Source organism: Megalobrama amblycephala, linkage group LG14 (genome assembly GCF_018812025.1).
Source record: "Megalobrama amblycephala isolate DHTTF-2021 linkage group LG14, ASM1881202v1, whole genome shotgun sequence".
Lineage (NCBI taxonomy): Eukaryota > Metazoa > Chordata > Actinopteri > Cypriniformes > Xenocyprididae > Megalobrama > Megalobrama amblycephala.
In genome coordinates this window covers 27,268,249-27,340,337 of record NC_063057.1, presented here as the reverse complement: position 1 = coordinate 27,340,337, position 72,089 = coordinate 27,268,249, and the positions used below count along the sequence as shown (strand labels likewise).

The window sequence follows — 72,089 nt, the reverse complement described above, 5'->3', positions numbered from 1 at the left end:
GCGCGATTTAAAACTCTTTTGCTGAAGATTAAGAGATTTAAGAAAATGAAGAATTTAAATGCAATTACACTAAAGAAAGTACTTGTCCATGAAAGAGGACAAATAAAAGAAATGATCTTGCTCTATCAGTGCAAGTGAAACTTGTGAAGTTAGTTTAGTTACTTGATAATATATAGCAATAGAGACTCATACATGTATGATCACATGTAGTCATTTTAAAAGAGTTATCTATTGATTCTACAGCTTATTTATATTACATATGATCTGTATATGTTAATATTCATTTAAACTAAATGCTTAATAATAACTGTTAAACTAAAATTGTGTGTGTGTAATGGATTAATCATAATATAGATAATATAGACTTTACTGCGTTGGATGTGTCGCTATCACTTTGCTCACATCCGATTTGTCCAATTTCGGTTTGAGATCTCTTATCCAAAACATAACCTGCCCTGGAGCAGGTTAGCGGTGGAGCGTAAGTTACTATGGTGATGAACACCGCTAAAAGCCAAGTCACTGTCATGGTACCTAAAACCCAGGATTGGCGCAAACTAGTCTGAAACTTACCTAGCTAGCCAGCTAGGTAATCCGGCTTCATGGTACAGGCCTCCGCTTTGTACAACAGGCCAATAAGGAAGTAACAATGAAACACCTGAAGCAGCTTCCTGCTGCTTTTTTTTTTTTTTTTTTTTTTTTTTTTTTTTTTTTTTTTTGCATATCTAGTCTTTTATATCAATATATCTGATATATTGATTTGATAGGGAAAAAAAAAAAAAAAAAACATTTCAACATCAAAAGTTAAATCATAAAGCAGAATTTAATATTTAATCTGTACAAAAACGTTACATATTCTGCCAAAAATCTCATAATTAATGTAGGTTTTATGTGAAATTTATAAAAGATAAAAACAGGCATGAAGCAGATATAATGTCACAGACTTGATTAGAGTTTCTTTTTCAATAATTGCATGACCATTTACCCATTAAATATTTCAGTATGAAAATGATTTGAGTTGAAATTATTTTAATAAGAGACAGTGGGCTGTTTCTGCTTCAGTGCAAAAAAAAAAAAAAAAAAAAAAAAAAAAACATAATTGTGAAATAAAGTAAACAAAAAAAGAAAAAAAGAAACGTTGCATTTGTGTAATCTGCAGTTATGATATATAAAATTACAACTATGAGAAATAGTCAAATTTATTTGTGAAATATAAAGTCACAATGGTAATATTTAAAATCATAATGAGTGGATATAAAGAGATAAATGATTTTTTTTTTTTCATTCATAAATCAGTTGACTGCAATCAAGTATCAATTTAGATGGTGGGTCATTATACTCACTTGGTAGATAATTATATATATATATGATATAATGGTGATAGATCATTATTATACCCAAATATTTGACAGAATCAAGCCAGTATGCAATGGATAATTATGCTGTTTGTGTATTAGTAGAAATACATACATATACAGATTGCAACAACATATATGTTTCTATACACATATATAGTTATTCTGTAATATATACACAACCCGAATTCTGGAAAAGTTGGGACATTTTTTAAATGTGAATAAAATGAAAACTAAAAGACTTTCAAATAACATGAGCCAATATTTTATTGACAATAGAACACAGATAACATAACAGATGTTTAAACTGAGAAATTTTACAATTTTATGTATAAAATGAGCTCATTTAAAATTTGATGCCTGCTACAGGTCTCAAAATAATTGGGATGGGGGCATGTTTACCATGGGATAGCATCTCCCCTTCTTTTCAAACAATTTGGGCAGATGTCTGAGCATCGAGGTTATGAGTTTCTGGAGTTTTGGTGTTGGAATTTGGTCCCATTCTTGCCTGATATGGGTTTCCAGCTGCTAAAGAGTCCATGGTCATCTTTCGTTTAATGATGTGCCAAATGTTTTCTATAGGTGAAAGATCTGGACTGCAGGCAGGCCAATTCAGCACCCGGACTCTTCTACGACAAAGCCATGCAGTATGCATGTATGTGGTTTTGCATTGTCCTGCTGAAATACACAAGGCCTTCCCTGAAATAGACGTTGTCTGGAGAGGAGCATATATTACTCTAAAACCTTTATATACCTTTCAGCATTCATAGTGCCCTCCAAAACCTGCAAGCTGCCCATACCATATGCACTTATGCACCCCCATACCATCAGAGATGCTGGCTTTTGAACTGAATGCTGATATCACGCTGGAAGGTCTCCCTTGCTTTTTAGCCTGGAGGACATGGCGTCTGTGATTTCCAACAAGAATGTCAAATTTGGACTCATCTGACCATAGAACACTTTTCCACTTTGAAACATTCCATTTTAAATGAGCCTTGGCCCACAGAACACAACGGCACTTCTGAACCATGTTCACATATGGCTTCCTTTTTGCAAGATAGCGCTTAAGTTGGCATCTGCAGATGGCACGGACCTGATATCATTTAACTTAATTAGTTGATAGATGTTCTCCCAGCTGAATCTTTTCAAAATTTTCCTAAGAGAATCAACTTGTTACAGGGTTTCAAAGAAGCTAAACATGTTCAACATAAATGTCATTTCTATTTTCAAAGCAGAGTTTATTTCATGGTGAAACTGTGATATGAATGAAATATTATATTTTTGAGTTCACTACAGAAAGCCGGGAGGGAAATAGAGACATTTTGGCCCTCTAAGGGCCAAAGACAACTCTCAACTCAAGTCATTTTAGAATATAAACTGCTAGACTCATTCTGTTTTAATAAGACTTAAGAGGTTTGTATTCACATATAACTAAACCATCAAACATTCTGGTAGATTATTAGTCTCAATCACACCATAAGAAACTGAATCAGTGTTTTAAATGTACCACAAATGTTCATTAAATAATACTACCTGAAAGCTTAGAATATTTTTCTGGTATTGCTTCTTTAAAAGTCAATTCTAAGTAATCTGAAGTCCATACGCGTAAAGAAAAGCATGCAAAATCTGGTGTATGATGCTATAAAGTACTTGTGTTGGTCCTGTTTCTTGCTTTTTTATAAAAATGAAAATATCACAGTGCAACAATTACGAGTACATAACTAAAGACGCAACTCAAATAGACGCAACGCAAATTTATATCATTAATTTATATTGACGTAACGTGTGGACATAAAGATGATCTTATGCTGCTCACACAGAGAACGAAACATTTCCTAACATGGCTGAATGAAAACGGACTGTTGAATAAACCAGCACAAGAAAATGACACAGTAACTCCTGACTGAATGTATCTTCGGTAGACATAGGCTCCATTCACCGTTCCCTCCTGACACGCCACAGCGGTTAGAGCGTAGGTTAGTTAGCTTAGTTAATCGCTCTGTTTTCATACAGTACTTGATTTAACTGATCGAAGGTTTTGTGTTGTGTGACTGAAACTAATATATCGTCACCTGTAAAAGTTAGTTAACAACTTTGACTGACTCCAGAACTGGTTTAAGTTTCTACTTAAGGCCTGACAATCAAGTTTGTTTTTTAATATTATAGTTCTACCAGAAAGACTCGGGAAGCAAAGAAACGTTTGAATACAATTTATTCAACAGTATGAATGTAAATATCAAAGAAATGATAAAGTTCTTTGGCGTAGGCCCCGTCCATAGTACAATCCGGAGGGTAGCAGACGTTTGCAGATCCTGCCTGAAGATGAAGGCAGGGGCGGAGCCTACCCCCAAAAGAACTGGGAATGTGAATGAAATACGCACCAGTTGGAGGATTCTTTGAATACGTTCCTAAATAATACCAAAGAGAAAGAGATAATGAATGCACAGACATTAATGAATGTTTAATCATTAACAGAAAGAATCATTATGTCATAGCTTTAAGGATGTCAAGAATGCCGCATAGGCCATAACATTGCCACATTAGGTCGAGTATGAAAGCCAAGTAGGCTGACAGGCCAGCGTATAAACGTGCCATTTAGATCATGTATGATGCCACGACAGGCCATAGTGAGGGGAAGACAGAGTGGATGAATGAGATGCCCTGATATGCCGAATAAAGCAAGCCATATAAATGTAAATAGTAGGAATAGAAACTGACGCCGTAACAGGTAGTTTGTCTCAATAGGATACTTACCACAGAAGATTTAAATATAGGATTTTATGATAAGCTATAACCTTACCTAATGCTTGTTATAAACATAACCTTGGTAATCCTAGATTAACAAAAGAATACCAGTGATGTGAATAGTGATTTGATGCTATGGTCAGAAAGACAAGTTAGTCTGCGATACTAGAAGACTGCATATGAGGACCATGGTCCATAGAGGTAGCGTTCACTTGACCCTGAGTGAGTATAGGGAAATCATAACGAGTAATATTAAATCGTATGGAAACACCACCACCAGTAGTTTGCATTAGTAACGTACTAGTATTAAATTATGACGAATAAATGGCATACATAATGAATAATATTGACTGATAAAGATATGGAGTGAGGCTACGTTAATCTGATTTACGTGTAAAGACCGCAAAGATCCTGTACCTTGAAAAGTCAATATAGGCCAATTCGAGAAGACCTTGGAGTTACGTAAAACAGACTACCTGGTGGCCATGACAGGTTTTAATTATATGAAGCGCTAAGACAGGCCTTGGTGTAGAACCACGATATGCCATTTGATGCAAAAACGAAAACCATTTAATGTGAGATAATAAGCCATTTGATGTGATGGCAACGATATGCCCAATGGCAACTATATGCCCGATGGCCGATGGCAACGATATGCCCGATGCAAACAATTTGCCCGAAGGCAACGATATGCCCGATGGCAACGATATGCCCGATGGCAACGATATGCCCGATGGCCACGATTTGCCCAATGGCCACGATTTGCCTGATGGCCGATGGCAACGATATGCCTGATGACGACGACCTGTCATGATGGCCATTATATTAAACCTTTAATGTTATAGCAACAATATTCCATGTAGCTAAAAGTTATGATTGCCATCAAATGTGAATGCAATGAGAGGCCATACAATGTAAAGCAATGATAGGCGATTTTATGAGATGTCAACAGTAAGCCTGATGATAACAATATATCTATAATGCTAAGAGTCAAAGCAATAATAGGCAATTTAGTGTGATAGTGCGATATATTCTATGTAACGCAAAAGTCATGGGACCATTCCAAGCAAAGCAACAATGTGCTATGTTACACAAAACCATGATTAGGCTGCTATAAGTAAAGGCCACGAAAGGCCCATAATGAATACTGATTAAATGTCACGATAAACCAATGATATAAAAAAAACACATTTGTGAAGACCGAAGCTGAAGATAGAGTAGAAAACAATGACACCACCGCTAGTAACTAGCAGCCAATAATCGACGTAATTTGATTACTATGAGTGAATGAGCATTTGAGTAATTTTAAGTAAATAATGAACAGGTATATATATTCTATAGGAAAGACTCATTCAATATGCTTAGGCGTGACTCCCGCTCACGGCTAGATAGAACTAAGCAGAGAGAACTTTGTCTAACTGTCAGAACCTGCTAAGAGAACCCCCAAAGAAATTAACCAGTTTGGCATGACATAAGTACAAGAATACTTAATGCATGGGGCAGATAAAGATTGAGAAACCTTGTTGTACGATGCCCTTGCAAAAGGGAAGCACTTTACTTGACAATGCTGAACCTGGCTGAAGCTAGCAAACCTTTGCAAAAGTATAACACCATGAGCATCGTTGTTCAATACCTTAGTAAAGGGAAAAGAGGTATTCAGGAGTGCCCTGCACAGAAGGGGCACAATGAGCACAAGTGAAAACTTATGACCAGGCGGGTGCGGAGTAGCCTACGGAGCACAGTAACTCTGATGTTCAATGTGTAGTAGGCAGCACAATATAGGCTATCACTTTAGATATGTTGCGCATCCACAAGTCATGACGCAAGGATAGCATAGTTGCACATGTTTAGGTCCTGTCAGTTTACGCGCTATTCTGTGTGCGCACACGTTAAAGACGAATTGCTTTCACTATGCATCTGTTTTTGCCTGGATAGACACGTACATGCTGATTTATGTCAAATGTCCTTGTACACAAAGTGCATATGGCTTAGGTAACGTGAAGAAGAAAACTGATGTGTATCATAATAGGGGTTCCATGCATTCGATCTTAACTTACAGCAGGCTTGCTGCTGTCTGTATCATGCATGTTAACCAACAAAGTACAGAGAAATAACTTTGCAGCTTTAGAGATGATATGCAAGATAAAACCACTTGCTCTGATCTTTTTTTTTTTTTTTTTTCACTTTATGTAAATTGTGTGTGTACATATCCTAAATGTTACCAAGATTTGTAAATCCAGAGAAAGTCACAAATTTAAAATAATGCCCGTCAAAGGCGTAAGAACTGCAATTCTGCATTATCCCTGGATTCTTATTGTACTGTGAAGTAATAAGTCCCTTTAAGACAGTCATTTCACTCGGTGGCCATCTTTGAAACGCCTCTCGGGCCGTTTCTCAATTCCAAGAACGCAGAGTTGCGGACTTGCGTTCTTGTGGAGTTCGGTCTTGCCAGCGACCTTGAAAGAACGAACTCGGAAGGACACAAGGACACAGAACGCATCGTTTAAGAATTGAGATATGCTGCAAACTTGTAGCTCAACTGACCGCCCCAGCATATTATTGTGGCTAATGCACAATAAATCCAACATAACATCACAAAAAGATGACATAACCTATTAAAAGATTTCTTTCAAATTATTATAGACAATATTTCCATATTTTATATCTTTTTATTTCACCGCGTGTATTTATGAAAATTAGTAGCCTTAGTGTTACATGCTTTGTCAATGTTAAGATTATTTTTTATATTCCAATAGAAATACTGCAGGCTTTCTTCAGGTTATCACTTTATTAAAATTAAGCAAAACGAACGGTTTACTTTCACGAGCCGTCACGTATTTGCGAGCTTGTAGCGGGAATCTCAAAAGTGAGAACGAGACTTTAAAGCTTACAGCTTCCGTATGTCGACAGCCGCAGACCTAAATGCCCGTCTCGTGCCTCCTTTCTGAGGCGCGCGTTTGATCGTTTCTATAGAAACCGGTGCTTCTAAGAGGCGCTGCTGTGACGTGTGACTTTAGCAGTCAGCGATTGGACCATATTTAGAAGGCGGGACATATTCCGCCATATTGCGCAATACACTTTCTCCCATTCAAAACAAAACGAGTGACACGACTTGTGTTATTCTTTGATAGTAACCATGGAAACAGGTATTGACAGCTGCGTGATGTCTATTGGCACGCGGTTTCATCCAACGCTATGGAACATGGCAAGCAAACTTGGAATAAGAATAGGAGCGAGGATCAGCATCAGCATGGCGTTTACGAAATGCAGCAGCTTTGCGACTAACTCGACTCAACAGATGGCACTCTAATAGACAGGTGAGCAAAAGTACACGAGATGAATTAATGTTATGTAGCTCAACACGATGGAATGTTAGAATATCATAGCCTACTGTTGATCTTGCTTACGGTCAACAGACTAATAGAATAGCAGTCTACAACTTTAACACTCAAATGCAGTTTAATATGATAGTGTAATGTTAGACCAAGTTAAACAGCGATGCGTTACCTCAGTTTTAATTCATAAAATAAACTTACCTGTATGAGTAGAGTAGTATTTAAGCACTTGCAAGTAGGCCTACTTCAGTAGAATGAATTGACTCGTTCCTATTTCTGGAAATGCAGGCTGGGACTCGCGTGTGGCACTGAAATCAGTCTCTCGTTGCAATCGCGCCCGCGATTCCACGCCGAGATTGTGCCTTTAGCACAGGTAAGTTAAATTAAATTAATTTAATACATATGCAGTGTCATTTTGCATTAATCATTTCCTGGATCTGAATACTTACCTGAAATATGTCAAACACCCTTTATTTCATTTACATCACACTAAATGTTCTAGAATTAGGCTACTTTCCGAAAAGGGTTATTCAAATAATCTTAATTTGTCATATCACGATATATGACGTTAGTCGCAGAAAGATAACGCAATAACTATGGAATGAAATCGACTGTCCCTTTTTTGCACAAAGAAAATCTGGTGCACGTGCATGAAGCTGATCACACAGGACATACGGAGACTTTAACTGCAGAAAGTAACACGTAGGGGAGAGTGGGGTAATGTGAGACATCGGGTAATGTGAGACACCCCCTGTATCTCGGCAACGGAACACATTTGTGACGATTATGTTTTCAAGCCCCTCACATTTCCCCTTGGCCATGAAGGAGAGGAACTCATGGTGCTGTGCTAAGCATGTTTTTTTTCACAAAAATATTTTTTTTGCATGTAAAAGTAAATTTTCTTGCGGTCAACTTAATCAACTGTTGTGCCAAAGCAAAATGATTCAGGTAGAAAAACTTATATTATACATGTTAATGAACTATCAACATATAAAACCATGTGATGATGCTAGCTGAAGATTAGCCTGAATTGCTAAGAGAGATCGTTTTTTTTTTCTAAAATGTAGTGGTGGGGTAAAGTGAGACATGAGGCACAAGTTAAATTTAATCTTAAAAATATTTTTAATGTAATATTACATTACATATGTTTTATTTTTAATGTCATAAACATTGTAGAAAAGCCATCATGCCAAGGCAAAACACCAGGAAAGACAACCTGGGGCAAAAAACCCTCGAGGAGAATGATGTGACACATGTTGTGGTAAAGAAGCTGCCTCAACCTAAAAGGCCTGGAGAGATGGAGAGAGCAACTCCTCATCTTTCCCTGTAACCTTCAGGGCTGGAATGTAGAGTAGGCCTAGTTGTAGAGTATGACAGTAGGCTGATGTTCTAATACAGGTGGGTCTAGTCCTGTGTTCTGAGTCCCAGGCTGTTCTAGCTGGTTCTGATTGTGCTTTGCTCTGACCTCCAGACACTAGCTGGCTCTAAGGGTGCGTTCACACTTGTAGTTCGGTTTGTTTGGTTTATTTGGTCCGGACCAAAGAAGAAAAAAAAACATTTAGTCCTGGACCAATTAGCGTTCAGATTGGCAATTTTATCACTGAACCAAAAGATACCGAACCTTGAGGCATAGGGATACATTCACAACGTGATTGGTCAGATTTTATGACGTATTGTCTATTTTGAACCGGAACTTAAAAATCCCAAACAATGCTGTGTGCTGAGGTAAATGCCCTCGTTGTGTGTGCGTAGCGGTGCGTAGCCTGCGTGTGATGGTATTTTGGCCAGCTGGGAACTCGTGAAGAGCTTATAAAATGTGTAAAGTAGTCAAAACAGCGGCAGGAATCCACCCACACAAACGAGACGCGCGTCTGATGCCTGTGATGGGCAAACTCACAACTATGACAAAAAAAAACCGACATGCGTGAGGATTCTGTCCTTTTTAGGGTCTCTTTTTAGGGCAGCGTTCACATATGTTCAAATGAACCACACTAACCGAGCAATCGCACCAGGGTTCGTTTTAATTGAACCAAACATGACGAGTGTGAACGCACCCTAAGGGTCCTGTGTTCTGACCCCCAGACTGTGTTCTAATCTAACTGGTTCTATCTGTCATTTGAATGTTAATTAAAATATTTTGAATTATATTATGTTGTATTTGATTTTGTTCAGAGTTACTTTCAAGTGTTTAGAAAAAAAAATTGCTTAATTGACCAATCCCCATGATTCTGTTACTAGTCCGACATTAATTCTGGAATGTGTGGTTGTCAAGCTAGCTGTCAGGATTCGAACTGTTACAACATGTGTTGTTATGGTAGTTTCAGAGTGGAAAAAGTAAGTGGATCAGTTTACCCCCTTTATTTCTCTGGTCTGTCTCAGTTTACCCCTAAGCTGGGGTAAAGTGAGACACAAGATGACTTTTTTAAAAACAATCATATTTTCTCTGACCTTTGTCCTGAATACATTCTGATAATTTCTATGGCTAGGAAACATCCTGAATTAATGGGAAATGCGTAAATTTTACTGATATCATTTTAGCTCGCTTAGAGGGGAGCAAATGTAAAAAGTGTCTCACTTTACCCCACTCTCCCCTACAGGTAATTTTTTTTTTTTTTTTTAACAGTATGTAAATGACATAGCCTTATTACCACGCAGGACATAAATAATGATGTTTCTGCCTCTAATGTTACAACCCAGATAACACACATACGTCGGGCCGATGTTGTCTCGATGGACAAAGTTCCATCGCCGGGACGTAGCTCACGGAGCGTTTGCTCATCGGGAAAATGTCGCCGAGACGTCGGCCTCTGATCGCGAATGCTCTCTGGCCGATGTGTGGACGACGCAAAGCTGTAAATACTGGCCGCTGTGCAGGGGCTTTCTAGGACCTTTATTTATTTAGGCTGAACCTTTCATGCTACACCCAGATAGCACATAATTAACCTAGAATCGATGTTTCTCACGGCATCAAAGACCAACGTCAGACACGCCATTCAAAACGAACGGAAAATCGACGCGGATGGTTTGCTTACCTTATGCTGAAACGATGTTGACATCAGTTGAGCGAGACATGATGTTGATTTCAGTTGGGCTTAAGTTTTACACAGTTAACACGTTTTTTAAAATCTCAAATACTTAATACTAATAGATAAATGAGCATGTTTATGTAATAATCACACATCACATTCAGTTAACATTGTAATATGTACAAAATACAGTTACAGATAGCCTACATGTTTAGAGCATACATCCTCTACAAACCGTCAATATGACTAATAGAGAAGGCATTTACATTCAAATACACACAGATGTATACAAGTAAATTACAGGCTTAACAGTCTCAAGTTAAAAAATTAAAAGCAATATTTACTCATGAACAAAACTGGTCATGTTCTGTTGTACCAAACACGTTATTTTTATTGGAGCACAAAAGGAGATGTAAGGCAGAACATCAAGAGACTGACGGCCTCAGTCACAATTCACTATCACAGTTTTTTTTCTAATGGTGACTGAGACTGTGACTCTCTCCTTTTGTGTTCCACAAAAATAAGACATATGGGTGAGTAGATGGTTTATAAAAAAAAAAATCTTACCATTGAAAATGGAGGACAGAAGAATATAGCAGATGAATTGGTTTTCCTTTGTAATTAAAATGCAAGTTTCTCGCTCTTGTATTATCAGGAATGTAAACTCCTTGGGTGAAAAAAGTGACAAAGATGTAACCCACAATTTCAATATACATATACATGCATATACAAAACTATTTTTAATTACTTTAAAAAAAAAAAAAAAAAAAAAAAAAAACATATTATGGGCCAAAAAGAGCTTTAATCCACACTGAAGAGTCATGAAATGCCCATGAGAAGAATGCAACACTAGAGAAACTGGAAAATTAAAGTATGACCACTGGACGAGAAATACTGATTGGGTCAGCAGGGTCCAGCCAATCCCTCGTTAACAATTAAATATCACTTGTTTATATATTGATTATATACAAAATGAATAGTAGTTAATAAGATAGACGTGGTTTGTCATTGATAAAATGAGACTGGAAATTTAATCAGAATATTGTCTCAAATTATCCATGTGCTGTATAATATATAGTATTTTTGTAGCAAAACTGAGCTCCCGTGACAGTGGAATTTGTAGAGAATATTTCAGTAAAGTCACTGAGAAAATGTAGGATTTTTAAACTTGTAGTTTTCTTTTCTTTTCTCTCTCACAACCACAGCAGTTAAATTTGTACTAATCTTATTCTACAAATTCAAATTATGAAACTCAAAGGCTAAAAGTTTTGCTGATCATTCAAATAAATTACCTGTAATGAAAAATCCTATCATCCATAAAAATGACTCCTATCCCTCTCTAACATAGTCTTAAATATTAATTGTAAAATAGTAGCATTTATAATAAATAATTGGCTACTTTTCATTTCTTGCCAAAACCATAATTCTACAGTGCAAGGCAATTTCAGGGTGGTGCTGTGTTGATTACTGATTGATTAATAATGACAAGAACATTTTATCACTGCATAGAGCACATGTTTGAGTGAGATGTCACATACTGATATGTCATATGTGAGATCTCGCATATCAGTTCAAAAATAAAATCTGTCCATCACTTCACACTTTTGATACAGGTGTGCTGCAACTGTAGAATAAGGTGCGGTCACACTACGCTTTTCATTCCATTGACCTCCATTCATATGCACACAAATGCGGGAGACCAGAAATACAAGCTCATACAAAAACCTGTGAATTCTCATCACACGACTATGTGAAAAAGAGTACAAAATTGCTACATGAAGGTGTGACCTAATGGCTAAATTAAAAAAAAAAAAATGTAGTAAAGTCGAGTAGACTGTATATTTTTATATTTTGAATACACTATTTGTTAAATGTTGAATTCATGTTTATAAAAAATCTCTGCAGACGTCACATCACGCCAGTTACAGTGTTCGAAGAAATTTCGCATGCTCAAAGTAGTGTGTCCGCAGCTTAAATGTGAGCATATGAATATCTTAATTTCTGATTTGTAGAATAGGACTTGTGCACCACCAGAAAATAATTTGAAAAGGTTTAACTGTTGTGTTGTTTGTAAGAGAGAAAAGAGAGAGAAAAGTTTGCAACTTCTAAAAAAAACATTAGTTGCGTCCCAAATGATGCACTATACACTATGCACTCATCCATGTAGTGCGTGAATTATATAAGGTTATTTTGTCATTTAACAACGGAGTCCGATCCTCCCTTCCCCTCCACTACGTGATTAAAGCCGCGACAGTTCAGTGCATGAAGTGTCCAACATTCCACACTTCGTTTTTCCGTTAATTTAGTGCATCATCCGGGTATTTAAAGTGCACTTTTTCTTTTTGGAATTTTCTGTGTGAACACACTACTCGCACTATTTATACTTAAAAACGTCATAGAATAGTGCATAAGTACGCGAATTGGGACGCACCTATTGTGTGATTATTCTTTACAACTACAAATCCCAGTGTCACAGGTGCTCAGTTTTACTATAGTAATACCCTCTCAGAACATGGTAGTAATCAGCCATCCATGCAAAAGCAGAGGTCAGTGTGGTGTACTGTTGGTACATCTGTCCAGGCCAAGATCTGATGTCTTCATGCCTTCAGCTGGGGATCCCAGAGACCCTGCAATAAAAATAGAGTTCAAAATCCATTGTACATGCCCATTACAAAGTATCGCATCTGGTAACATAAATCAACATTCCAGGTTTAACTTTAGCTCAATAGATTTAACTTAAGCTCAATAGACTATATTTGTAGCATAATATTGCCCAAAAGAAACAGTTTTGACTTGCACTATTGACTATATTGAATATTCCTTTAATATGGCATTTTGTGAGAGGCCTTGTCACATTTTCTTCTATAAGTAATTTTTATTCAAAATTAATGATTAATGTGTAAATGTACACAGTAAATTTTGCAGTGTTAAATTAACTCTTTAAGAGTCAAATTTAACACTGGGTCCGAGTGTATTTGGTCCCACTCAGAATTGGTGATTAATTTACTCTTGTCATAGTGTTAAATTTTCAGAGTAAAATTAACTCTATTTTGAGTAAAAATTTAACACTGGTCAACACTGAACAGTGTTACCTCAGTTTAACACTAAGGGGAAATTAACTCTGTTTGGTGTTACTATGATTTAACACTAAGGGGAAATTAACTCTTATTAGGTGTTAATATTTAAATTACTCTTGTCATAGTGTTAAATTTTCAGAGTAAAATTAACTATTTTGAGTAAAAATTTAACACTGGTCGACACTGAACTGTGTTACCTCAGTTTAACACTAAGGGGAAATTAACTCTTATTAGGTGTTAAAATTTCACTAACAGAGTTTACTTACAACTTTAATATTGAAAAATTCTCTCAGAGTAAAATTCTTAAAACCCATTTGGTGTTGCAACAGGTTAATAAGTGTCAGTATTTCTCTTTGTGGTCCAAGTACAGTAAAACAATTACTCTTCTACAATGTCAAATGAATTCTTAAAACATGTTTTCAAAACAAAGAAAACAACTTCAACAATGTCACATTTAAAACATTTATTAAAACAAGAGTCAGGCTCAGGAAACATTCAAATACACAAAAATACATCACGTCTGCATTAAATGGCAATATGGCACTACATGCAGTGCAGAATCTGTTGTACCATATTTCATCTGAAGATCAAATGGTTTGAAATAACACAGCTCATTAACATTCACTACCTTAAAAACTCTGTCTGGATGCAGTCTGACTGTAAAAGCATAGTAATGGTCATCAAAACATACAGTTTCCATCAGTGTTCCACACAACAGCACATTTTCATCTTTCACAGCAATAGTCTTGATCTTACAAAACACTGGCATCTCACATGCTACTTCTATACAGATAATAAAGTCAGGGCGAAACTCTGTGCCATGGTGTTTGATCCACTTTACAGAATAGACAACATCTGACATTACCACTCCTAGTTTGGAAGCAATTTCTTGGCCACCTTTTAGTTCATTGAGTTCTACCATCTTCCCTGGGCCAAGAGACAATCTGTACTGGCTAAAAGACTCCCAGTGCATCGCAGTACAAAATTGGTGCTTTTTGGCTAGTGTTTTGGTGATGTTTTTGAAACTTTTTAATTGTGCTTTAAAAAATTTATGCTTAGCTTCATAACGCATACACCACATGTGCAGAATTGGTCCAATTTTTCTTATACACTGTGGGTAATGGATCATTATATGATGCTTTGGCAAAAGACTTCTTTCAGGAAATAATTTTTTGAATAGCTGGTGATGTTCAATTATTAAATGTTTAAGATAAATGGTCATGCCTTCTGTTAAGACTGGTGAAAATACGATGTTCACAATTTGCAAAAGTAAAATCAAAAGATGCCAGTGTTTATCATCTCTTTGCACTAAATCACCAAATAATAGGGGCATGTTACGCAACAAGCACCAAGATTGGATGGCATTTAAACCCAAATCGTTGCTTCCATCAAACAATTTGACCATTGGAGGACGGTTCCTCTGCTGATTGTAACCATAGTCAAAAGCATGTACCCTACCAGCAAGATCATCAGTGCTCAGAAAATTATGCTGAATGTACTGCAGAACAAGTTTTACCTCTAGCTGAGCAACTCCTTCTAGAATGTCGTGCATTATATCCACAGCGAAATTATTGGCTGTGTTGAAATACTTGAGTGAATTCAACAAACACGTACGTTTGACACCATAAACATGAGGTAGTGTACAATCAGTTTTTAAAGTTTCACAGTGCAGAGCATGCATCTCAGCTGTTCTTAGTACAACCTCAGGGTTGTCTTCACAGAACACTGACTGAAAGTGATGTTTCTCAAGAAGACAGAAACGACAGCTATATTGAGCCCCAAATGACTCAAGAAACCCAAACAAGCTATGCAAGCCAAGATTATCCCCAGTGACTTGAATAAATGTACCCCTAATACAATTTCCAGACACTGGATTCTTAACCCCTTCAATCTCAAGCACTTTCAAATCATTTACTAGAGGCTCAAGTATAGAATTAAAACCATAGCGCCTAATATCCTGTGCATGAAAGAGGGCACACAGATGAATATTCACCAATGAGGAGTTAAAAACTGGGGGGAAATTCCTTAATGTAAAATAGATTGCACCTAATTTGTGTATACCTTTTTTGGATCCCAAAGGATTAGCGGTCTCAAAATCGTCATAAAATAACTGAATTTGTAAGGCATCATTTTCTGTATAAAATAGGGGATTACTTTTAAAATAAGCCGCATCACTTAAGTCAACATAAATGCCTTCCTTTGGAACATGCCTGGGTTTAAACAAATCAATAAGTAGCGGATTTTGTAAAATTGCCTTTAATGTTTCTAAAATGGGAATATAAGCAAATTTATCAGTTACAACAACTTGATCGAACAAACCTGTGGTTTTATTTCTCCTGCTGTCAAATCTTGTGCCAAGCACTATTTCGCTTGGTTCAACAATTCCCCATTTTTCCGTAAAGAGTCTCTTTCGTTTGGCTTCAGAATTTAACATAGTAAATGGATTTTCCAAGTTTTGAAATGAATTTTCTATCTTTCTTTTAGTAGCAGTGTCCTGTGAAGACAAACAGAGCAAAGCTGCATCCTGGACCTGACTATGAATCTCAAAAAACATTTCTTCCATAGATGAAACAAAACCACTTATAGCAGACTGACTTAAACCAGCAACTTTTAGTTGTGCAACAGCAGATGCACACATATCGAAAGTGCTCTTATTTGACTTTAACAGTTCAGATGTAGTGGCCACCTCTTCAGCACTGCCAATCTGATCAAGTACTTCAGCATTACTTTGTCCATCTGCCTTGGCAGTCTCCTGGCTATCAGTGGTGTCAAAATTCTGCTCACTGACATTTTGCTCAGCATGTTTTGTGTGCACATGTTTCCGAAAACCTGAAAAAGTACCAAACACAGAACCACAACCTGACTCTATACACTTAAGGTGAAGATTCTTTCCAGGAACTAAACCATGAACTAATCTGAAGTGCCTAAGAAGTATTTTTGAACCATTTAACTCAGCCTGACAAACATAACACTTCATGAGGACAGAAAATCTTAAGGGACCTAGCTAAGCAACCTTGCTCTGACCTCAGCAACACGAGGACTCTCTTTCACTTTGCCAACATCTATGTTGTACACAGTGGTCTGAATAAAAGTGTACATGTTGTGTAGCATAGTATTGTAAGATGTGCCAAACACAAAGTGTGCCTTAAACAGTTCGTCAAAGGCACCAAGAGAAGAGGTCGACTTGCATGGAATGGCATGCTGATCGAGAACGATGAAGAACTGGTGAACTGCATTCTTCTGAGGTCCCACGGCCAGGAGATAAGGCTGAGCACTAGCAGTGATGTTTCAAAGATGCTCCTCAATGTTTGTTCCACTCTGAGAAGACAAAGCAAATTGTACAAAACCATCACTGATATGTTAAACAATAGAAAATTACAACGAAAAAAAAAACTAAAACAAACCTTCTTAAAGACAACAAGATGTTTCTCTGCTTGAGAGGCAGACACCTTTCCTGGTCTCTTTCGGCCTTGGGCAGAAGGTGGGATCAGATGCAACAGCAGTAGTATAGAAGAGAGGTCAGAGTCCCAAACTGTTTAGACAGTATATGTTAGTAAAACGTCAATAATGAAAACTGAAACTAAATAAATATGAAAAAATGAATGGGAACTAAATATTTCCCCCTTATGTTCCATAAAATCTTACATAAACATTATTAAAATTAGTAATATTAAATTAATCTGAAACATCTTACCAAAATTAACACCCTCTTCTGAGTCATCAGGAAATTGAGCTGCTAGCAGGAGTTCTTCTACATCACTGGTGGTTGGAAGCTTTCTGGACTGCTGAATCACTTTTTTCTTGAATGCAGTTGTCCACTTCTCCAGTAGCTTGCCTGACACTTCTTCTCCAAACATCAGAACAAAGTCTTGCTCAATCTAAGAAAAGGAATTATTATTAAATATAAACCCCTGCAAGCACTGAACAAACTTATTTTAGACAACAATAATGCATTATTTAAATCCTTAAAAATGATCATAAACACTTTACCAAGCCTTTAACGTCTTTGAAACGTGGAAAGACTGTCAATATATCGCTTGACTGCATAGGGTCCAGAACCAATTTGCGGCGATAGTCAAATGTCAATTTCCATCTTCTTCTTGACTGTGTCCTCATCAGCAGAATGTTTCATAAACGCAATTGCTTCCTTGCATTCATCCTCACTCAAGACAATCTCTGGAGTAAACTCTGACTCCCGTCTTACAGTTGGTCCACCAGACATCCCCTCAGAAGGTGATCCTTGTCCTGATGAATAAAGCATCTTACTAGCTTCAAAACTGCTTAGAGAATGCCATATGCGGTTAATACTTAAACAAAAGGGGAAGCTCATCTTTTTATAAATAAAAATGCCTCAGTTAAAGGGATAGTTCACCCAAAAATGAAAATTTGATGTTTATCTGCTTACCCCCAGGGCATCCAAGATGTAGGTGACTTTGTTTCTTCAGTCGAACACAAATGATGATTTTTAACTCCAACCGTTACGGTCTGTCAGTCGTATAATGTGTGTCAATGGGAAACGATCGGTTTGTGGACATAGTGGTGTTTTAGAGCTTAAAAAATGATATAAATACCGTTCAGTTTCTCACACAAACTGATCGTTTCGTGTCTTAGGACATCAGTGTGTCATCACGAGCCGCAGAGTTTACTTTGGATTTGTCTGTGCATGTTTTTTTTACTCTTATAGATTGTGTTACCATTTCAATGCATTATTTGACTGACAGACGGCAGCGGTTGGAGTTAAAAATCATCATTTGTGTTCTACTGAAGAAACAAAGTCACCTACATCTTGGATGCTCTGGGACTAAGCAAATAAACATAAAATTTTCATTTTTGGGTGAACTACAACTTAAAGGCAACTCAGTAGCAACAAAACTGCTGTGAAATATGGCACAATGAGCTATGAAAAATAACGAATAAACCAGGCGATTTCATTCTGTACCTTCAAATGATGCTCGTCGTTCTTTAGCCAAGCCTCTCTGTATAGTCTTGATTCGCCACGCCAAGTACCCAGTGCCACTCTCACTATCATAGTAATGCTCCTTAGAAAGACAAAAATACAGAAAGAGGGAAAAAAAAAAAAAAAAAAAAAAAAAAAGTTAAATAAATAGCAAAATTCACCACCTGTATTATGGGTGTGTGATCAGCATTTAAGACGTCAACACAGAAATTAAATTCAAAAACAGTGTGATACTTACATAGCCATTTTTGGAGAAGGGGTCACTGAGGTAAGGGAACAAAGCCACAATTCCTCTGGCGTATTTTTCTTTAACCTGCCGTGGTGGTGATGTACTGTATAATTAAAAAAAAAAAAAAATCCACTTCTCTTTAGCCCAGGTTCAAAAAGCAAAAGGTGATAGAACTACACTGAGAGATCATATATACACCAGTTAATGATATGCAGATTACCCATTCTTTTCTGTCATGTCAGCTGCCAGGATGTTCACCATTTTCCTTCTCGTTTCATCCCCCAAAGTTTTAGTTCGGTTGTATTCATTTATTACATGCTCCCCACCAGGTTTCTGGACAAGAATGGATTCTACCAACTTCATAATAATAAAAAAATAAATAAATAAATAAACAAAACAAAACAAAGCATGAATATGGCATTTTAAGAACAAAGCATTAACTTAATTTTTTTTTTTTAATGTTTTTTTTTTTTGATGCTCACCTTTTTAGCTTCTTGATCTAGCCTCATTCTTTTACTTGAAGAGCTTTCTTCAATAATCACTGTGTCCTGTGAATCAGTGGAGTCAATAGATGAAGACAGGGACCGATTTAACTGCACAGGAGAGGCTGGTGGAGAGGCATGTGGAGAGGCAGGTTCCAAGTCTAGTTCCATAAATGGGGGGGAGGGGAAAATCTTCACAATCCTAAAAAATAAGCACTAAGAAAATTTCTAGCAAGTAATGTAATAAATACAAACCTGCACCATGTTTTATGGTGAGAACTCCAACTGATGGATCTTTAACTACATCCTCAAAAACATCATCATCCACCTCCGTCCCTGATTCATCAACAACCATCACATTCTCGGGTACAGTTGGGACACCGAACTTTAAAAAAGCTGGAAAGAGATATGCAACTAAATGAGAAAAGGCATTACATATTAAAATGTTGATCAGTTACTTTTTGCATTTGCTCTGATGTTCAGAGTTACCAGCATGTGACAGTATATACAGGGCTTGACACTTACTTTTCCCCAAGGAGCACCTGTGCTTCTCAGTTGCATTTAGAAACTTTAGGGGCAAAACTATTTCTGCTTTGAAGCTTTCATTTTAATTTTTAGTTAGAAGTTTTAATAATGTTGTTGTTTTAGTCATTTTTATTAGTTTTTGTTCATTTTTGTTTCAGTTTTAGTTTGGTGAAACGTAAAGGGTTACTTCAGACAAAAATACAAATTGTGTCATTATTTACTCACCCTCATATCGTTCCACATAACCGCGTGGAAACTGGACAAACTGCCAAACTTTTGTTTATAAACAAGCACGAAATACACTGGGACTCTTATTTTGAAATGTCTATGCTTTATTACTGCAGGTTGCTCAATCAAATTCAGAGGGAGATAAAGTATGCATTCTTACAACCGTATACAATATATTACAATATAAACACTGTGACGTAAACATTGTTATAATTGATCAGCATTAGTTCATAAGCAATCGCTTGGCATAAATGTGCGTCATTGATTGATAACTAATTCTGAGCATGCTGAGCCAGCATGTCGAACGCACAACAGCGCCGCGTTCAGGCTTTTAAACGTTAAGTGCTCACATTGATTTAATGCAATCAAATAGCCTTTAGAAGTTTAATATTCACATTAGGCAGTAACGCAATTTATGGCTTATCTTTCCATTCCCAAAATATAAGTCGCCTTAAAATGACTATTAAGACGTTTGTTATGCCATTTAAGGTATTGAAGACATTTTATGATATTACATTCAAGAAAACTGATCGCAGGGATTTTTTTTTATTCGTACAGGTGCTCCAAAATAAATTTTACAGTTCGCACACATCTATTTTCAGTCACAAATGCAACTGTAATAACAAACAAGTAATTGAAATATGATTTTTAAACCTAAAATAAAATACTAAAAAGTTAAAAAGTATTATTTTTTTCTTACCAGCAGACAAAAACTCCTTCAGGTTCAGCTCGGTTATTTTAACAAATTTCTGAGCATCCCCAAGTTTCACCTTAAGCAGCATGTTCTGTAGGCCTAACCTTAGGTGACCTAGTTTTACACACATGACAGTGGAAAAAGGTTAGATACCGAAATTGTTGCAATAGTTTGCATAGTCATCACTTTTAACTAAGTCTTTGAATATGAACACTGCAATTTCGACTATCTAATGTTAATGAAAAACTTAGCGGCTAACCTTAACTGTTAATGCTCCACTGTGACGTTGGATAATTTGACGTTTACAACTAACAATATACAAAAGATAAAAAAGTTCGTCGAGACAAACTTTAAGTTGGCTTGAAAAAGCCTAGCCAGAAAGTTTGAAACAGTTTTAAAAGTTTGAAGTTTGAAGTTTAAGTTTTAGTTTAGTAGTTTAATAGATAGATAGATAGATAGATAGATAGATAGATAGATTTTTATCAAGATAAATACAGGAAGTTGTCAAAGAAAAACATATAACACGTCATCCTTGTCATCGCAGAATCTGACCAATGAGAATAAAGTGTATTAACATCAGGGATTTCACAGCCAATTTTGAACAACTGCGACGCCTTACCATCACTACGTGAAACCCTCATACCTCACTAAGCTCATCAATTTCATCCCTCAACTGATCATTACTTAGATATACACATAATGCTTTTGAGTTTCATGAGATAGGGAGCTTTTCAGCACCGATGTCCATGGCTGGAGCTGCACTTACACTGTACTCCTCGTAAGTGTTAATCAGCAGCACCTTAGATAGATAGATAGATAGAAGATAGATAGATTTAGTTTAATAGATAGATAGATAGAAATAGTCAGATAGATAGATATATTTAGTTTAATAGATAGATAGATAGAAATAGTCAGATAGATAGATTTAGTTTAATAGATAGATAGAAATAGTCAGATAGATAGAAATAGTCAGATAGATAGATAGAAGATAGATAGATTTAGTTTAATAGATAGATAGATAGAAGATAGATAGATTTAGTTTAATAGATAGATAGATAGAAATAGTCAGATAGATAGAAATAGTCAGATAGATAGATAGAAGATAGATAGATTTAGTTTAATAGATAGATAGATAGAAGATAGATAGATAGATTTAGTTTAATAGATAGATAGATAGAAGATAGATAGATTTAGTTTAATAGATAGATAGATAGAAGATAGATAGATTTAGTTTAATAGATAGATAGAAATAGTCAGATAGATAGATAGATAGATAGATAGTAGATAGATTTAGTTTAATAGATAGATAGATAGATAGATAGATAGATAGATAGATAGATAGATAGATAGATAGATAGAAGATAGATTTAGTTTAATAGATAGATAGATAGATAGATAGATTTAGTTTGATAGATAGATAGATAGAAATAGTCAGATAGATTTAGTTTGATAGATAGATACATAGATAGAAGATAGATAGATAGATTTAGTTTAATAGATAGATAGATTTAGTTTAATAGATAGATAGATAGAAGATAGATAGATTTAGTTTAATAGATAGATAGAAATAGTCAGATAGATAGAAATAGTCAGATAGATAGATTGAATGAGTTTGAATGAGTTTAAATGGCTTGGAAATAGGAATGGCAGTTTAATTGAGTCTGTGTGTTTTAATTTGAATTTTGACAGTTGGACGGAATGTTCAGATCAGCCAAGGCAGTTCAATGAAAGTCAATGGGATTTTTCCAAGTTTTAATCAGCATTTTTAGGAAAACCGTAAGTCAGAACAGTCTGAAGGTCTGGGCCGAGTTTGGTGGTTGTAGCTTGAACAGACTAGGAGGAGTAGCAATTAGAAATTTTAGTCTAAGAAGAAGAATAATAATAATAAGCTTAAATAGTAGATCAGTAAGTTGGCTTTTTCAAAGCCAACTTAATTAGCAGGATATAACAAAGCTAACTACAACAGAAATACAAATTAAATACGATCATTGACATAATTTAAGATTCATCATTACACTGTGACAAAAAGTTAATTCTCCACCATACTGCGAAGTTGCAAGTTCTATTCGGAGTTTGACCCTACCGAATTGGACAAAGTTCATCAAATTACAACCTACATGTATGCTGTAATATTAGCACATTTATTCAAAAGTGATGTTTTAATACGTTACTTAAAAGAGCTTACCTTTTGGTGCGAGGTGAAAGAAAATGGCGGTTGCGACGACGACCAGAAACTTCTGTTCAAATCCTTGACGTTAGCTTGAGGGGCGGAGCTTAACAGAGTAAAGTTAACGAGGCAGAATTAACTCTGATAATTTTCACCAACACTAGAGGGTATCTTTCACTATTTGTTGTTAAGTTAACTCCTTAAGAGTAAATGTAGAGTAACACTGCCTAATTAACACTGCCGATTTTACTGTGTATAAAGAATTCATGCATTTACAAACCTCATTTGGATAAATATGATGTTACACAGGAAAGCCTGTCAGTGATGGCTGTAATGAAAAGAAAAGACACATAACATATATACCTATCAAATAGACTAATACAGATTGAAGTTGTGATCAGTCTCTGATCTGGGTAGTGACAGCTATTGGGGAACTCACCATCTTCATGGCATCAAGGCCACGTCCTGAAGAATCTCAGTGCCAAACGCTGGGGATCACATCTCATCTGATCAAGAGCACAGCCATAATTGTAAGAACCCTAATGACATCTTTATCCCCTGATATTGTATTGGTGATTTAATTCAAACATTTTAGAGGCTGAGTATGAGCAGTGTGTAAGCTGACCAGATTTATGTGAAAAATAACTTTAATGCCATTAAAGTATTTAAGTATTTGGTAACAGTTTTCAATAAGGTCCATTAGTTAACATTAGATACTAATACATTATTAAAATCTTGTTAACATTAGTTAATGCACTGTGAACTAACATGAACTAACAATGAACATCTATATTTTCATTAACTAACATTAACAAAGATTAGTAAATACAGCAACAAATGTATTGCTCATAGTTAGTTCATGTTAGTTAATACATTAACTAATGTGTAACAAATGAAACGTCTTGTAAAGTGTTGTTACCAAATATTTAGTAAAATGTATTTAAGAATGTATCAGTAAAAAATACACACAAATAAATAACTCAAAAAAGATGTCAGTGTCAGAACCTTACAAACTGTAATATTAAAAAAATAATTTTGCAAAAGAAAATAACATGCATGGTGATATAGGTAAAATATTTTGTGAGGCAACACTTTGGAATGGGAAACATATTTACTATTAACTTTTGCTTCAAACTCTTAATATACTGCTTACTAATAGACAGTAAGGTAGTTATAGCGTTTAAGGGTGGATATCAGGTAGGATTTAGGGATGTTGTAGAATAAGGTCATGCAGAATAAGGCATTGATATCTGCTTTATAAGTAATAATAAACAGCCAATATGCCAATATAATAAGCAACTAGTTTAAAGTGAGAATTGTTCCCCATACTAAAGTGTTACCCTTTGAGGAAAAAATGCATATGAAGTTATTTAATGAGCTCACCTGAGTTTCCTAAAGTAAACGTTACTCCTGTCAGCAGCTCTTCCCCCTCCGGTGTTGTTGATTTGTTCACTCCTGAAATCACAGAACATTTTTTCTTCAATGTGATTGAAGAAAAAATGTTATTAAACATTAAATGTAATCCAGGTAATTTGTTTACCATGAAAGATCATTTCATTTCGTTTCATTTGATTTTCACGCTTCCTGTAAGGGATGTCAGTACAGCAAATTAGCTCACTTCCAATTACCCATTGACAGATTACCAAAAAAACCTTAACAAAAAGCCTCTCTTCTGAACATAGATGTGATTAAAAACGCAAACTTTCATAAGAGCTCAGTATATTAGCCAAACAGTTCTTAAGACACATAACATATATACCTATCAAAATAGACTAATACAGATTGAAGTTGTGATCAGTCTCTTGATCTGGGTAGTGACAGCTATTGGGGAAACTCACCATCTTCATGGCATCAAGGCCACGTCCTGAAGAATCTCAGTGCCAAACGCTGGGGATCACATCTCATCTGATCAAGAGCACAGCCATAATTGTAAGAACCCTAATGACATCTTTATCCCCTGATATTGTATTGGTGATTTAATTCAAACATTTTAGAGGCTGAGTATGAGCAGTGTGTAAGCTGACCAGATTTATGTGAAAAATAACTTTAATGCCATTAAAGTATTTAAGTATTTGGTAACAGTTTTCAATAAGGTCCATTAGTTAACATTAGATACTAATACATTATTAAAATCTTGTTAACATTAGTTAATGCACTGTGAACTAACATGAACTAACAATGAACATCTATATTTTCATTAACTAACATTAACAAAGATTAGTAAATACAGCAACAAATGTATTGCTCATAGTTAGTTCATGTTAGTTAATACATTAACTAATGTGTAACAAATGAAACGTCTTGTAAAGTGTTGTTACCAAATATTTAGTAAAATGTATTTAAGAATGTATCAGTAAAAAATACACACAAATAAATAACTCAAAAAAGATGTCAGTGTCAGAACCTTACAAACTGTAATATTAAAAAAATAATTTTGCAAAAGAAAATAACATGCATGGTGATATAGGTAAAATATTTTGTGAGGCAACACTTTGGAATGGGAAACATATTTACTATTAACTTTTGCTTCAAACTCTTAATATACTGCTTACTAATAGACAGTAAGGTAGTTATAGCGTTTAAGGGTGGATATCAGGTAGGATTTAGGGATGTTGTAGAATAAGGTCATGCAGAATAAGGCATTGATATCTGCTTTATAAGTAATAATAAACAGCCAATATGCCAATATAATAAGCAACTAGTTTAAAGTGAGAATTGTTCCCCATACTAAAGTGTTACCCTTTGAGGAAAAAATGCATATGAAGTTATTTAATGAGCTCACCTGAGTTTCCTAAAGTAAACGTTACTCCTGTCAGCAGCTCTTCCCCCTCCGGTGTTGTTGATTTGTTCACTCCTGAAATCACAGAACATTTTTTCTTCAATGTGATTGAAGAAAAAATGTTATTAAACATTAAATGTAATCCAGGTAATTTGTTTACCATGAAAGATCATTTCATTTCGTTTCATTTGATTTTCACGCTTCCTGTAAGGGATGTCAGTACAGCAAATTAGCTCACTTCCAATTACCCATTGACAGATTACCAAAAAAACCTTAACAAAAAGCCTCTCTTCTGAACATAGATGTGATTAAAAACGCAAACTTTCATAAGAGCTCAGTATATTAGCCAAACAGTTCTGAAAACGGTTATGCTAACGAACTTTTTCGAAAAAAATAAACTATTTCAATAAAGTAAATATTCGACAGAAGTGTGTCAATTACAGGTAAGAAACATATCCAGAACAGTTTTATATTATTTATGTGATTTTAGGGACTAAACTCACCCGAAAGCAGAGAAAGCAACAGCGAGAGACGGAAATTTTGCAGCTTGTCCGTTACTGCGGTGCACCGTTAACATGGTAACGTTAACTTCTCAAGTGTTTGAACGTTCAAAGCACCCGCCCATTAAAGCACGTAAAAGTCACGCAGTATTTAAACATCTACCATTACCGATTTATGACCTGATCCGTTTATTTTGCAGAGGATGAGATATGTTCAAATAATTTGGCTACTTACAAAAACTTTTCTGAACTAAACAAGCTGGGCTGACCTAGCATTCTGCTGCTCATCTTCCCTTCGCCTCCGAGAACTTGAGATTACAAACTGCCTGTAGTAAACCGAGTGCCTTAGTAACTTTTAAGTGTCACAGAATTATAAAAAGATTTTTCTAATTTACTTAAAGTGAAAACTTACCTGAAAACCACAGATGTTGCCGGAGTCACCATTTCTCTCGTCGGTTGCAGAGATGGTCATGCGCAAACAGAAAAGCGCGGCATATCGGCCTGCAGTCGTGATCCGACCCAAAGCCGACGAGCTGGAAATAGAGCTCTGACTGAAGATACGTGCCTATGCCTGGCCGATCCTTATTAGATGTTACAGATATGAGGCCGACGTTCCGCTCTGGGGCCGACGTCGGCCACATGTATGTGTGCTATCTGGGAAGGGAAGTCACTCGACACTATGCACCATGTACCCAAGTTACAAAGCGTGTCGTTCTTTCTGCTGTTAGACAACGAGTCCAACTCCGCTTTCATGCGGATCAATACGACATGCTATGAATGTAACAATGCGAACGAGCACCGTTCGGTCTCAAACAAATGCGTGCTACTGCACTGTACGGCTCTGCTGATGTATGTAAAGAGCAAAAGAGTATGATTATAGACCCAACGACATCAAAATGCATAAAACGATGGAAATACTTATCACTGAGATGAAGTGGCTGTTGTAGTGATGACGAGAGAATATTGAAGATTGCTTTGATGATAGCTAGGCCCTTTTATGATACTGCTGAAATGAAATTCGAAAATAGAATCCACGGGTGGACCTGCACACTTCTTAAATTTAGAGACGGCGAATACGATCACTCTCATAGTGCGACCGCTTCAATGAACGTTCAAAATGATAGGCTAACGTGAACTTAAATGACGCTGCAGCATTATATCCCATCTAAAATAAACGTTTTCACATTGTAGTACATCGGACTACCGCTAACATTGTCTGTGTGAATATTTAGATAATCACAATTATAGGCCTGTACATGCGTCGTGAGGAACGTCAACTGCGAACTGAACGCCGGCGATGGTATCTGCGAACACGATAGTGGGTGGGAACAGAACTTATATACTCAGGTGACGTGTAATGATTGGTTAGATAATGAGCAATGACGTGCATTAGAGTCTTCCGGGTAGAACTTCCGCTAAACGCTCCCATTTGTCTGTCTATTGCATTTCTGTTCTAGTACATGATAGAAATTTTAAAGGTGCCATAGAATTGAAAATAGAATTTTCCTTGGCATAGTTGAATGATAAGAGTTCAGCACATGGAAATGACATACAGTGAGCCTCAAACACCATTGTTTCCTCCTTCTTATGTAAATCTAATTCGTGCAAAAGACCACCGACAAACAGGCGAATCTCAACAGTACACCGACCGTGACGCAACAGTCGGGATCATTAATATGTATGCCCCCAACTTTTGCATATGCCAGCCCATGTTCTAGGCAGGCAAGGCAGTATTAACGTCGTGGAGTTATACAGCCGAATCATCAGACGTTCTGCAGGTAGGCTATTGTGAAGCCATCAATCAAGGACAATAGCGAAAATGGCAGATGGATCCTTAATAACTGTTCATGATCCATGATATCATGATATATTTTGTGATATTTGTAAATTGTCTTTCTAAATGTTTCATTAGCATGTTACTAATGTACTGTTAAATGTGGTTAAAGTTACCATTGTTTCTTACTGTATTCACTGAGACCAGAGCCATGTCGTTATTTTCATTTTAACCTGAAAACACGTGTAGTCTGTATAATTCATAAACACAATTTCATTCTTTATAAATCTCTCCAACAGTGTGTAACGTTAGCTTTAGCCCCGTTAACCATAAAGCATACTATCAAACTCATTCAGAATTGAATTTTAACAAACATCCACAAAATGCATGCCATACTTACGTGATCTGATATGCTGCATCATGAACAGTTTGTAAAGATCCATTTTGAGAGTTATATTGTGAACTTCTGTAGTGTTTATTTAATGTTTAAGGCAGTCGCAAGCTTTGGGGTGGGGAGCACGAGCATTTAAAGGCGTATGCACACAAATCAGAGCTTTTAACTGCCTATTTCCCACCCCAAAATAGGCAGTTAAAACATGGTATAATAATAAAAAAAAATCTATGGTGTATTTTGAGCTAAAACTTCACAGACACATTCAGGGGACACCTTAGACTTATATTACATCTTGTGAAATGGAGATTCTAGGGCACCTTTAAATCAAACTTTTTGGTGTCCATGCCTGTAACACAAATAATATTAACAATATACTGTTAGCCTGTTGTAGAAAGGACATGTCTTGCTCTAAATCTTTTTATTAGTAGAACAAACACATTTTTGAGAAGAATACGGAATCATCATGTGTTTATATTACGCGACATATCAACAGAAGGGAAACCAAAATGTGGGCCCAGTACATTTGTGTTTTTCATTTCTTCAGTCCAAAACTACACGTTTATGTAAACCAAACCAAACTCCATCCTGTGAAATTGTAGCTCATATTTATTTTAGAGTTCACAAGTTCGCCTGCACATTCAGTCTGAATGGTTAATGGTAAAACAAACTTGGCTTGCTGTCCTCGAAGGAGGCTCGAACCCGAGGCTCGGCTCAAGCTCCGAGTTAAACCCCCCTATAACAGTACTGCATAGAGGGAGAATAAGAGAAATAGAGGAGGAGATAGGGAGGAGGCGGGTTGCTGGAAGAATTGTCGCTGGGATGACGCAGTGACTGGTGCTTATATATGCTTGTAATGATGATTGAAAGGACTGAATGTTTAGGCTCCTCCCGAACCTACGTTTGGAACTACATTTATTTTCTGAATCAAGATGCATCAAACATAATGACATGATCGTTTGTATTTGATTGCATTTCCTTTTTTATCTTCCTTTGTCCTGGAACAGTCACATGTGAACATACCTGAAGTGAAACCAAACCACAAAAATGCTCTTTTACCCTCAATTTCCTCACAGTTCTGAACATTTGAACAGAAGCTTCTCAAGGTGTACTACATATTTTTAAGGCATTATTAGAAACATAATGTTTCATAAATCTCTCCAGGTTAGATTGTCCTAATTCAACACATGGCACCAGATGCTCATGGCACTTAAAACAGATTGTGGATGGCCTGCTGTAGTCTTGATTTCTCTGCGGTGTATTTATGAATTGTGATCAGTTAACTATGGAAGCCCGTTTCCGCCACTAAAAAAAAAAAAGAAAAATATTAATAATAATAATTGCGACTCAGAATTCTGAGATATAAAGTCGCAATTGCGTGATATACAGTCAGAATTCTGAGATATTAAGTCGCAATTGCGTGATATAAAGTCAGAATTCTGAGATATAAAGTCGCAATTGCGTGACTTTATAACTCGTAATTGTGAAAAAAAGTCAGAATTGCGAGAAAAAAGTCAGAATTCTGACTTTATATCACGCAATTGCGACTTTATATCTGAGAATTCTGACTTTATATCACGCAATTGCGACTTTATATCTGAGAATTCTGACTTTATATCACGCAATTGTGACTTTATATATCAGAATTCTGACTTTATAACTCGCAATTGCGACTTTATATCTCAGAATTCTGACTTTATAACTCGCAATTGTGAGATATAAACTTGCAATTGCAAGTTAAAAAGTCAGAATTCTGAGATAAAAAGTCGCAATTAATCTTTTTTTTTTTTTTTTCAGTGGCGGAAACGGGCTTCCATAGTTAACATTGTGGTTTGATGCCCTAATTTAGGACTCTTATATGAGATTTCGTACCAGCATCAGGCAGGTTTAGGACAATGTATTCAGTAAGGATCGATTTTACATTTATATGTGTCTTCTCTTGTTGACTCCTCCCTCTCTTATCCTGAACAAATAGAAATGTAAACAAAGTTACGGATGTTTTAACTGCTGCATTATTGCCTTTTTCAATGCTGTGTTTTGGATGTAATTATATGTATTTTTATTTAAGTCAATATTAATTGGAGTTTGGGTCATTTGCTATATAGATTTGGACTGTAAACACTGAACGGGTCTGATCAACATCATGCTTGAAAACTAATTAACTGAGAGCACAACTGTATCCAGACTCATTTGTGTCCATTCATCAGTACTTCAAAATCTTTCCTTGTCTTGCTGAATTCATTACTGAAGAATCAATACAGTGAAGGTTAAGATGGAAACGCATATAGTCTAGATCTAATGTGTTGAACATCCTATACACCCCAGTTTTATCTTTCAAATTACTAGCATGTATTGAAGATGCAGCTTAATAATGTAAAATAATTGGTTACTATAAAAGTAAAGATGGAATTTGGCAAACTGGCGCTTTAAGGAACTTCACAGAATTTGTCATTTAAACTACTGAAACCAATACAATGAAATAAGCTGATCTGGAATCATTCTGAATTTCAGGGGACACCTAAAACTTATATTACATCTTGTGAAATGGAGATTCTAGGGCACCTTTAAATCAAATTTTTGGGTGTCTGTGCCTCTAACAATTTACTGTTAGCCTGTTGTAGAAAGGACATGTCTTGCTCTAAATCTTTTTATTAGTAGAACAAACACATTTTTGAGAAGAATACGGAATCATCATGTGTTTACACTGCATTCCAAATTATTATGCAAGAGACAAATCAGTAAGATTTCTGTACAATAAACATTCAGATTTTAGTTTTTCTAAGAAAATGTTTGTTTGTTTATTTATCCATGTCTTTTTAGATAACTGGTATCAATCTCAGACAAAATAATTTGCCAGGTCTATGGAAACCCTACTTAGAGGTTGTTCCACATTATTAAGCAAGTCACAGTTCTCATGCAATATGGGGAGGAAGAAAGATCTTTCTGAAAATGAAAAGCATGAAATGGTGCAATGTTGTGCAAAAGGCATGAAAACAACTAATATTTTGTGAAAACTGAATGGAGATTATCAAATTACCATAAGATTTGTGAGTGATTTAGAGCACAGCAGAACTCGGTCAGATAAAGGCTTATTGAGGAAAGTTCCTGTCAAAAAAATTAATTGTATTAAAAGGGCAGCTATAAAAAAAGCCAGTGTTGAGCAGCAAACAGGTATTTGAAGCTGCTGGTGCCTCTGGAGTCTCAAGAAGCTCTCCATGCTGGCTGGCAGTTGTGCGTAAAGATGCATTTCATCCACTCCAAACCAAACCTCACAAAGAGAAACATTTACAGTGGGTTTAGAAATACATGAAGACTAATTTTTAAATAGTTTTATTCACTGACTAATGCCGTACTACAATGGATGGTCTAAATAGATGGATTTCTGGATGGTTGGTGAATGGCCACCATGTTCCAACAAGACTGCGATGTCAGCAAGGAGCTGGTGGGTGATGATTTGGGCTGGAATACTGGGAAGTGAGATGGAGGGTATTAAAATGACTTTTGCAAGATATGTGGAGTTCATAATAATTCATTTTCAGCTATGGTTTAAAAAGGAGGATAGTGCACAGTACAATGCACTATTGTACAATGCACTATGCACTATCCCATGCTGCAAAAAAACACCACAGCAATAAAACTGTTTGAAAATGTATTTCTACACCCACTGTAAATGTTTCTCTTTGTTAGGTTTGGTTAGTGGTGTCTAAAATGCATCTTTACGCACAACTGCCAGCCTGCATGGTGAGGTTCTCAAGACTCCAGAGACACCAGCAGCTTCAAATACCTGTTTGCTGCTCAACACTGGCTTTTTTTATAGCTGCCCTTTTAATACAATATTTTTTTTTGATAGGAACTTTCATTAATAAGCCTTTATCTGACTGAGTTCTGCTGTGCTCTAAATCACTTACAAATCGTATGATAATTCGATAATCTCCATTCAGTTTCACACAATATTAGTTGTTTTCATGCCTTTTGCACAACATTGCACCATTTCATGCTTTTCATTTTCAGAAAGATCTTTCTTCCTCCCCATATTGCATGAGAACTGTGACTTGCTTAATAATGTGGAACAACCTCTAAGTAGGGTTTCCATAGATCTGGCAAATTATTTTGTCTGAGATTGATACCAGTTATCTAAAAAGACATGGTTAAATAAACAAACAAACATTTTCTTAGAAAAACTAAAATCCGAATGTTTATTGTACTGAAATCTTACTGATATGTCAATTGCATAATAATTTGGAACGCAGTGTATATTACGTGACATATCAACAGAAGGGAAACCAAAATGTGGGCCCAGTACATTTGTGTTTTTCATTTCTTCAGTCCAAAACCACACGCATATAAGTGATTTTCATCACTTATATGCTAATCTGAGATCAGTTTAATGCTTTTGTTATTGCTGAGGAAGCAATTGCATGAGTTCTCTGCATACTGTGGTTGAGGCACCCCAAAACCAAATTTGCATAGTTGTTGGTAGCAGAATGCATGATGTTGGAAGGAATCTGGTCTACTGAAAGTGTGCTGAACTGGTTTATTTAAGTTGCTTTCAGAAATGCGTGAGGTAGCTTTGATGCTGTTTGAATTTTTTGGACAACTGGTAACCGTGTAAAACCTTGTATGTTGCTCATAGTGTTTTTTTTTGTTTGTTTGTTTTTTTGTTTTTTTATTGTATCACTCGTGTCTGTTTTTTTTATCCATTGCAATTAAGTTTAAGACAACAAAAAACTACAGTGCAGTGGAGGGGAAGTTATATTCTAATAAGAGACTAAGAAATAATTATGGCCATTCTACCATTGCTAAAACAACATCTAATGGTGGTCTAAGACTTTTGCACAGTACTGTATCTTGGAGAGTATCCACACTTTCATCCATCTCTGTTACACAAATAATGTGAGCATTTTCTATCTATGTCAATAACAACAAGGATTGTTACACACTAAAAGTAAACACTAAAAATAAAACCTTTTCAATGGTTAACTCATCTTTTGATCAGAACTTCAGCAGCATTAACAAGAATGAGCCACCTGAGGTTGGGGAATGTACACATATTGGCAGGAAACACTCTTTAAATGTTCCATCAGCTCTTTCTCTGGTTGATATGAGTATCATTAAAAAAAAACAAAAAAAAACACAAATAGTAAAAAGAGCTATATTGTTGATAATAAATTAATTTTTAAATAATTAAAACAGAAGAGGCATAAAACGTTTATTTCCTAATAATCTGAGAATATTTGAGCAGGATTTGACTTAGAAAATTAGACTTTTCTAATTTTTTGTGAAATGGTGGTGAATTTTACAGAATTTTTAACAGGTATTTGTGAATTTTATAGCAGATAAAAGCCCCGTTGCCCAAAATAACATATTGTGTTCTGCAATAACTTTTTATTGATCAAGCAAAGAAAAATGCCAAGTAGCTAAGTTGTTTTCTGTGTTTATGCCATGTGGGTTTTTAGACCGTAGTTTGACAAAACACCCCCCCCCCCCCATCTCTCTCTCTCTCTCTCTTTTTTTATGAAAAGGAAGTGGTTCAATGTTCTTACATTCTCTTGCAGCATTCATATTTATATTCATACTGTTAAAAGACACAAGAAACATTCTCTAGATCTCACACTTAACATACATTAACAATACATTTCAAGCATACATTAGAAACTTGAAAAATCAGCGCTTCAGTTGCATTTGGATTTTCACCAGAGAAATACAGATAATAGTGATTATAAGAAACACAGCAATATTTATGCTGATCAGCAGAAAGTTGATCCAGGATAGAGATGACTTTGATTCATCAAATCCATCTGAAACAAATAAAGAACATTTACTCCAAGAATCTGCATTTTTCTATCATCAGATGAAAATGTACATTGATAGCAATGTGTTTTTGTTTCCTATCAAATTTATTTCCAGAGATGAGCCTCAGCATGGGGAATGAGTAGGTACCTGTTGTGTCAGCGCTCACTGTCTGAGTTTTCTCATGCATATCTGTAGTACAACAATATCATTGTTATAATATAAACTATACTCTATATATATATATATATATATATATATATATATATATATATATATATATATATATATATATATATATATATATATATATATTTGTGTAAAAAATAAATGCAAAAAAATACAGTATATTATATAAACACAAGTGCTGTCAATCGATTAATTGAAAAAAAAAATAACTGATCAAATTTTTTTCAGTAATTTAATCGGAATTAAAAACATTAAAAATATTGGAGTTTAATATTTTTAAGTTGTAACGATGTTACAGTTATGCTGCATGTTAATGTAGAAACAACTTTAAGACAGTATAAATATTTGTTTAATGGCATCTTTTTATGAATGAAGTCCAGTATCACTGATACTTATACTGTTACTGATGTTTCTATGAAATTGTTTTTTGTTTAAATATTAATTCTAGACATTCAGCATTACAGTATAACTAAAAGCTATCAAGTTCAACATTAGGCTTTAAAAAAATAAAAATAAAATCACTTTTAATTTAAGAGAACTTAAAACAATCTTCATTTAAACCCATTATAAAAAATGTCATATTTACCTGTGGCCTTCCTACCCATCTAACAGGTAGGAAATATACAGAAATTGAATAAAGTTATCAAACACGTTAGTTTTCACTGCATAAATTATAAATTAAATATAGATTAATCCTTATTAAAGCTACAATTTTCTCTGCTACCTTTGTTGTTTGATTAACATTAATGGCAGACATCACAACAACTGTGTAACAATTCCAATGGAGGTGAGCATAGTTAGAACCCAAGTGTAGTTCCCTTTCGAAAGGGAACTCAACTCTGCATTGGAATACGCAATGGGGAATGTCACATGACCCAGGTGTCTGAAAGCCAACTATCCAACAACTCCAATCCCTATTGGCCGGCGACAGCCTATGACGTAATATGGCGCGACCCGGAGTATAAAGGAGCGCCTATGGAAGCAGTCAACATCTCATCGTCTTTCGGTCTGTTCTGTCTGATTGCGACTACATCGACTCCGGTAAGGTTTTTATATATGCCTTACAAACGTTCAAGAGAGTGTGTTTATCTATGTCCCAGTGTTTGACACTTGATATACACATTTTTCTGGGCGTTTTCTGTTTGGAGAGAAGCACACATAAACAGTGCTTGAGGGTGCTGTCTGTGTGTTTGTCTTGTTTATTGTGAGCGTGTCCCTATCGGGACACTCCATTCTCGTTTGTCAAAAAATTAGGGGGTTTTGGGGCAAGCTGAAGTTGACAGACTGGCTAGAGTATATGTTGTCCAGGCCACAAAATGGCCGCCTCTTAGCCACCTGTTTAGAGTAGCATCTCATCTGCTGTTTTCTAGAGTATGCTGCCATTGAAGTAAGCAAGACAGGTGTTCAGGGTGGCCCCTCCAGGCCACTTTCTGAATATACTTCTGTATCATATTCAGTTACTTTCATGCTGTAGGCCCTCTTGGCCTCCATGAGTATGTGCCCATTGCATGGTCTACCTGTTAGGTGAGCTTAGTACTTCCCTTTCGGGTTATGTACATAATAGGGGTGCAACGGTTCAAATTGCTCACAGTTCGGTTCGTATCACGGTTTTAGGGTCACGGTTTCGGTACCGTTCGGTATGTTAGGGAAAATAGGACTACTGTCAAATAAAAATAAATAAAATAAGAACAAACAATCAAACTACAAGCAACATCACAAATAAGTACAATAAAGCATATATTCAAATAAAATAAACAGTGCTTTTCAGGTTTTTCAGGTATCTAACAGCAGTTTTCAGGTACAGAAAATGGATAAAGTAATCAAATATAAAATAACACTGCATATTATCTTTACTGTATAAAATAAATAAAGATTAATCATTATTGAAGTTACAAAAACTATTCAGTCAAGAGCAGTGAGTGATTTCTTTGTTATTTGTTGTTTGATTTAACATTAAAAACAGGCAGCAGGAATAGTTTTTTTTCCCTATAAGACATCCACAATCCAGTACATATACTGTTACACGTGTTGTCTTTCTCGACTATTATACGTTCACTGAAGATATAACCGACTATGTTTGCTAGGATACTCGCCAAGGCGGGCATGTTGACGTAATTTTTGTATGAATTTGTCCGCTGAAGCGCAAGACTTGAAAGAGAACTCAGTATTTGTGTGCTGACTTCAGATTAGCGCACACAAATCTTCTCACAGCGCGTGCGAGTTCTCTTTCGCGTCTTGTTCTTGAAGGTTTAAATCAGCAAGGCTTAAATGAGTTTAGTTTAAACACAGATAGCAACGTGTGCTGTTCAGGTCTCAGCTGCGCTCGCGCGCTATCAACACCCGGGTGATGACGGCATAAATTACTGGACATTAGAGCATACGGCACTCGAAGTTAACAGTTTACAAAGAGTGACTGTTTTGTCCACGCTTTTTGATTATCGTTGTTGTAACGTTTTGCGCATCCATTGACTGAAACATACATTATATGAACTCTGTCTGTCTGTTTTCCACGTTGCTATTTTAAACAAACCATATTAACCAATAGATGCGTCGTCCTTCGAGATGGACCGCGGTGCAAATGCATACCGAACCGTAAGTGGAGAACCGTACGGTTCGATTTTTTACCAAGAACCGTTGCACCCCTAGTACATAATAGTGTTGCTCCCTAAGCTCCCTTAGCTCCCTAAGCTGATCATGGTGGTAGGCCTTGATTAGGCCTCCTCCTAAGATTCAGTAGTAGGCTGGTTTGTGCTCCCCTGAAGCATCAGGTGTTTAGCGCACAGCCTCCTTAGTGCATTAATTAAGCGCTGAGTATGAGGGTTCATAGCACTCAGCTGAGTTCTGCTCTCCAGGATGCCCGTCTCTATGCGTGGGTTTGAGTTGCTCCTGCCCTTTTGCAAGTCACTCTTACCCGCTCCCTTCTGTGAAGGATGTGTTTTTGAGATTCTGTGTTCAGACAGGGATTGGCCAAGACTAGGCTCGTCTTACGATAGACCAGGTCAGCCTCCCTGGTGGCACTGGGGGTGACTTCATTCCCCTCTAGTGACTGGTCGGGGTTCCCTTCGGTTCCCTGGCCTCATTTCCTAGAAGAGACCACTTTGTCTGCGGAAAAGTTGGTCTCAGATGCTCTAGCGGCCTTATTAGGCTTTCGAAAGGGAACATCTCAGGTTACGTATGTAACCATAGTTCCCTGAGAACCAGGGAACGAGACTCTGCGTTTCCTTGCCATGGTTCGGGTAGCCTGCCTGCAGAACAGTCCCTCAAGACGATGGATGTTGACTGCTTCCATAAGTGCTCCTTTATACTCTGGGTTGCGCCATATTATGTCATAGGCTGTCGTCGGCCAATAGGAATTGGAGTTGTTGGATAGTTGGCTTTCAGACACCTGGGTCACGTGACGTTCTCCATTGCATATTCCAACGATGAGTCTCATTCCCTGGTTCTCAGGGAACTATGGTTATATATGTAACCTGAGACGTTTTATTGTAACATAAAACATAAACAAAACATAAACAAAATATAATAAAGGCCTGGCTTGGCTTGACAAACATGGCATGAAAAAAACAAGAAACTCACCAACAATGGTTACAGGGAACAAAGCTAGACAAGCGAACACTGGAATATGAGGGCTATAAATACAGAGAGACTGATAACAAACAAGGAACACCTGTGAACATTCAAGACAATGAACCAATCACAAAACAGAACTGAACCACATTACTAAAATCAACCAATGACAGGCTTGTTCGACTTGATGCAGCGCCATACAGACAGATCGGCGTCTGACTTGAAGCAGTGCATGCCGGTAAGAAATTTTGTCTGATGTGAGACAGCGCCAATGCCATATGTGACTGTGATGTATGGCATCAAAGTACCGCAAGAGGGATTAGAAATCAGCCGCCTGAGTCAGCCAGCGCAGTTTCTCAAGAGGAGCTGCATGAACACTGATGATGACACAGCTGTTTCATGATTGGCCGGATTCACCGCATGACAATGATTGATGAGTGTTTATTGTCACGACTTCAGTTCCACTAATTTTTAATCAAAAATCTGTTTTTATAACAGTTAAAGCTTTTTTTATGTAGTCGCAATGTTATATTGTGTCATGTTTATCAAAATAAAACTGATAAAAAACGTAGACCCCACTACATTGGTATTTAAATAATATAGGCTTATGTTAAACTTTATTCTTGTAAAAACAGACACTGTAAGCAGTACATAAAGTATTGAATAAAAATGTCTCTGAAAAATCAGTGTATTAGTCAAATATTACATTTATTTCACTTCAGCTGTGATAAAGTATGCAAACGCAGCGTGAGCGTCACTTTGAGAAGCAGAAAGTGTCCGACTTCACAACAGGGAGCACATGGCAAACATAACATACAAAGCAATGAAACAAAGCATAAACTTGAAAAATAAACCATGAAACAAGAACATGAAACATAACACCAAAACAAAACATTACAAACTGGTTTATTAGACTGCTGTGACCTCCCACTGTCAAACTTGACGCGGATCTGACACACATCGCATTTTCTCACAACTCTTTAAGTTCATTTAAGACATTATTTAAAGGATTAGTTGACTTCAGAATTCCTGATAATGAAGGCCCAAATTGCAGTTTCAATGCAGCTTCAAAGGGCTCTACACGATCCTAGTCAAGGAATAAGGATCCTGTCTTGCAAAATGATAATTTTCTAAAAAAAATAAAAATTTATATACTTTTTAACCACAAGTACTCGTCTTGCACTAACTCTGCTATGCCCCACGGATTACGTTATCACGCGTGATGTAGGCGAACGTAGTGTAAGATAAGCATTTGTGGTTAAAAAGTGTGTGTGTGTGTATATATATATATATATATATATATATATATATACACACAGAGGTATATATATATTAGAAAATGACAGATCGTTTTGCTTGACGAGACCCTTATTCCTTGTCTGGGATCATGTAATGTAAGCTGCATTGAAACTGCAATTTGTTTTCCTTTGTTTTCCCTTAATTCCCTTAACTGAAGAAAAAAAGACAAACATCTTGGATAACATGTGGGTAAGTAAATTATCAGGAAATAATTCTGAAGTCAGCTAATCTAATTTAAGACTGCTCTTACTCAACAAAGCGGGCATGTTGGCATAATTCTTTGTTCAAGCACAAAAAAGAATTCGATACTGGCGCTCGTCTTTCTGTGCACACGAGTCATGTGTGTGCCACACACAACATTCACAGACAGCATGTTTACATTTGTCTTTTCTACAAACAAGAAAAGATGGTTTATAAACATTTGCGTGCTTATATGGTTGAATGGTTTATAAGCATTGGCATGAATAAGAGCGTGATCATATAATAAATCTATAGCCAAATTATGACGGAAAAACTGATGCTGTGTTAATTGTGTTAAATGTTTTAACGCATTAAACTGTTTTGTAAACCGTATTAACTGTTTTTGTGAATATTGATAATGTATAACACTTAATAGTATTTAATAAAATTGCTGATCTTACAAAACCATAAAAAAACAAAGGGAAAAAAAAACAATAACAGTAACATCAGTACTTACCCCATCCCTGTTTTTTGTCTGAAATTTGAAGTGTGATTCCTTCATCAAAATTGCGTTTAAAATTTCCATCCACATTGCAATCTGTGATACACTTTAGGTTGTCTGTGTCATCTAAGGACAGGTTCTTCAGTGTCAGAGTACCGAATGTGTCATTGAATAATCGATATCTGATACGCTGATCATATTTTTTTGTATACTTTATATTTTCCATGTTACTGTCATTTGGATTTGGAATTGTCCACTGGAATGTGCACTCCTCAACTCTCTCTCGATCAGATTCTACCTTGCAATGAATAACTGCTGTGTCCCCCACCTGATAGAGGTCCTGATTGGGGTTCTGAAGTACCCAAACTCTGCTAGAGCCAGGAAAGATGAGAGCTACACATACAGAGTAGCACACAAAATTATTTTTTATACTGCTAGTTTTATAAAGTATATTCTTTACCTTAAGATGCACATTAATACTAGAATAAAACAGAACTAAGCAAAAATATCAGAAATTGACTAAACATAATTTAAATCTATAACAACTCACCTAAAAGACAGAGAAGGATATAATCACTGAATTTACTTTGTTTGTTCATGATTTTCGTTCTGGCAGTCCTTGCATAAATGCATTCATTTCCTGTGCTCAAACAATAAGTTGAGACTGACATCAGACCACACTAACCACTGATACTTGCTGCAGGGCATACGTATTCTGAACTACATAGACGACTGGCTAATTTTAGCACAGTCGGAACAGATGGCGGTTCGACATCGAGATGTCGTTCTCGCTCATATAAAGAAACTGGGGTTGAGGCTGAATCTCCTTTACAGAGAACCACCTTCCTGAGCATGGTATGTGATTCAGTGGCGATGCGGGCTGTTCTCTCACCCGCTCCTATTGCTGCGATCATTTCAGCCACACAGGAGATAAAGCTAGGCCAGTCACTTACAGTAAAACAGTTTCAGAAACTTTTGGGTCTGATGGGTGCTGTGGGTTGTTCTCCCCATTTAAGGAGGAGATGACCAAGGTATTCGATCGGTCTCAGGTGAATCCGTTCCACTCCTCCATCAGTTATGTACTGCAATTTCTCCAAGAAAAGTTCTCGGATGGTTTAACCCCTTCTACATTGAAGGTATACATTGCAGCGATTTCTGCTTATCACGCTAAAATAGAGGGTGTTTCTGTGGGTAGAAACCCTCTGGTCATACTGGTCATATGTCCGTGGTACTCAGAGGCTGAGGCCTGTGGTACGCACAAAGACTCCGTCCTGGGACTTAGCCATTGTGTTAGGAGGGTTAGCTGCGGCTCCCTTTGAACCCTTTAGAGGAAGTGTCTGAGAAGTTCCTCTCATTGAAAACCATATTTCTTCTGGCCATAACATCTCTCAAAAGAATTGGAGACTTACAAGCACTATCTGTTGCTCCTTCATGCCTAGACTTTGCACCTGGAATGGTCAAAGCTTTTTTGCATCCTAGACCTGGGTATATTCCCAAGGTCCCTACAATTGTCCCAGGGCTGATTGTGCTGCAGGCCTTTTGTCCTCCACCTTTTGCAAATGCGGATCAGGAAAAACTAAATCTGCTCTGCCCAGTGAGGGCTTTAGATGCTTACATCCACAGAGCTGCCCTGTGGCGAAAATCTGAACAATTGTTTGTATGTTACGGATCTCCTAACAAGGGAGGTCCAGCGTCTAAGCAGAGCATGATTAAGTGGGTGGTCGAGACCATCTCTCTTGCTTATAAGTCCTCCAGGCAGCCTTCACCTTTGGCTGTCCAGGCACATTCCACTAGGGGTATGGCTGCCTCAAAGGCTTTGATTTCGGGGGTTCCCCTCAATGACATATGTGATGCTGCTGGGTGGTCATCTCAGCATACCTTTATTAGGTTCTATAACCTTGATTTAGGCTCCACTCCGGGGTCTTCAGTGCTGTCGTTCTGAAAGATAAGGTCTTATGGCCTAGTTGGGATAGCGTTCCCAAAGCGATTATGCAGCGTCGATGTTCCCATGAAAGGGAACGTCTCGGGTTACGTCTGTAACCCTGGTTCCCTGAATAAGGGAATGAGACACTGCGTAGCTTAGCCATACTCTCTACGCGCCTGTGAGCGTCTGCTTCATCCTTATATTAGAAGCTGGTGTTCTTTGTTCTCAAGGGTGCTTTATAGTTTCCTGGTCCGTGACGTCACCCGCTCTGACGTTCCGTCACACTATTGTTATTGCATGTTGATATATTGTGACCTAAAAGAAGGTGTTTTAGGGGCGACCCGAAAGCAGTTTTGGAAACACTGGACTGTCTAGGCGAGAGCCCAAAATTAGATTAACACCCAAAAAAAAGAAGGTGGTTTAGAGGCGATCAGGACGAAAGTCTTGTGTGAGTCTAAAATAGGACCAAACCACCCACTGGTCGCAATACGATACATGTACAGCAATTGAGGTTGGGCGATTGAGTACAGAAAAATTTGCGCACGCATTTACTAACACATTAAAGTGGAAGATGGGATTTCATGTTCAGAAATAATCAGGGATTTTATACTGAACCATACGTCAGTAATATGGCGGGATGGTCAGAGCAAATGAGGCCACAAATTGAAATACCGTATCCACGGGAGGGTTCATTTACAGAGGAAGATATGCAATTGGCTAAACGTCTAGTCAAGCAAGGGTGGGGAGATCCAACGTGGCCATATGATTATGTGACAAAAAGTTACGATGTATGGAAAGACATGAAAAAGGTTTGGGACCAGGGCCCAGAAAAGAAACAAGTAGCTGCTTATGTAGCTAGGAATAAACGCCCTGCAATAGAGAAGCCTCCACCATACTGCTCACCAGAACCCTCTGCACCATCTGTGATGAAATCTAAAACATTACAAAATAATTCACAAGTTGTGAAACAGGATATCAATGTTGAAGTGCCCAGAAAAAATGCAATGGTTTGGCTAAGAGCTGGAAATGTGATATCTTTGAAACCACTTAACCCTCTGGAGTCTGAGGCTGATTTGGGGCCTGGAGAAGTTTTGACATGCCCTGACATTTGTGCTTTTTTCAGTTGTTCATAAACATATTAATGGAAAAAGTGTCATTACACTGTATTCAGCACAAACTAGGCTACAATAATATGTGAGGAACATGTATGTACATTAGGGATGTCCAGATCCGATCACGTGATCGGAAATCGGGCCCGATCATGTGGTTTCAGACTCGATCGGAATCGGACGTTACCTCCCGATCAGGACTCGGATATATATGTATATATATTCTCATTATTTTTAACACATCTAGTGATGCGGTGGCACAGAGTTAGGCCTGTTTCACACTGCAAGCGTAAGCGGCGCGTGAGTAGCGCATATTTTTTTCAGCGTGCATGTCAACCAACGGATGCATTCACACAGGCAGCAGGAGCAGCTCGTAAAGCGTCAGGCAGGAGCGTCGCGTAAGCAGCAGTGCCGCGATCGTCTCGGCACCGAGTCTATCCCTGTGTCTCAATCAGCTCCCTAGCTCCCTAGGTCGTGAATCAGTGTATAATGAAAGTGAATGTGGCTGATACCCTGATCAGTGCCCTGACTACTGAACTAGGGAGCTGATTGAGACACACGCTGCGCTGCTGACGCGTAATTAAAGTGAAAGCACACTTTTGATGGACAAAATAAATATAATTTCACACAAAAAGTGTTCAAAATGCACACAATACGCATGTCTAATGTGTTTTAACAAGAATTTGAGTATGACAGAAAAGAAAATTAAGAATCAAAAATAATAATAGAAGATTTACCCATTTAAACTTGTTTTTTATTATTCAGTTTGGGTTAAAGTATGGTGTATTATAAAAAACTAAAGTAAACTAGCTGTTACGGTACTGGTGTAGAGAGACGAGGCAGATACGGATTTCCACAATACATATACTTTTACTAGAATAAACCAAGGCAGGAACACCAAACATACACGTTAACACAACAGAGAACGGACGAGGAGTGAAGGGAGTGAGTGCAATATATGGGAGTGCAGACAATAGAGTCCAGGTGCAGGTGATGAGTGCTGATGAGGAGCTGACGAGGGAAGTGAGTGCAGGTGTGGAAACAGGAGGATCTTGGGATATGGAGTCCAGGGAAACAAGGGTTCTGTGACATTACCCCCCCTCCCGGTAGGCGCGTCCTCGCGCCGTAGATGAAACAACCGGGAGGGGGGCGGGCGCCCTGGAGACCTCAAGCTGGTGCAGGGGGAGGAGCAAACTGGAGTGGAGGTCTCCAGGGCAGGTTCAAAAGCCATGGCGGGTCAGGGGCTGAAGGCAGCCATGGCGGGTCAGGGGCTGAAGGCAGCCATGGCGGGTCAGGGGCTGAAGGCAGCCATGGTGGGTCAGAAGCCGAAGGCAGCCATGGCGGGTCAGAAGCCGAAGGCGGCCATGCAGGGTCAGGTGCAGCGGGCTGCCATGCAGGGTCAGGTGCAGCGGGCTGCCATGCAGGGTCAGGTGCAGCGGGCTGCCATGCAGGGTCAGGTGCAGCGGGCTGCCATGCAGGGTCAGGTGCAGCGGGCTGCCATGCAGGGTCAGGTACCGAAGCCTTTGAGCCGTTGAGCCCAGGCGGCGCTGAAGGACCGGCGGGAGATGGCGGAACCAGCGGCTCCGCCGACCGAAGCGCAGCCGGGGCTCCAGAAGGCCGCAGTTGAAGACAGACGACATACAACAAAGTGAACACCAGGGGGAGTGAGGAGGCCAACTGGAGCTGAGGGACGGAGTGACGGAGCGAAGACGGAGGAGTGCAGTCCAGAAGTGAGGGCAGGCTGACGAATGACCAAGGTGTGAACGGGGGCAGGATGGAGACTGGTGAGACTAGTGGACTGATGGGCCATGGTGGAGACGAGGGAGGTTGGAGCCAGGGTGTAGGTAATCGCCCAGAGGTCCGAGGTGGAGATCTGGGCGAGGGGGTTTGAGGTGGAGGTTCGGCGAAGACACACATGGATGGCGGTGGGAGAGGGAGGCAGGGAGGGAAAACAGTCTTTGGGCTGGATGTTTCAGCAACAAAGTTCATAATAGGAGCAGCTGGCTCGGCGGCGGCTGGAGCGGGTTGCTCGGTGGCGGCGGCTGGAGCGGGTTGCTCGGCGGCGGCGGCTGGAGCGGGTTGCTCGGCGGCGGCGGCTGGAGCGGGTTGCTCGGCGGCGGCGGCTGGAGCGGGTTGCTCGGCGGCGGCTGGAGCGGGTTGCTCGGCGGCGGCTGGAGCAGAGGGCTCGTAGGCGGCGGCTGGAGCTGAGGGCTCGTAGGCGGCGGCTGGAGCTGAGGGCTCGTAGGCGGCGGCTGGAGCTGAGGGCTCGTAGGCGGCGGCTGGAGCTGAGGGCTCGTAGGCGGCGGCTGGAGCTGAGGGCTCGTAGGCGGCGGCTGGAGCTGAGGGCTCGTAGGCGGCGGCTGGAGCTGAGGGCTCGTAGGAGGCGGCTGGAGAACTTGGCTCTGTCCAAAAGTCTATAAGCCAGGCCGCCTCATCTGGCGGTTTGCACAGGGTTGGAGCGGTAGGCTCGGAAAGGGCTGGAGCGGGCTCGTTCATCCCCTCAAATACAATTAAAACCCCCACAGGCACTGGAGCTGGCTCTGTGGGGACTGGAGCGGGCTCTGGAGAGACTGGAGCGGGCTCTGGAGAGACTGGAGCGGGCTCTGGAGAGACTGGAGCGGGCTCTGGAGAGACTGGAGCGGGCTCTGGAGAGACTGGAGCGGCTTCTGGAGACACTGGAGCGGGCTCTGGAGACACTGGAGCGGGCTCTGGAGACACTGGAGCGGGCTCTGGAGACACTGGAGCGGGCTCTGGAGACACTGGAGCGGGCTCTGGAGACACTGGAGCGGGCTCTGGAGACACTGGAGCGGGCTCTGGAGATACTGGAGCGGGCTCTGGAGATACTGGAGCGGCTTGCTTCCTCCTCCTCCGCTTACGGGACCCAGTTGAGGATTGTGGGTTCCGTGTGGGGCAGGCAGGGAGTTCGCTGGAGGGGTATGCGGAGGAAGCCGGAGGTTGACTGACTGGCCCGGCCAACCGTGTCTCTGGATGGACTAGAGACAGACACCCATCCTGAACCCAATCAACGATAACTTTGGAATCATTTAACCATAAAATGGAATTTATGGTTTCGCTTAAGGAGAAACGATAATCGGGTTCACTAAAACGGATGGTGTCATCATCTAGTCCATCCAGAAACAGGGAGATCAAAACTGCTTCAGGCCAGTCAGACACATAAGCGAGCTCAACGAACTCCTCCACATACCTTTCCAGCGAACGACCCACCTGTAGAAGCCCGATGAGGCGTTCGCCAGCAGTCAGAGGAGTGCTAGGTGAGGGAGAAGTTGGAGCCTGGGAGCCGATGAAAGTCTCCATTTTTTTTTTCTGTGGAAAATCCGGTCGGTATTGGTCCGTTCTTCTGTTACGGTACTGGTGTAGAGAGACGAGGCAGATACGGATTTCCACAATACATATACTTTTACTAGAATAAACCAAGGCAGGAACACCAAACATACACGTTAACACAACAGAGAACGGACGAGGAGTGAAGGGAGTGAGTGCAATATATGGGAGTGCAGACAATAGAGTCCAGGTGCAGGTGATGAGTGCTGATGAGGAGCTGACGAGGGAAGTGAGTGCAGGTGTGGAAACAGGAGGATCTTGGGATATGGAGTCCAGGGAAACAAGGGTTCTGTGACACTAGCCAGAAAATATGATATATATAAACATTATTTTAGTTATTACACAGACTGCAGCATACCCAAATCAAACCAAATATATTTGTTTTTATATTAGCCTTTTTTATATTTACTGTTGCACTAAAGTGAAGTGAAGTGAACAATTTATGTTATTTATTACTTGATACCTCACTACCTCACAGAAGTGATCTGTTTGTAATTAAATAAAAAATAAGGAACGTCCTGGAACATTTTTTTTTCGCTCTTCTTTATTCTTTTTTTGATGTATTATAGAAGTATCGGATCGGGACTCGGTATCGGCAGATACTCAAAATCAAATGACTCGGACTCGGACTCGAGGGCAAAAAAACCTGATCGGGACATCCCTAATGTACATGTTTGTGTTTTTGAAGGAATAACATTTATGCGTGGTTATTGAAAAAACAAAAAACTTAAGTCACTGAAATAAGGCCAAAAAAAGTATAGTAAATCTGTGTTTACAATACTTTAGGGTATTGGAGGTTGTAAACTAGAGTTTTTGCTTCAAAATTATGTAAAAATTATGCTGCCTACTCCTTCATATAAAACAATATATTGATTTAGTTTTTGTAAGACACTTTTTGCCAAGAAACACAGTATGCGTGGAGGCGTGAATCACCACTGAATAATGGGCCATTCTCACCTGAGAAGACAAAAGAATTGGATAGTAATGAGCTGAAATGACTTGCATATTAATGAGGCATTTCAGTCAGGTAGGCTGTGAAAAAAACCTTCTGTGATGTCTCAAGCTCATCATGATATATGAAACATACAGAAAAATATTATTACAATAAAAAGTAATGGTTTTATATTATACTTTAAAATATAATGTATTTTTGTGATGCAAAGAGTCTGAATATAGGCTTTTAGTTTAAAAGCATGCACATTTGGAGAAATATTGGATTCTCATATGCTTATGTCAATTTTCTATACAGAGGAGTTATATTTATTTAATATTCATTGTCATTACTATGAGCGCTGGTGTTTTCAATTCATCCTTGAAGACGGAGGGCGCTCTGTGCATTTTTAGTCCACAAATTCATCTAAAAGAAGAAGAGGCTATTCCATGAATGGAGTTTCCAATTCATACTGCAGCCGGAGGGCGCTAAAGAAACAAAAACTCATCTAAAATTCATCTATAGAAGAAAAGAAAACAGGAACTAACTGCATGTCTTCTAGAGATCGCTAACCATTACTTTTACATCCAGATAAACACTTTTCAAGACAATAAATACACGATTGAGACGATGAATGCATGTATTGCCTCTGAATTTGCCTCTGAATAGCGCTTGCTCCGTGGGCGTGGCCGCATTAGCGGATAATGAGCTGAATCACGGACTTCTGACATGGCTCTCTTTTCATACAGATTACATAAACACAGAAGGTTTGTTTTCGATTTGACTTACATGATTTAAAACCTGACATCTTAACGTTTTTTTAGACATAAGTTTAATTTTTCTGTGATTAGTATTCACTAAGTTACAGTTCATTTTCTGAGAACTATCAGATTGGACTTCGTTCAGAGGGAGAGGAGAAATCACGCATCATGTTAGTTTTCTTTATTTTACAAAAAGCACAACATTTTGTTTTTACTCTGAGTGTATACAAATAAAAGAAGATATTCTATAGTTTCAATTGATATATTACTTATGTCTCTATGACAAAAAATGACGGAGTATTTTAAGTCTGTTTTGCTGCAATGTGAAAAAAAACCCTGCAAAACGTGCCGGCGCGTTTTCAGACCTCAGAGTGTTAAAATGTCTGATATGGAATCAATATGCAAAAGTTTGCCTTCTCCCCAAGACGCTAGTAAATTTGCAACTGTTTTGCAAACACACACAAAATATGCCCATTTTACTGGGGTAGATTACAGAGCAGTTTTGCTAAGAACATTGGAAAGAGATGTCACTGAATCAGTGTTAATTGATGAATGCCCAACATTGAGTCATGACAATGTTAAAGCAACAGGCACGGGCATGGCTGCAACGCCACATGTGTTTTTCTGGGAAGACCCTGAAAACCATGATGTATGTTTTAAACAATTAAGAGCTTTTCTGGATAGACATATAGGTAAACGACAAGACCTATCATTCGTTGCAAATACCAAACAGAAACCTAAAGAATCCGCTTCAGACTTCTACATTAGGTTCAAGAAGGCATGAGTAGAAGAGTCTAAACTCCCAATGAATAATGAAATGAAGGCTTTGTTCATAAACACCTTCCTGAATAATATGTAGTCAAAGCAGGCACAGCTGATCAGAATTACAACAACCAATCTCTTTGATATGGATATAGACGGATCAGGGAAGTGAATTAGGGAACTGGATTCATCTGGTGGTTTCACAATTAAGACTGAGAACCGCAATGTTTACAGGTCAGAGAACTCAAGGGAAAGTGTATGATCAAAAAGCAGAAGTGAAACCTGGGCCCAACCAAATAGCCTAGCAGTAATTTGCTATTACTGTGGGCGAGAGGGTCATATACGCCGTGATTGTAGAGAATGGAAAGTTCAGCTGCAGAGGAAGCCATTGGCAAAGCCACAGCAACAGAGAAGTAAACCACCAGCTAGCATGTACCCTACTACATGGCATATAACTGATATGATATGATATGATGCACAGGTTGAATATGGATATCAAATTCACTGATAAACAGGTTGTGTTTTCCTTCCTATCCAGCTTGCAGGTCTCTGTGAACCCATTGCCGACATGGGAAGAACCCAGTGAATCACTGCCTACCCCACTGAAGCCTGACCCACCTCAGATGCTACACAGCATGATTAACCCATTGTTGTGGTCACAATATAAAGGTGACACAGGTTTCATTGATATGGAACCCTATAATGCCAAATTGAATACGAACAAACCAGTCTGTATTAAAGGTGATAGAGAGGATTTTTTCGTCGACTGAGAATCCAAAGACTGTTACTGAGTTTTTGAAATGAGCGCATGCGTAAGAACAACCCCCCTCCTTCGAAGGAACGCCTCCCAAAACTCGTAAACTCTCCTATTGGAACACGAGTGTTTACTACCGGCATGCGCTGTGTAGTGTTAGTGGATTCATTATGTCGGACTCACCGCAGGTAACTCATAATCTGCAGTTGTTACTCCTGTCTCCGGACAAAAACATTGCATGCGGTGCCTGTGGAGTGTGGAAAGTTACTGGAGCGCGCAGCCGCGCTCGTCTCTCACAAGGAACGTCATGGCAGTGACTGACAAGCCAGAGGGCCAATCCGCGCATGTCTCTCACAAGGAATGTCACGGCAGTGATTGACAAGCCAGAGGGCCAATCGTTTACGCGATGATCGCGTAAACGATTGGCTGATGTTTTTAAGGCCCTACCTCGTGCACAGATGATGTATATTAATATTATTCCTTTCAGTGCACCTAATAAATAGTCTTTTATCAGTTAGTAAAGACAGTTTCAAGTAATATTGCAAAAATGTATAAAACAAAACATCCTCTTTAGCACCTTTAAGCAATATACTTTATCTAAGGATAAGGAACTTGGTATTAAACCAATCATTGACAATTTTATCTAGCAGGGTGTCCTCATACCAATCCATTCGGCGTACAACACGCCGGTTAACCCAGTGGTTAAGGCGGACAGAAAGACATGGCATTTGACACAAGATTTAAGGGCTATAAATCAATTGATAACACCGTTGGCACCGATTGAACCTGATGTTCCAACCGTTGTTAATTAAATTCCGTGTACGTATAAATACTTCACTGTTATAGATCTTTGTGCAGCATTCTTCTCCGTACCTGTACATCCAGACACTCAGCCCATTTTAGGTTTTACATTTCAAGGTAAACAGCTAACATGGACATGCCTTGCTCAGGGCTACATTGATTCGCCGACCGTTTTCTTGGCAGCAGTGCAAAGGACATTAGCCAAAATGACCTTCTACAGTCTGCGTTCTTCAATATGCGGACGACATCTTGGTCTCCGGGGAGACAAAAGAGGACTGTGAAAAGGCCTCCATCATCATCTGCAATGTGCTTGCCCAATCTGGATTCAAGGCCTTGAAAGACAAGCTTCAGTGGGTCCAGTCCAAAGTGACATACTTGGGACACATTTGTAATGACTGAGGCAAATCAGACACAATTATTGGTTAGTTAACCAATAGTTTTAAGCTCACTCTGGAGTCTGTCCCCATCCCCCGGGAAGTTTTCAGTTACAAGTTTATTGCGCTGAGGAATGTGGTTGCCGCATGGAGAGCAGAGTAGAGACACAGAAAATCTGCATCTTCCCTGCATTTTCCACACAGAACACAGACTCTATGGCATTAATGTATAGACAGACTGTGCTATAAATGAATCCTTCTCAGGAAATGGTATCCATTATTACTGATGTTGTATTGTACTCATTGTATTTACATGTTTGATGATTGTTAAATGTTATGACCTGCACGGTAACTTCAATCATGCCATGTTTAGTGTCTATACGTTCGTAGCGGGAAGATTTAAATGCTTGTGTATGCGGTACATCCATACCTGTGCAACACATCAGTATTAAAAGAATCTTTAATAGTTCTGATTCAAGAACTCAGCTTGTTAATCTTTCTGGGTTGTAAAAGCCCTGACAGGAGGGGTGTTGCCACCCAGAATTACAACATCTTCATTGGTCCGGTCAACAACTGAGAGGTGTGACTTTGACCAGAGGTTAAAAACCAGCGAACAGTGCCACTCCCTCTCTTCTTCCTTGCTTCTGGACGACCGAACAAATCTCCTTGCGGCCGGCCTCTCTAGGCCCGGCCGCAAGGCTGGTAGGCCCCTGGCCTACAACACCCAGCCATGTGCTCATCACCCAACAGACTGGCAACAACTTCAAACGATAACCTCAAGAGTTATCCTCAACCTGCAGATCCGACGCTCCTCAGCCTAAAGGCATCTTGCAAGTATCGTACATTTTAATGCTAAACAGCGATTTAGTATTGATTTGTAAAGACTTACCTTTGCTATTGCTAAAAGAAACTGATGAGTCCTTTCCAGATTGTCTTTGACATTTCATGTAGCTCTAGTAACAGCATCTCTTCCGGTTCAACTCTATCATTACTCATTCTGACTTGCGTGTGTGTGTGTGTGACCCTTTATGTATGTTATGTTATGTGTTTGTTAGTTTAGTTATGTGTTTGTGAGTTAGGTAATAAAGATTGTGCACAATACACGTTTGGTTCTGACTCCGTCTGCTAATGAATTGCCTCTTAAGTGATAGATCCGGACTACGTGCTCTGAGTAGTACAGTACAATAAGAAATATTATTTTTCCATAACTTGGAAATTGACATTTCTTAGAATTAATAAACAATCAACACTGAGCGTTCGCTGGACGAACAGGTTAACTGATTGTAATGTTAATTTTAATGTAGCTACGTCCAGTTAATCTGATTAACGGATTTGCATATTCATAATTAATCATAATTAATAATCATAATGAGTTATGAATAATTATTAATATTTCCCCTTTGAGTTAATTTTCGCTACACATTATAATGCCCGGTTTGCGAGCAATGTCTATGGATAGGGTCCAGATGATCAGAAAAAGTCCCCTTGAACTGTTGTAGCGAAAATTAACTCAAAGGGGAAATATTAATATTAATAGAGAGGCCGGCCGCAAGGAGATTTGTTCGGTCGTCCAGAAGCAAGGAAGAAGAGAGAGGAGTGTCACTGTTCACTGGGTTTTAACCTCTGGTCAAAGTCACACCTCTCAGTTGTTGACCGGACCAATGAAGATGTTGTAATTCCGGGTGGCAACACCCCTCCTGTCAGGGCTTTTACAACCCAGAAAGATTAACAAGCTGAGTTCTTGAATCAGATCTATTAAAGATTCTTGTAATACTAATGTGTTGCACAGGTATGGACATACCGCATACACAAGCATTTAAATCTTCCCGCTACGAACGTATAGACACTAAACATGGCATGATTGAAGTTACCGTGCAGGTCATAACATTTAACAATCATCAAACATGTAAATACAATGAGTACAATACAACATCAGTAATAATGGATACCATTTCCTGAGAAGGATTCATTTATAGCACAGTCTGTCTACACATTAATGCCATAGAGTCTGTGTTCTGTGTGGAAAATGCAGGGAAGATGCAGATTTTCTGTGTCTCTACTCTGCTCTCCATGCGGCAACCACATTCCTCAGCGCAATAAACTTGTAACTGAAAACTTCCCGGGGGATGGGGACAGACTCCAGAGAGAGCTTAAAACTATTGGTTAACTAACCAATAATTGTGTCTGATTTGCCTCAGTCATTACATAATTCCCCCCCTTTCGCTCGTTGTTGTCTCTCTTATGACAACAGTGAGCGACGTTGAAGGTGCAGGAAGATCAGACACATCACTGGCACACAAGGCTGGAAGGCTGTGATGGGCCCTGGTTGTGTGTGTCTCCTGGAGTGGTGGTCGTTTCATGGCGGTTGATGCAGACAGTCTGCAAACTCAGGTCTCTGAGCTGGTGCTGCAGGAATCAAAGCATCCAGTGCCTTGACAGTGTGTCACCTGTCAGTTAGTGTTGGTACCGTTAATGCGGGCAAGATGTTTGCTGGTGGCAAGGTTCAGGTCTCTGAGCTTGCTCAGCAGGTGTTGAAGTAGCAGGTGCCATGACAGTGTCATCTGTCATTCGGACACCCGTGAAGCAGGTGGTTGCAGGAAGAGGTTATGGGAGTTGTAGTGTGAAGAGTGTTTCAGACTGACCTAGGGTTGATGAAAGAAGCGTTTGTTACCTCTGCTCTCAGTCCGAAGGAGTCTGAAGTTTGCTGTGTCCCTCTGCTCTTGTGGCAGCGCCGACTTGAGCAGGTCTGAGTGGTCTTGTGTGAGTGGTCAGAAGCTTGTGCTTCTGAGTACTTCTCAAGTAAGTACTGTTCAAGGGTCTCCTTACTAGCGTTAGAAGCTCCTACAGGTTCGATGCAGGCATGTCCGGTCGCCCTTGTGCTACCTGAGATCATGCGGTGTCTGCAGGAAGAGGATGTTTCCATCCATGGCTTCTCCCTGTGGTAGGTCTGGTGCCTGGGTCTGTCTGAATTAATCCTTCTCCTTCTGTAGCTTTTGAGGATTTCAGGAAATTAGCTGATAAGGTGTCAAGCAGAAGGCTTTGGCTCCCCCCTCTGTACCTCTGTGCTTGGCTGGGGGAGGTTCTTCTGCTGCAGGCAAGAGAGTCTTAGTTCTCTTTGGGCCATGTCAAGTTCATCTTTGGTGTTGTCCAGCTGCTGGGTCAGAGCTTCAGTCCCAGATCTGGACACATCCAGAGGACGTTCACAGGTCCTGATTGTGTCATCTTTGACCTAGAGTTCAGAATTTGCTATTTTTAACAGTGACTATTTGTGAAAGAGTTCTTTTACCACGTCTTCTCTGGCTGCCTTTTCCAGCTGCTCTCGTTGCGGAGCAGCCGTCAGAGCCGTTTGCAGTTTGTGGCTTTTCTTCTGTGTCTCTATTCTGTCAGGGTCCTTGTGTCTGTCCCGAGCCTCCATCTCTAGCTGGTCTATGTGGCTTTTAGCATGCATCAGCTCCTTGTGAGTCTCTGTGATCTGGAGTTTGAGGTTGTTCACCTCCTGTTTCAAAACAGTGAGGATGTGGGCCAGGAAGAAGTTGACTTCAGTCAGATCATTGTGACCATACCTCTGGTTTGAGTCATCTGCCTTTACTTCTCTTCCATCTTTGTCCAGTTGCTTTTGGCTCTGCGGTTAGTTAGGCTGAGCATCTGCAACATTTAGGCACGCTTGTGATGAGAGTAAGGGCAAGAGACTACTGCAAGATCAAACAGAATTTAGGGCTAAAGGCACAGTGAGCAGCCAGGTGTATAAAATACAGCTAGGTTTAACAAATGACTTAAGATGGTTCTTGTGGTCAAATTATTTCTTAGTATTTCTTACTGATGGCTCACGACAGGCTTGACCTCTGAACAAATAGGAAAGAAAAAGGGAGAGGAAGAGGAGAGCTTTCCTATTAGATTCTGCTTATTAGTGGTGCTCAAAATTATGCCCTAGTAATTGTTCAGATTACTTTGTAGCTGGCTCATAAAATTGAAGCAACTGTTGTAAATAAACAAAATCAAGAAGGAGAGTATGTCTAGTTGCTTGTGGTTATATTGGGAAATTAAACCACACAAGAAAAAAGGAAGATGTAAGTAAATCACAAAGATGAAAGAAATAATACTAGTAAAAATTAATAGCTGACTGCTATTATAATTAAAATCAATAAAAAGATTTAAAGAAGTGACTAAAACAGCAGAATGGGTTTAGATCAGTTCACACTGCATACACACAAGCTGTAGTTAAAGGCTTCACATAAATGATGCTAACCGCTAACTGTAGAAGCTATTAGTTAGCTTAGCCTGAGCGGAAGGGTTGCTAGGTGGGGTTAGCTTAGCCACCTAGCCTGGTTTGTTTACACCATGGCATCACAAGGTGATGAGTTAGCACTTCCTGTGACAAGTCGTTGTCATGGGAACCAATGCACACCACAGCAATTCAAACAGTTCATGAAGACTGTCTGCTCATTTCAAACTAGTTACGTACAGAGTTAAAATGTGACGCTTATACTTTCAGATTTTCAAAAACTTGATATTACATTCAGTAAAATGCAAATATGTTTTGGCATTTGCAAATTTTACTCATGTAAACTCTTCTCTCTACTTTAATCAACGTCTTGTACTTGTTTAAAGGGTAATTACACAGTTTGCTGTAAGTCAAAGCTTGTTTAACCATATATAGTTAAGTCCGTCTTGTGCAGGTATACTGATATTCCTTTCAGCGAGTGAAACACAGTTTTGGTCAAGAGGTAGCTATGCTTGTAGACGCAGCCAAAGTTTAGATGAATGACATCAATCTTAACTATAAAAGGGGAGCATTACCCAAATCTACATTTATATAACACTGTACTGAGATTCATTCATCAGAAACAGGTTAAGCAATACTGCAATTGGTATTTCTCCAACCAAAGAAGAATAATCAATTCTGGTACAGTTTACATGCCGCTGAGCTGAGATTCCTTCGTCAACACAGGCTTACGCTCTAATACTGAGATTAGGATTTCTTCGCTAAAATCAGATTAACTTTACACTGATACCATTTGAACATATGCTAAAATGTCTTAAAGCTCTTTCTGTTACGACAGAGGTGTCACTTCAAGCTATAGTTTTATCTGCATCTAACAAGCCAGCACCATCGATCTACATGCGAATCAAACGTTGTCAAACGTCATGTCGGAATTATCAATTATTAAACACACTTTTAGTTGGACGATGGTTTAAGCGAGTGGCGTTAGGCCATGCTGGCTTAACCGGCTCAACCTAGTGTCATATTTCAAAATAGCTCGTCGTGGATAGTCATGAGCATTTGAGATTTACACATTCACACAAGGTTTCCTTCCACTCCTACTGCAGACTCCTGCATTTCTGCGAACACACATTTTCATCTACTTTAAAAGCTTTATGCCCTATGCTGCCTAGGAACCTTTGTAGAAGCTATGGGTAAAGCACTGCGTTTGCAGTTCAAAGTCATTGGGGTCTTGAGAACCCCCTGCTGAGGGGCCTTGTGTGTTACAGGCCTTCTGTGTCAGGTCACATGAGTGGCACTGTGTGAGGGCAGGTTGTGCTGTCCAAAGGGGTGACTAGCTGTTGTAGGAGGCAAAGGTCCTGTTGGTGTCCTCCATTCATTCCAGGTTTGTCTGAGTCGGTGGCAGTAACCTTGGGACTTTCAGATCTGCCCTGCTTGGTGTCGGGGGCAGCACTTAATCTGCATTCAGGCTTCTGGGTCTGAGAAATCCTTTATGCAGACTGGCTTCAGCTGCTGATAGCCTAATTGGAGTTTTTCTGGCTGTTAAGTCAAAACTCATAGTGAATCTGGTGGGGTGTGATCCAGAACAGAGAGCCTGTCTTGGTGGATCCCACCAGTCAGGGACTTTGGAACAAAAGGGAATGTCTATTATGTTGGCATTGGTGCTGTGGTCTCCTAAGCTGCAGGCTCTGGCCCCTCCCCCCTTTGTGAAGGGTTGGCGGAGCTCTCGCTGCTGCTGCTGCGAAGTCCATCAGGTTGCAAGTTCCTTGTGTGGTCCATTTGTAGTTGTTCGGGCTGTTTCAGTTCTTTTCGGACCACAATGTGTTTGTCTCTCACACTGCTGAATTGTGGAGTCAGTGTTTGATTTTCAGTTCTGCATGTGGGTGGCCTTCAAGGGCCTTAGCTTTAGTGTCTCTTTAAATTCAAACCTTACATTCTTTAACTGGCAAAGTTCAACAGCTGTCAGAGCCTCCTGAAGACTGGTGACCTCCCTCAGTTGCTCTGCTCTGTCATGGTTCTTGCATCTGTCCTGTGCCTTCTCATGCTGAGTGGGTTGGTTCTCTGTGGAACTCAGTGACTTGCAGCGTTCGTTCAATTACCTCCTGTTGGAAGCCCGTATGAGCATGGGCTAAGGAGAAATTGAAGCTCCTTTTGGCTCAGGTCAGGTGTCAAGTGTCTGCTGGTGCTGCCGATCTCGCTGTCCCTTACTCTGCTGTTGCAGGTTGTTGACTGCTTTAGCTGAAGGGCAACCATCACATTGTTCCGCTGGGTCTCCAGGGGGTCCTGGATGGCAGGGCTGGATGTACTGGGCAGACAGGCACACTTATGGGGACATGAGAGAAAGAGATAGCACAGGCAAATGCAAGTTCGTACTGCTATGTGGGCCATATAGGAAGTGGCTAGCTGAAGTGGGGGAAGCCAGCATGAGACTAAGGTGTTTAACTATCTTGGATGACAGCTGTAAGCTGTGTTGACTGATGACGGGGCTGGTACACGTCATTAAACTATTACTCAGAGTACAGATGATTCCTTTCCAGAAATTATCACCATAAGGTAAATGAATAGAACAAACTGGTAGAGAGAGAGAGAAAAAAAAAATGAAATAAGAAAAGGGAAAGGAAGGAAAGAGGTTTTTTACCCATTTAGTCTTGCTAGGAGATATGGTTAAGCAGGTGTCACTGGTTCAAGTGATGACCTAATCTCTAGACTAACAGAGAAAGACCAGATGCCTTGAGGTCGAAAGGAGAAGAAACAACGGGAAGAGTTTCTAGTCCTTTCCGGAGCCCCAAGTGCACTGGACGGTGGCCGTACTTCATGTACTCAGCACTAAGGAGTGAGGAGGGGGAGCTGAGAGATAGGTGTTAGCGTAGTAATAACCTATAACTCATTATGCCTCATTAAGGAAACAACAGTTTCTAGAACTACTGTAATCCTATAGAAAAAGGGAAGAGGGTGATAGTAGAATAACACAAAAAAAAATAAATAAAATAAAAATAAAAACAGAAGGTCCCTTTAGACCTAGGGAATGTGAATACCCAGGTTGATTTAATTAAATGCTAAGTTTGATTATTGATTTAAATCCAACTTGACCGAACAGAGATATAGAAAGAAAGTGAAGGAAATAAAATGACACGTAGAGGAGGAATGAAGTTGAACAAAATAAAATTAGAATTTCCTAGTAGATTTAGAAATCTAAAAGGAAAGTTAAACAGACAAAATTGATTTAATTAAATTTTCAAATTTAACCAAATTCAACTTGGCTGCATAGGGATAGTCCGGTGAACAAAGTATTAGCATGAAGTAGAGATAGGCAACTAAACAAATTGATTTAATTAAATTTTAAATTTAATTTAAATTCAACTTGACTGAATAGAGGTACTCAGACTTGACAACGTGAGTGACGCCACATACGCACACACACGCACACACAGACAAACGGTTTAAACCAGAGATGGGTGCCTTTTGAGGCGTGCCTTGTGAAGCTTTGGAACTCAAATGAATCGTTTGTGTTGCATCAGTGATTCGGAGCGTGTGTCAAACTGCCACAGTCACGTGATTTCAGTAAACAAGGCTTTGTGATGCGTCCTAGCAGTTTCAAAGTGTTTCAATAAGCGCTACAGTTTACTGAAATATCATGTCTTGACAGAAACCTCAGGTTTAAGGATATTAGATGATTCATTGATCACATTTAATTGATAACAACTTAATAATAACCATTTGTGAATGGCTTATTAAAGATGTCTCGTATTCATATATCTCTAGTATTCACTACGCTTACTGTTCTGGCTCGCAAAGGGGCGCTTTGAGCGGTTCGAACAGTGAATCGTTTGTGACACAATTGATTCATTTGATTCGGAGCGTCACAACGCATTGTGTTCCCATCAGCGGTTCAAATCAAAATCCCTCCTAAAGGGAATCCCAAAGTCTATAAAGTCTTTGGCTTGAATGCTTCACGCTTGCACATGTCTAGGTGCTAGCAGGGTGCTAGCAGCTTTTAGTCGAGGTAAAGGGTTTTAACTCGTAGGGTGTACGCGTAGGGTTTCTATAGAGCTAGATTCGGCTACGCGTGATTCGTTGTTTGCACAACAGTCTGTGATGTGGGTGTGCTGCTATCAGACTTTCAGAGGTGTCTGCTCTACACGCTCTGTTGTCATGTGTTGCCAGGAGACCAATGCCAGCCCGCAACACGATCAGAATGGAGCAGAATTCTAACCGCGTTGCAAGCCCGCATTAAGAACTCCAGTGTGGTCACGCATAACTCACAAATCACAACAGCACATCACTTCACAGACGGTGGTTATTAATTATGAATATGCAAATCCGTTAATCAGATTAACTGGACGTAGCTACATTAAAATTAACATTACAATCAGTTAACCTGTTCGTCCAGTGAACGCTCAGTGTTGATTGTTTATTAATTCTAAGAAATGTCAATTTCCAAGTTATGGAAAAATAATATTTCTTATTGTACTGTACTACTCAGAGCACGTAGTCCGGATCTATCACTTAAGAGGCAATTCATTAGCAGACGGAGTCAGAACCAAGCGTGTATTGTGCACAATCTTTATTAACTAACTCACAAACACATAACTAAACTAACAAACACATAACATAACATACATAAAGGGTCACACACACACACACGCACACGCAAGTCAGAATGAGTAATGATAGAGTTGAACCGGAAGAGATGCTGTTACTATAGCTACATGAAATGTCAAAGGAAATCTGGAAAGGACTCATCAGTTTCTTTTAGCAATAGCAAAGGTAAGTCTTTACAAATCAATACTAAATCGCTGTTTAGCATTAAAATGTACGATACTTGCAAGATGCCTTTAGGCTGAAGAGCGTCGGATCTGCAGGTTGAGGATAACTCTTGAAGTCATCATCTGAAGTTGTTGCCAGTCTGTTGGGTGATGAGCACATGGCTGGGTGTTGTAGGCCAGGGGCCTATCAGCCTTGCGGCCGGGCCTAGAGAGGCCGGCCGCAAGGAGATTTGTTCGGTCGTCCAGAAGCAAGGAAGAAGAGAGAGGAGTGTCACTGTTCACTGGGTTTTAACCTCTGGTCAAAGTCACACCTCTCAGTTGTTGACCGGACCAATGAAGATGTTGTAATTCCGGGTGGCAACACCCCTCCTGTCAGGGCTTTTACAACCCAGAAAGATTAACAAGCTGAGTTCTTGAATCAGATCTATTAAAGATTCTTGTAATACTGATGTGTTGCACAGGTATGGACATACCGCATACACAAGCATTTAAATCTTCCCGCTACGAACGTATAGACACTAAACATGGCATGATTGAAGTTACCGTGCAGGTCATAACATTTAACAATCATCAAACATGTAAATACAATGAGTACAATACAACATCAGTAATAATGGATACCATTTCCTGAGAAGGATTCATTTATAGCACAGTCTGTCTATACATTAATGCCATAGAGTCTGTGTTCTGTGTGGAAAATGCAGGGAAGATGCAGATTTTCTGTGTCTCTACTCTGTTCTCCATGCGGCAACCACATTCCTCAGTGCAATAAACTTGTAACTGAAAACTTCCCGGGGGATGGGGACAGACTCCAGAGTGAGCTTAAAACTATTGGTTAACTAACCAATAATTGTGTCTGATTTGCCTCAGTCATTACACTGTGCAGCAGCTTCAAAGTTTTCTGGGGCTAGTGAACTATTGTAGATCCTGGATACCTGACTGTGCGGTGCATGACAGGCACCTGAGTAACTTGATTGATCATAAAGCTCCGCCAAGTACACTTTTAAACTTAACAGAAGAGGCAGAATTGCACTTCACTGCATTGAAACAGGCCATCACCACGGCCCCAGCATTGGGCCTCCCCGCATTTGCATGCCCGCGAGGCGGAGGGGGTAGTGTTAGATTTTGCAGTATTTGGCCGTGCAGTCGTTTGGGTGGCTCGCCAATGTATTAGATTTCTCTAATACATAAAATAAGTAAGCTTGACCAGAGTTCTTGTGGGGAGAAGAATTTATTGAAGGTAGTAGTGTAGCACAGTTCTCAGCAGCGATGTTAGCGTGTCAGCCTTCAAAACATCTTAACCCAAAGTTCTGTCTGTGGGACAGAACTTTATACATGACATCAAAAAGGGCTACAAACAATAGAACACTGTTAGGACCTCCCACAGGAGATCAATCTACCCTGCGATCTACTCTGAGCAATGCTGTTTGTTTGTCATTCACGCCCATCAGTTTCTGTGGGCCATATGTCTGTATGGGCCATTTGGTTCACATCTTTACAAACACCGACAGTTGATTGCATCTGAGGCGCGGTCCCAGTTCACGCCTTACAAACACAGACAGTTGATTGCATCTGAGGCGGGGTCCCAATGTAAATGCATCTAACTAAAGATAATGAAAATACACAATCTATCAATCCCCCCTCTGATCATTTTTGATCATAAAACAAACTTCCATAAATGGATGATCCATGCTGCATACAGCTTTCATTACGTAATGTAATTACAGAATAAGTGTTTATGATGAAGACTGAATCCTCCTGAATGCTTGAGTTCTTTCTTATTTTGACATTATGGTCTTGAGGAAGTGGCGGATAGTGTTGTTTTCTGTGGACGTTCAGGCACGTTCAGCTAGTGACGTCTTTGGTCATCATCGGGAGTGCTGAAACACCTGCAATCACACAAAAGAGAAAAGGGAAACGTATCTTGCCAAGGAAAATATTTTAATCAAATAACTCTTAACTGCTCCTAAAACTGTCCCTATTTAATATTGGCAGGACACTACTGTGTTTATCAGTGGCTGTATGTTTATGGCTTCGTCCTCAGGCGACAAGCTAGAGCCTAAAAACCCTAGTCCCACAATTTCTGGACTCTGATAAACACTACTGCCATCTATCCCTCATCTCTAGGTAGATGTTTCAAATCCCACTGGCTCACGTCGATCCACTTTTTCTTTTCTTTGCACCTTAACTGCTCCATCAGCTACCAAGAGATCCTGATGAGGGCTTTTCCACCTGGATTCTCGCTGTGACCTCTGAGTTTTTTTAATTGTTACTTTACCATGGCCCCCCTTTGGAGGTGTCAAAACTTTATCCTTGGCATTGTGTACTGCCAGGCTGAGTCTTTCATCAGTTTGGACAAGGCTGTCAGATGTTAGATTTTCATTGGGCATGGGCTGGCCTGTGACATGTTCAAAGAAGCTTATTCCTGTTTTCCTGTGGTCATCCTGACTGCATTGGTTGTCTTCATGCAGTTCAACTCCATTTTCCATCAATGATGTTTTTTCTTCTTTGTGCACTTCAATTCTGCATTCTGTTTAATGTCTGATTGTCTGTCTTGCACAAGTTGTCTTAATGCCGCTGTATGTGCACCTCTCTCCTTTACGGCTTGTTTAGCAGCACTGTCTACTAGGACATCATCTTTGGCTTCAGTTGTTGAGACTTCTGTGTATGCTTTCACCTTTGGGATGGGGTCTTCATTTGTGTTTTTTGCATACTCATGGAGTACATCAGTTGTTGGACGAGATGTCACTAGTTGGTGCTGCAGAGAGAGGTTCTTCAGTTTTCCTGCGGCTCAGAAGCTTTCAGCAGAGTCTGCTTTTGCTTGTCTGTCAACTGCTGAAACCTCTTCCACAAGTTGTCCTCATCATCACTTTGATGTGTTAAAATCAACTTGCAATCACGAACCCAGTGTCCTTCTTCGTTGCAGTACCTGCATCTTCCTTGACTTTTTGCTTTTGGGTATCTCACATATTCATGTTCTTCATACCCCGTTGTCCTGTTGTTGAATGACAAGGTTTTGGTTTGCAAAGCTCTGAGATTGACTTCCTGTGTTCTTTCAATCTTTGCTGACCATTCAACAATCTGCATGAATGCTGTTCCAATGCTGTCCCAGTCATCATACCTGATTTTAAGGCTTTAGAAATCTCAGGTTTTAGTCCATTTACAAATGCGGTTTTAAGAGGCATGCCGTCTAGTGGGTGCAAATTGTAGATTTTCTGCAAATGCTGAAGAAATTGCCAAGCTTTCCGTGGTTGTTTGTACACATCTGGCAAATCTTTTGACCATTTGTCAACTTGCTCTGGAGTAGCTGGCTGGTATGTTCTGTGTGGAACATATTTCTTTACCACTTTTGTGATAGTTCGAGTTCGTCGTTCACCATTTTCCTCATACTTCTCCTCATTGTTAATTTCAACTTCAGTTCTTCTGTTTTTGACAATTACAGGAGCAAGCCTAACCTTCAAGTTGTCCTTTATGATATCATCATGTGTGTTTACATCTCTGTCAGAGTTCACTGTGGAACTGTTGTCACTTTCTCTAAGCAGATAAAGGTCTTGTTGATCCTCATTCTTCTGGAGATCACTGAATGGATAGAGAAACTCTTGTTCTGCTTTGCTGCTAGATCTTATGGAATGACTCTTTTTTCCAGAACAGTCTTTTGATTCCAATCGTTTGGAAAGCAAATTTAACAACTTCGTCTTCTCATTTAGTAGTCTTTCTTTGTCTTTCTTTTCATTTTGCAATTGTTCAGCCAGTGCTTGAACCTTTGCTTTCTCTGCTTTCTTCTCACGTAGTAATTTGTCAGTCTCACACTTCTGTAGATGCTGTTGAATTTGTTTGACCAAAATTACAGACAAGCCATCTCTGTTTGTGTTTGCTCTTGAGCGCTGCATCTTTCCATAAGCCCTTTTAATGTCCGGCAAGGCCCAATGTCCATTCTCTGAGTGCCTGATGTTGTACTTCTGGCAGATGTCACCCTGGCACTTCCTTAGTCCCAGCCTTTTGTCCAAATATTCATTCAGATTTTGCATCATTTGATCAATAGTAACATTTGGAGGTTCTGTTCCATGTCTTTCTGTTGTTGGCCTCAATGCAGGGCCATTACCATTGTTTCGTGCAGACTCAGCCATGGCAAGTACAGGAGATGTGCCCTCAGAGGTGTGAAAACAGAACAAAAGGTGTTAGAGCCGTTAGGTGCTTATTCAGATTTAAATTCTCAGCAATCTTTTAGACTGACCATTTCAGATACACAGACAAATCAAACATGTTTCCAAAATAAGAAATTGTGTATTATAGACTCTACTTGTACTCCTGACAATTCCTAACAATCCAATGTTAAATAACAGTTTAATGTTATTCTTTTTAGTCTGCTAACTCAGCTTAGTTTTCAAAACTACATTTAAGAAAAAACATTCTAAAAAATTAATTTCCAGGCTGATATTCCTTGTTTCCTTTCTGAAAACTTCTGACTGAAAAGACTTGATCTATTCTTTTTGAGTCTTAGTTCACAAGGCTGAATTTAGTTCAAATTGGTCTCTTAGACAATTTACTTTAGATCTTTCCGCATCTTTCATCGGAAGGCAAATAAACGTATAGTTCCAAGGCTTTATGCCATCATCTTCTCACCCAGTTAGGGCATTTATTTCAAAACTAAAATAGTGGCTACTGAATTAGCACCCAGTCAAGAAATTATAATTCTTGCAGCAACATCAGTCCCAAACATTCTATGGTTTCTGCAGTCTCTGGATGAATGGACTAAACTGTTTCTTTAACAATTTCTACAGACACAAAAAGAAAGGACCAAGCCTTTGCTTCTACAATCTCTTAATGAACGGACCAAATTATTTCTTAAACAATTCCTACACACTCCAGAGAAAGGCCCAAGCCTTATACTACATATCTATGGCGCCTACAGTCTCATGAGAATGGACTAAACCTTTATCTTAAATGATTCTTACAGACTTAAGAGAACAGGGCCAAGCTATAAACCTTATTTCTATAGCTCCTACAGTCTCAGAAGAATGAACTAAACATTTAAAAGGTTCCTACAGACTCACAAGAAAGGCCCAAGCCTAAAATTCTCAACAGTGCTACAGTGAATGTGACTACACTACAAATTTTACTGGTCTACTTATTATTCCTTTTTTCTTTTCTTTTCTTTTCTTTAAGTTCTTTTAAGAGAGCTGATAAGTTTCATTCACCAAATTAGGATATTTGAGACAGAATCCAGTTGATTCAAATAAATTGTATCCACAGATGCAGTCTGTTGATCTTCAACATAAAAACTGTAGAATCTCCAAGACTTTTGTGTTCACTTCTTGTTGCAGTTGGTGAGTTCTCTTCTTGTCAGTCTCTCCTGGCTGGCTCGCCAAATTGTTAGATTTTGCTGTATTTGGCCGTGCAGTCGTTTGGGTGGCTCGCCAATGTATTAGATTTCTCTAATACATAAAATAAGTAAGCTTGACCAGAGTTCTTGTGGGGAGAAGAATTTATTGAAGGTAGTAGTGTAGCACAGTTCTTCAGCAGCGATGTTAGCGTGTCAGCCTCCAAAACATCTTAACCCAAAGTTCTGTCTGTGGGACAGAACTTTATACATGACATCAAAAAGGGCTACAAACAATAGAACACTGTTAGGACCTCCCACAGGAGATCGATCTACCCTGTGATCTACTCTGAGCAATGCTGTTTGTTTGTCATTCACGCCCATCAGTTTCTGTGGGCCATATGTCTGTATGGGCCATTTGGTTCACATCTTTACAAACACCGACAGTTGATTGCATCTGAGGCGCGGTCCCAGTTCATGCCTTACAAACACAGACAGTTGATTGCATCTGATTGCATATGACCGCCAACAGCGTCGATTAACCCTGCGTTGTTAGGAGTTATAGGTATGGCTGACATGGTAGACAATTCTACAGATCATGATTGTATCATTGAATTGACTTCCTCATGTTCCTCCAGGGCCGATCTTTTGGATACGCCCCTGGATGGGGGGGAAGAATGTATATGTTGATGGGTCATGTTCAAAACCTTCTGATGGGGTTTATCTTTGTGGCTATGCAGTGGTGTCAGACACTGGAGAGATAATAGAGGCTTTTGCCTGGGACTACAATTCCGCTCAAGCTGCTGAATTGGTTGCATTAATACAAGCAGGTGAACTGATGGCAGGAAAACATGTAACAATTTACACTGATTCAAAGTATGCATGGGGGGTGGTACATCACTTTGCCAAAACATGGGAAGCGAGAGAATTCAAAACAGCAGATGGAAAACTCATAGCTCATTCGAATTTAATAGGACAATTAACTAAGGCAGTTCAGTTACCCGCCGAAGTGGCCATAGTAAAGGTAAAAGGTCACGCAACAGGGGATAGCGAACAAGCCATAGGGAACAGAAAAGCAGATGAAATAGCCAAAGAAGCAGCGAAGGCCCAACTCAGACAGATGTTCAATATGGGTAGAGTCAGGTAACTATGACTGTGCATATAACTAATATACCTGATATTGTAACCGCTGCTCTGTCATGCAAAAGCTTTGGCTACACATCTATATTAGGGAGGACTCACTGTTTGTTCATAGTAAACCTCATAAAAAGGGCTTCCTGCCTTACTAGGCGTGTAAAATAACCACCCCCCAAAGTAGTTCACAAATATGCGAAGAGATATATTCATGAGAATTAATAGTTGAAGGTCTCACATGATAGCAGTGCAATAAATACCACCAAGTATAAACAATTATGAACAATAGAGAAACAGCAATTCTTATCTGGGAAAAGTTGGTGAGAAGTCCATACAGTTAATGTCCGAATCCCACAGGCAGAAAGTCAGACAGAAATCCACATGATGAAGGTCTTGCAAAAAAATCACACAAAAAAAAAAATAATAATAATAATTCACAGTTTGTGTTAAGTCCCCAAAGACAAAAATAGATGTATGTAATCCTTGTGAAACGTTGTCCATCATCAGGAATTCACACAGGTTGAGGCACTTCATGCACTTTCAAAATCACAGCGCTGACCCAGCATGAATTAAACCATTAAAGGCCTCATGCTGCCATTTCAAGCAGGCCAAACCATGTGGGCCCACGCTAACCCACTTAGCAGTAGTCACCAACCACGAAGCCCCTTTACAATAGACAATAGGTGCAATTAGAAAAACATCCACAATATTATAATAAGTAAATACACTAAGACATGAACAAAAACATAACTTACTTATACTGGGCGATAAACTTGCTCAAACAGGAGTGACTTGAGATTCAAAATCAGGTAGGCTATTCCTACCTCTCCATACCAGACTGCCTTCTTCTCTAACTAAAACAGCAATTTTTCCTACCTGCATACAACTCACTAGCGCCCCCTTCATGGTGAGAAAGAAGAACTACAATAAAACCATGGTAACGGTTTCTCAAACTGTTACAATTGATATTAAGATCCTGCAGAGTCAACCGACACAGGCTGACTTAGAGTATTGGGGAAAACATGGCTGTGCCCCAGATAAAGAAGGGATCGTGAGAGATGAAAAAGGAAGAATAACACTTCCAAAGTTAGGATTGATAATCCTCATCAGACATTACCATGGTTTGTCACACACAAGTTGTGCAAAAGTAGTACAAGTAATCAATCAATTGTATTGTATTGCAGATGTACACAAAACTGTGAAGCTCATTCTAGACTCATGTCTTACGTGTGCACAAGTAAATCCGCACAGACCAATTAAACATGATGCACTACCACATCCGCAAGCACCGTTTCAGAATGTGCAGATTGACTTCATGCACATGCCGCCAATAGGTAATTTGAAATATCTTTTGATAATTGTGGATTCGAAGTAGCCAGAAGCATTCCCATTTGCAAAAGAAGATGCTTAAACTGTGGTAAAGATTCTAACCAAAGAAATAATTCCTCGATTTGGCATACCTACCACTATTGACAGTGATAATGGCATGTCATTTGTGTCAAGGGGAAAGCAGCTTTTAGCCAAAGCACTATCGCTTACATGGAAGTTCCACATCCGGAATCGTCAAGCAACGTCAAACGTCTGAATCAATCCCTCAAGAGAAGGCTCACAAAAGCCACCATAGATACGGGGAAGAAATGGGTAGATTTATTACCCATGGTATTGAGAGAGATAAGAATGACTCCATCTTCCACAACTAAACTCTCACCATTTGAAATACTAATGGGCAAGCCTTTCCCAACTCCATGGGTTAAAGGTCATGCAGGCATTGCTTCCCTAGGTGACCTGGAGGTGATACAGAAGGACTACGTAACTTCCCTCATTGAGAAACTTAATTCCATATGTGCTGATGTCTCTCTGTGTCTTCCTCTTCCCTCAGAAAACCCCACTCACCCTTTTGTTCCAGGACAGAGTGTGCTGATCAAAAGCTTAAAACCAATGAAGGTGGGAGAACCAAGGTATCTTGGACCAGCCACTGTGATCGCAGTAACCAGGACAGGAGTTCTGACAGATTGTCAACCGCAGTGGATACACGCTTCAAGAATAAAGCACTGTCCTACAGGAGAGCAGGCAAGCTCCAATTCAGAATAGAATCTCAAAAGGGGATTCACCTTACTGCCTAACAGGGAGGAGGAAAAACACTGATTAAGCTGAGGAAAGAACTACCTCAAATAGTGAGGTGGGGGTAATCCAAAGCGAGAAGATATATGGCCCATTGAGTCAAACAGTTGTAACTCCTTACACAACCCTGTATGCACTAAGGATGAAATTCTTATGAATGGAGGTACCACCGCTAGAGAGTTTCATACAGTGATCATTCATAGTAGCTGTTGAAGCATTTGGCAAGAATATTGTTCACTTGGTTAAAAGTTCCCTAGAGAACCAAGACTGGAGAACATAATCCTTCAGAGACCATATGCAGATAGAATTGTGTTTTACCTGTTCACAATAAAGAACAGAATTTTCAAATTCACCTGGATTTTTCAAACTGTCATACCTGTTATTGTACATGTGTTGATTTCACTGCTGATAACTCCATGCTTACTACAATGTATTAGTAGTTCTATTGTGCATTCTTTTACAGCTGTTACAGTAAGAGATACTTATCAAGTGATGTTGAGTGCACAAAGCATACGCACGTTCGTACGCATGTTTGTTCGACCGACTGTTGTTCCACCAGAGGAACATGAATCTGATACTGATACTCAGGATGATTATGTTCATACTTATCAGTTGGAACCTGAAGAACATATGGAATCAGATGTCTAGATGTAATCCTTATTAATCTTGTACAAACCAGATCTCTTTATAGTTATAGTATATAGGAGAATATATTTTGACTAACACCCAAAAAAGAGAGTATATACACATCTATATATATTAATCATTTCTTCTTTTCATATAAATGAATGACATATATAAATGCACATGGATGTTCAATGGGTAAGACATTCTGTCTTAAAGTGGCCATTGTAAGATTCTAAGAACATCATGTGCCTGTTTTTTGTATCTCTATATCTCTGTCTAGTCATTACATCATGCTTAGAGAACATGTAGCTTTTCTTAGAGTATTGTACATTCCCTATTCATTGTATTAATGCTGAGTTGTCACTTTCACTTCCTATACTTTCAATATATAATTGATTCCCTGGCCGAATAAACTTTGTATCTTGGTTGAACCTACACAATCTGTGTCTGAGTCTTCCAATTGATAACCAGGTACCTGCTTTTTTTGTGCTGGATCGCTCAAGCCGAATAGATCTTTTTGAATTGTATTATTAAGTTGAATTATTAGTCTAACAGAAGATAAGTAAGTACAGTAACAAATGTATTGCTCATAGTTAATTCATGATACTTAATACATTAACTAATGTTTAACTAATGAACCTTATTGTAAAGTGTTACCAGAAAAATGTGTAATACCATGGTGTAACCACTAGATACTTGTACAGCTCTCTATAGAGAGGCTTGTGAATTCCCTAGTTGTTTTTGGATATATTTACTTAATTTTTTTAGGTTGAGGATATGAATATATATTTAGACAATCTCTTGAAGTTTTTTTTTTATTTATTACTTTTTATGCTCTTGACACAGAGCTCCTGCAAAAAACAAACAAACAAACAAACAAAAAAAGCTTAGAACGATACGAAGAAACATTCCTGTACTTCCAAGTGCACAGTTCATAAGTGTGTGTGTATAATGTGTGTGTGTGTGTGTGTTCGTGTGTGTGAGAGTGGATGCATCTATATCACAGTCTTGATGTTTAGAGTGTCACCCCTTTACTGCTGTGTAATTTTTTTCATAATTGTGGCCGATTTGTAGATTGTACACACCAAAATTCTCCTAACTTTTGTGTTTTTTTGTTGATTTCCCATTCATTTCCTATGGTCGGTCATTTTTGACTGAAGAGCACAAGTGTAACATTTTTTTTTTACGACCACTTAGACTTTTCGAATAATGCCCTCGATTTTTTTTTTCTGTATTCGCATGCCAATTGACATAAAAATCAAGTTTCAACCCATTTTGATGAAGCTACAATTTTTAAAAAATTCAAAACGAAGATTTTTATATCATTTTATATTGTACCAAAGGGGTATCATGTGTGCATGTGTGTGTGTGCGTGAGAATGGGTGTGTTTATTCCACTCTTGATGTTTTAGAGTGTCATTCCTTCAATGCTGTGAGCTTTTCCTGCATTATTACTGAATTATTAAAAGGATTTCATATATTATCAAAACTTTGCTCTGTGTTACAGACAGTGGTTTATAGGGTGTGTGTGTGTTCTTGTGTGTGAGTGGGTGTGTCTAAATCACACTTTTGATTTTTTTAGAGTGTCACCCCTTTACTGCTGTGTACGTTTTTTCAAAATTGTGAACGATTTGTAGATTGTACACACCAAAATTCTCCAAACTTTTGTGTTTTTGTCAATTTCCCATTCATTTCCTATGGTCGGTCACTTTTGACCGAAGACAACAAGTGTGACTATTTTTTTCACGACCATTAGCATGCTCGAATCATATCCTCAATTTTTTTTGTGTTCACATTCCAAATGCCATAAAAGTCACCAAGTTTCGAACCATTCCGATGAAGCTGCGATTTTTAACATTTCAAAAGTGACCGAAGAGCACTAAGGTGTTAATCACACTCTCCTCAGCATGCAGGTCACTTTGCAGAACAAAGAGAAGAGTCATTGGCGTGATTATGTGAAGCCCTTAACACATGCATACAACTGTACAAAAAATTATGTTACAGGGTTTTCACCCTACGAGCTCATGTTTGGGTGACAGCCAAGGTTGCCTGTGGATATCGCTTTTGGGTTACCTGTCCAAGACTCTAAAAAAAGATTGTCATTCCCATTATGTCAAGAATTTAAAGTTAAGGCTTAAACACAGCTATAATGTCACCATTGAAAATGCCAAAAAAAAGTTCTTGGAAGGAACAAGCAATGGTTTGATAAGGTTATCAGGGAGTTAACCTTGGAGGTATGGGATAGAGTACTGGTGCGGAACTTACGACCACGTTACAAGCACAAACTTGCTGACTGGTGGGAATCTACAATTTATGTAGTGACCAGATGGATGGGAGACTTACCGGTATACTCCGTGAGGCCTGAAAATGCAGATGAACCTGAACGAACGTTGCTCCACGATCACCTGCCCTGCGGGTTCCTTCCTAAAATGAGAGAAACAGAGGAATCAATTATTCCAGCCAAAAAGCCAAGGACAAGACAAAATAATGATAAGTACGAAGAAGAACCTGTTAAGTCAGATGGAGAAGATTATTGGCAACCATCACCTGCTGTGTTAAAGCCTACAGAAAGGCGGATTCTGGAAGTGTATGAAATGCCCAGAAGGTGTCTTGCACCCCTTCTACTGGATACAGGGAACTTACCAACATGTACTCAAAGTGAGCTCAGCGAAGACCTAAGTACAGGAGAGAAATCAGCACCTGGTGAAACACAGAGATTTCTTCTGGTGACACAGTTGCCAACAACCCATTAGGAAATGAAATTGAGCTCCAGAACCTAGATGACTCCTTGAAAGCTAGGGGTGAAGAATACAACTTGCCTGAGATATCATTGGAGAGCACAGTGGAAGCAGTTCCTAGGGATTCGCCTGAGCAGAGCTTACTTGTTCCTGATTCTTCCAATGGGCAAGGCGTAGATCTCAAAGATTCCAAAAAGCATCACAGTGATGCAAGGGATGATGTTAGGAGTATATCAGATGAGAGTCCTGAAGATTGTCCTGTACGTAGATCAGGAAGAATTTGCAGACCACTTGGGATATTTCATTATCCAGAGTTAGGGAAACCCCTACTTTCATTTGTACAGACATTGTTAGAAGGATTTCATAAAGCATTTGTTGACACATTGAATGACAGTCAGAACATGATTCCAAGGAACACTATATCTTCAGAGTATCATATGAGGGACTCATGTCAATTTAGTGGGGGAGGATGTAACCCCTATGCAAAATCCCTATAAAAGAAAACATTAATGAGTTGTGGCATGTTTGTATGAACTCATTATCATTAATTGTGCCTTTAAATCACCTTCCTCTGTGAAACCTGATATTAGAAAATCTGCCTGGTAACTAGAGTGTG

At 39.1% G+C, this 72,089-nt stretch overlaps 3 protein-coding genes and 1 long non-coding RNA gene across 4 annotated transcripts; all 4 read right to left on the bottom strand.

Moving 5' to 3' along the window:
- Positions 1 to 17,622: 17,622 nt before the first annotated feature.
- Positions 17,623 to 23,085, bottom strand: LOC125244387 (the record flags this gene model as incomplete). Its single annotated transcript, XM_048154477.1, has 8 exons — positions 22,836 to 23,085; positions 20,657 to 20,764; positions 19,459 to 19,599; positions 19,204 to 19,364; positions 18,942 to 19,078; positions 18,731 to 18,824; positions 18,475 to 18,574; positions 17,623 to 17,780 (listed from the first exon to the last, which is right to left on the bottom strand). Coding segments are annotated over exons 2-8 (873 nt in total), but the record flags the coding sequence as incomplete, so codon positions are not given.
- A 1,570-nt stretch (positions 23,086 to 24,655) lies between these two features.
- LOC125246385 lies at positions 24,656 to 27,925 on the bottom strand. Its single transcript, XR_007179832.1, has 3 exons — positions 26,509 to 27,925; positions 25,600 to 25,693; positions 24,656 to 24,722 (listed from the first exon to the last, which is right to left on the bottom strand). It is a non-coding gene; the product is annotated as an uncharacterized LOC125246385 (long non-coding RNA).
- A 5,559-nt stretch (positions 27,926 to 33,484) lies between these two features.
- LOC125246337 lies at positions 33,485 to 40,480 on the bottom strand. Its single transcript, XM_048157302.1, has 4 exons — positions 40,339 to 40,480; positions 39,804 to 40,181; positions 34,202 to 34,243; positions 33,485 to 34,059 (listed from the first exon to the last, which is right to left on the bottom strand). The coding sequence occupies exons 1-4, from the start codon at positions 40,457 to 40,459 to the stop codon at positions 33,926 to 33,928; spliced, it is 675 nt and encodes a 224-aa protein (XP_048013259.1). The 5' UTR covers positions 40,460 to 40,480; the 3' UTR covers positions 33,485 to 33,925.
- A 21,275-nt stretch (positions 40,481 to 61,755) lies between these two features.
- Positions 61,756 to 64,129, bottom strand: LOC125246314. Its single transcript, XM_048157268.1, has one exon. The coding sequence runs from the start codon at positions 63,659 to 63,661 to the stop codon at positions 62,498 to 62,500; it is 1,164 nt and encodes a 387-aa protein (XP_048013225.1). The 5' UTR covers positions 63,662 to 64,129; the 3' UTR covers positions 61,756 to 62,497.
- Positions 64,130 to 72,089: the final 7,960 nt, after the last annotated feature.

Excerpts from the sequence above, each read along its gene's own strand:
- LOC125246337 (XM_048157302.1), bottom strand. The coding sequence starts at position 40,459 with ATGTCAGTCTCAACTTATTGTTTGAGCACAGGAAATGAATGCATTTAT. Across the intron at positions 34,244-39,803 it reads AGACAAAAAACAGGGATGGG|ATATGCATGAGAAAACTCAG; the intron begins GTAAGTACTGAT and ends GTTGTACTACAG. Across the intron at positions 34,060-34,201 it reads AGTGAGCGCTGACACAACAG|ATGGATTTGATGAATCAAAG; the intron begins GTACCTACTCAT and ends TATTTGTTTCAG.
- LOC125246314 (XM_048157268.1), bottom strand. The coding sequence starts at position 63,661 with ATGGCTGAGTCTGCACGAAACAATGGTAATGGCCCTGCATTGAGGCCA.